The sequence below is a fragment of the Bidens hawaiensis genome, unplaced genomic scaffold (genome assembly GCF_021521415.1).
Source record: "Bidens hawaiensis isolate Kalapana, Puna unplaced genomic scaffold, B.hawaiensis_p1.1 tig00018412_1, whole genome shotgun sequence".
NCBI lineage: Eukaryota > Viridiplantae > Streptophyta > Magnoliopsida > Asterales > Asteraceae > Bidens > Bidens hawaiensis.
In genome coordinates, this window is record NW_027492777.1 from 210784 (window position 1) to 282872 (window position 72089).

The window sequence follows — 72089 nt, forward strand, 5'->3', positions numbered from 1 at the left end:
ATTCATCTTTTCTCTATGTTAAATGTCATTTGGTTTATGTTTTACCGTGTAAGAGCTAACAAACGCAACCCTGAAATAACAATTATTCGTGTCCAATTTTTTTCCAACAAAATGCATTATGTATTTTATTAAAAGTTAAGCTATAAATATTTATAAAATACTTTAGAACAAATAAAGTAATTATAAAGAGTTTGCTTAAAAGTTCCAAATGTTAAACAATTCTTAAATTTATAAAAAAAATACACCTGCTCCGTACCCCACTTCTCCCACCCCTCCTTCTCCATCGTCAAACATGTTATTGTGTTTATATTTACATATACATATACATATACATATACATATACATATACATATACATATACATATACATATACATATACATATACATATACATATATACGTGTGTATAAATAAGGAAGCAACCGCCCCTTTTTTTCTTTTCCGAGGAAAACGCCCACAATCTCAAACCCACCCCCATCTCTCTCATTTTTCTTCGTAACCAATCGGCACTCACATATTACACACACTCGAATACATCCAAAGGATCTCTCTCCAACATTTCATGTAAGTCTTTGCTCTTCACACTCATATGTTGTTCAAGATTCTTCAAACATTCACATTACATAGATTTACTATCACCTCTTTCTTCACATAAATCATACCATGTTTTCATGTTTTTTCAATCATAACATAATTTTTGAATCATACCGGTTATCAGATCATGAATCATGATCATTACATTTCTTTGTATTTATATATTACTTTATTAATATATAATAATAATAATAATAATAATAATAATTTGTAACATGGGTAGATTTAAGATTTAAGGTTTTGATGATTAAGAACAGATTCCGATTTTAATATGGGTTTTTAAATTCTAAATATTTGTTCGTCTGGAAGTGTGACAGATCTTAAAAAATCTGGAAAATATTCCAAGTGTTTGTTCTTCTTCATCTCTCTGTTTTCTACTCTGTAAAGTCTCATTCAAAAAGTTATATATATATTTTTATTCATTATCTTCAAAAGAAAGCAAACTCACTCTATTTTAATTCTATATGTACTCATTTAATTTTTATATTTTGGTAATGATATTTTACTTGTAACTTGTCGATTTATTTTAGTCATATATTATGTACGAGTTTTAAAATTTAATATGAAATCATCACTTTTTAATTGAAATTTATTTGTGTCCATGCTCTAAAGTAGTAAAGTACTGCCTTAAACGCTGCCTCCATTTCTCCTGCAACTAGTTGTTTTAAATTTTATAAGTTGCTTGTAAACAAATATATCTATATTCCTAAATAATATATATTTGGTGACAAAATATCAAAACCACAATACCGTCGCCGTAGGGTCAGGCTTGTTCAACTGATTGAAGTATATATATATTTATCATATGCAAGTAATGCAACCGGCTACATGTAGTTGGTTTTCATAATCATTGATTAAATAATTAAACACCCATAAACTAATAATTAGGTAAAAAAAATATCACCTTATTTTGTTTGTTAAATAACCAAAAGTAACCCACAATTTCTTGGTTTTGTAGGTTCAATCACATGATTTCGACGTTATTGTAACGCCCCAAAAATGAAAACCGAAAGCACCCAGCATATAAAGGTATTTTATTTTTAATATTTTTTTTACTTATCATGAATGGATAAAAAGATATTATTTACTGATGTAAATATATTGTTGTGTGTAGGGATCGTGGCCAAAAATGAATATGAGAAAATGGTTGAATTTGAAGAAATCAGTAGATGGTTTTCATTCTGTAAATGGTATGTTTAGTTGTGACAATATTAAATAGAAGGTGTAAATTATTATTATTTTATTAATATTAATATATGGTACGGTGTGGAATAGTTACACCTGATAGGAGCGAGAGAAGGAAGAGTTGCTCGGATGATGGCAGATACGCGGTCGTACCGGAGGAGTTATCAGGTACCACTCATTTCCTAGTTGTATCATATGTGGCTATATATATATATATATACTATATTTATTAATTTTAGCCGTCCGATCTAGTAGTCTATGTTTTGAACCTATTGGTCTTCAAAAATCAGAACCATCAAATCCAACGGCATGTATTTTTTGTTTGTTGGAAGCTTTAAAAGAGTGGAACATTTCTTATTTTGTTTGTCCTTTAGCTAATATTTCAAAGCAAATGTTTTTGTTTAAACAGTCAATGCAAAAGTTTTTTAGCACCAAAAATAAAAAAGTTTATATAAATTAATATGGAATAGGAGTTGTGATTCAGATTTTAGACTATATGTATCTGCAAAAACAGTTTAAGTGGTTTGAGATCCAGATGTTTTGATTTTTTTTTGATGGTTTAAACATTTGATCCGCTTTAAAAATTAGAGACGTTTGTGTAAGCTGAACGTGTCATTTAGCCTAGAACCATTTTTTATAAAGTTCTGAATTTACTAATACAAACTAAGATTTTGAAAAAATAAAAAGAAACAAATTTATTTTGGTGTCTCTATTTCTGATTCCGTAGTGGTTTGGTCAAGAATTTTTACAGTACACTTAAATTGTGAACCCAAAACAATTATTTGTTTTATATATTAAAATTATTATTCTTTTCTTCTATGACAGAAGAATGGTTGACAAATGACAATAATGGACGGCCAAACCAAGAGACAGTTGATCACAGGTAAAAAATAACAAGCCTTGCCTATATTTTATAATTTATACCCAAACAACTTCAGTGACTTTTGGCTTTTACAACAAAATAACAAAATTAGGTTTCAAATATTAAATCAAAATATATAATCAATATTTGTAAAGTTAACTAAATACCAAAGAGTAAATACTATCGAAAAAAATGAAAGATAAAACAAAAGTTTTTTTTTTTTTTTTTTTTGTTATTTGTTATTTTTATCAATTTTTATATTTTTTGTTTTTGTAGCATGTTTGTTGGGACATGGAATGTAGGAGGAAACTGCCCACACAAGGACTTAGACGTGCGAGACTGGCTTAAAACATCAACTCCTGCTGATATTTATGTCATTGGGTATTACTCTTTTACCCTTTTTTCAAACATCAAAGTACTAATTATTTACAATATCATAAAAAAGGCATGCTCTTTCTTTTCATCCTTGTAGCATTAAAGTTGTAACAGGGGCATAAATGAGAAAAAAAAAAACATAATTACAAACATGCTGTCTTAACTTTTAACTTTCACACATATACCTTTATAGTATTTTAATTTTTAACCATGTTGTTAAAACAGGTTTCAAGAAATTGTACCCTTAAACGCAGGCAACGTACTGGGAGCCGAGAACAAAAGCCCTGCTGTCAAGTGGCTATCACTTATTCACCAAGCATTAAACACTAACCCTCAAAGTCCAATTATTTACAATTCACCCTCAAGCGTTGACCACCATCAGTCAACTCTAAAGCCTAGAGCTAGCTTCTCTGAAGATGAACTTGGTCATGAACAGTTCCAAAGGGTTTTGAATAATATTAATGACCCCGAGGGTATACGCAATCCCGGGTTTAGCTTAGTTGCGAGTAAGCAAATGGTCGGGATATTTCTTTGTATATTCATTCGTGATGATTTTCGCCATCATGTTAGCGATTTGAAGGTGTCATGTGTTGGTAGAGGCATCATGGGATATCTTGGAAATAAGGTGAAACATGTTATATAATATATAACTTAATTTTTATTTTGTTTATTTATTTTGTTTTTAAAGTTATCTGTCTCACCTTTTCTAGGGGTCTATTTCCATTAGCATGACATTACATCGTACTACATTTTGCTTCGTGTGCACCCATTTGGCGTCTGGAGAGAAAGAAGGGGACGAGTTTAAGAGAAACTTAGACGTGATGGAAATTTTGAAAAAGACGAAGTTTTATCGTTCGTTTAGGACACTCGGAAAACCCGTTCCTCCTAGCAATATTTTGGGCCACGAGTAAGATTTCTTTTCTATTTTGTTTTCTTCGTAAGGTTCTTCTTACTTGATCCACTTGTATGTTTACTAATATTTCTTTTGGTTTAATGCGTAGAAAAATCATTTGGCTTGGGGATTTAAATTATCGTTTGTCATCTACGTCTGATGACGTGCATGAAATCCTACAAAGAAACGATTGGCAGACGCTCCTAGAGAAAGACCAGGTAAATAATTCATCGTGGTTAATTTTTTGTTACCATATAGACGAAGAAAATGCCTCTTTTGAAAACTAACAACGAATAACATAAATTGCCATTTACAGTTAAAAATAGAGCAAAAGGCCGGGAGAATATTCGAGGGATGGGAAGAGGGAAAGATATGTTTTGCGCCTACGTATAAATACATCACAAATACGGATTATTACGTCGCACAAACTTCTACACCTAAAGATAAAAGACGTACTCCTGCATGGTAAGATCTCAATATCATTTATAAAGTTATATTTTCAAGTTGATGTGTAAATTAATGAAATTTTAAAATCAATGGTGTGACATTAATTGCAACACATGTTGACTTTATTGATGTTTTGATTCGGTCAACTCTCCTTTCATATATATTAAAATAAATCATAATTATTTCCATGTGAAGTCTAAAACCGTGAGCTAGCTTATTCAAGTTGAAATATATCTAAAAGCTCCAATTGCTTAAAATGTAAGTATCAATTTGACTTGTAAAACATGACACACATGGTTGACTTTGTTTTATTCTATAAAATATAGACTTTCTTGGCACATTGATTCTACTATTCTACATACATTAGTTATGTGTAAATTAATAATTTCAATAGAATTTTAAGAACCACATAACTTATTGATTTGATATGTGGATATGACTATAGGTGTGATCGGATATTGTGGAAAGGCGAAGGATTGAAACAGATTTCATACGTAAGAGGTGAATCAAAATTCTCGGATCACAGACCGGTTAATTCTTTGTTCTATGCACAAGTAAACTTGCCTCTAAACGAGTATGGAACCACTAACTCTAAGGATCCAAACACTATGGGCTCTTCGCTATTAAGGGCGTATGTAGCCAAATTCCAAGACCAAGAGTTGTTGAGCAAGACCTCGAGTTGCATAGAGAGCACCCCTAGGTTTTCGTAAGTTGCTAGAAAGTTAAGTAGCCACTAACACGTTTCATGTTTGATGAACTACCGGATATGTGACGTGGACAAGATCTAGCAAAGGCATTCACACCTTGTTTTAGCCTTTCTTTCTTTTTTATTTGAAAAGTTTGGGACATTGGTGCATTAAGTTCATGGCTTGGATATGACCTTAGGGGTAAAATGGTAAAGTTACACGTTGGCATGGCTATGGAGAAGCCGAGCAGAAGACGATAAAAGGCAAACATAGAAGGAATTCGATCGGCTTTCAATATTATATTTTTACTATTTATTTTCAATTCTCCAGGTTTTGTGAATTGTAACCATTTTGTGTAAAGGAAATGTTTTTTTTTACTTATTATTTCAGAAAGTAGAAAACAGTCTGGAGAGTTTGAATAGTCAATGGGAAGAACTCTCTTGTCAATTTTGTCAACCTATTTTATATAAAATCTTGTGCTTCTTTTACTGCATTTTGTTGAATTGAACCACTGTGTTTGTATTATTTCAATATAATTGTAGCAAAAATAAGCAAACAACAAAAAGGACAATCTTTCTAGAGTCACAATCTTCAATTTATCAAAAATCAAATTTTTAAAAAAGTATGTAATTACACAACATGACTTTCCTCATATAACTTTTAAGAAGATAAAACATGAACACAACTTTTGCATATACAGTAACAAGATATTATAACAAAAAACAAGAGAAATGAAGATGTATTTAATTGATTTTTCATAATAGGAACCAACTTTTTAAAACATGACTTGGTAAATAAAAGTTAGAATTCTGAGAAAAATACATAAAACATAATGTTGTCATGACAAGATTAGTATAATGACACTATCGACGTTTGATTGTGTCGAAGCTGAAAGTTGAACTCCTGCCTTCTTGTCAATGTGACTAATCTTTTTTATGATCCAATTAAGACCCGCAACAGGTTGATTTCTGAGCAGTTTCAGAAGACCCTGCAGCCTGCCCTGGTTGATTAATCTTGATGGTCTGTGGCTGCAATTATTATTATTACAAGTAAAATACAGATTTAGGGTTTACTTCTAATGTTTAAGAAAAACAACAGAAACAATTTCCTTCATTCTTTGTAAATATAAACATACCTCAGCCTTAGTGTCAGTTTCAGCAAGTCGTTGCTTTATATCCCTAGCTATAGAGTAAAAACATCCTCCACATTCAAGTTCGTTTTCGCACTCTGTTTAAACATCATAATATATACCAAAGTCACATATAATATGTATAAAGAGTAACCATAATTTATAATTAGTTTAGTACATATTTACTTACAGTCTCAAAGAACTTAATGCCATACTCGTCAGCTAGTGCCTGACCCTTAGCAGTGGGAACAGCCTACATTACCGCTTTCACTCAGTGTGGAAAATGACGTAATTGTATATGTATATATGCATAATTTATAGTTTATTTAAATCAGGGATAAAAAAATGACCCTTTTGCTTTCGTCCATGTCAGCCTTGTTCCCGACCAGTATCTTGTTTACATTATCAGATGCATGTTGTTCTATGTTACGGATCCAGTTCTTGATGTCTGAATATAAAAAAAATGTATAGATTTCTTAGAAATGAGAGTTGTGTCAGAGAACAGAAAATATATACAACAGTAATGATACAACAGAAAGTATAATACCCACAAGATTCAGCAGGAGAAAAAGATTTAGATAAAAACTAGACACAATTACGCAGTTAATCCCAGACGTTTCTTTAAAGTAACAGGATTGGGTACTAAGGTTTAAAAATGACATGTATGGCTAATAATGTCTCACTTTTGTAACAATGTTTGGTATTAACTTTAACTTCCATTAGATGTTAAAAAAAATGATAGACATGAGCAAATAAAACTGAGGGCATTAATTCCAAATAAAAAATGAGTTTTTGTTTAGAGTTTTGTACCATGAACGGAATTAGCCTACCAAGAAATGTTAGTTCATCAATAAAGTTATACTGAATAAAATATATGTTTTTATTAATACTTATAACGTGTGTACATAAAATTCCTTTTTGTTTAACCTAAATGTCATAAATATAAAGCCACAAAATACTACAGGTTTAACCAAGTACCATGTCACTTAAATAATAACAGGAAAAAAAATATTTATGGTTTAAGTGATGTTTAACGTAAATGTCATAAATATAAAACCACAAATAATAAGTACGGTGAATTTAACCAAGTACCATGTCACATAATAATAACTAAAAAGAAAAAACAAAAAAGAATTATTTGTGGTTTAAGAAGTAACATAGTATCACTTCAATCCGGCATTATCCGACTAAAGCTGACATGTCAGTTTTATAAAATCAGATGACATATGTAACTTCATTAATGCTTAAAATGTTGCATAAGAAAAATGCATAATTTAACTTATAGACACACTTCTTAAACCTCAAATAATGTTTTTGGCTGTTAGCCTGTTATTATATAAGTGACGCAGTACTTGATTAAACCCATAGTACTTAGTCATTTGTGGTTTTGTGTATATGATATTTATGTTAAACAAATACGAATTCTAAGCACGTATGTTATAAATATTAAAAAAACATATATTTAACTTGATATAATTTTATCGATGAACTAACATCGTTTTGGTAGGTTAATTTCGTTGGTGGTACAATATATACACACACACACACACAAACTCATTTTTTATTTAGAATCTTATGTGTAAAGACAATAATGCCTTCAGTTTTTTTGTGCATGCCTATCATTTCTATTAACATTTAACAAAAGTTAAAGTCAGTACCTAACATGTTACAAAAGTAAAATCTTAGTACCCATACCTGTGACTTTTAAACCTTAGTACCCAATCTTGTTACTTAAAGAAAACGTTGGGGACTAACTGACGTACTTGTGTCTAAGAATTACTAAGTGCAGCTAATAAATTAAATTTGTATACGAAAGGTATAAGATATTACTGTTAAATGATGATTCATCAGTTACATCATAGACCAGCAGAATACCCATGGCTCCACGGTAATATGCTGCAAAATACCAAATTAGTTAAATACACACCATGTTAAAAAATATATGAAAAAAAAACATATAAAGCTTTTAAACCATAAAATTACTAGTGTAGTTTAATTTATCTGCAAAAAGACCACATCCCACAAGTATCTTATAAAGTACACATGTGTTATGGTTCAAGTCACTAAAACATATACAAAGCCATCAATCAGAGAAGTCAGATTTTTTGCTACAGATTTACCGGTTGTGATTGTCCTGAATCGTTCCTGATTGGCAGTGTCCCAGATTTGCAATTTGATTCGTTTTCCATCAAGCTCAATAGTCCTTATCTTAAAATCAATACTATAGAACCAAAAAAAAAAAATATCAGGTTACAAGTATGCCAGCATAACACTCAGATGAAATAAGAAATTTGATATACGAACCCAATGGTTGTAATGAAACTAGTGGTGAAGGAGCCATCTGAGAATCGCAGAAGGAGACAACTCTTACCAACACCTGCAGCATTTAATTAAAAATTGTCATAAGATTGACCCGAATCAGCTGATAACTTTGATTAAACTAGTAATCTACACAGAAAAGTTTTATAATAAAACTAACCTGAGCTAAAAAAAACTAAAAGCAACAACGCAGAGTTTAAAGTTGAAAGCAAACGGTTCTAACTTCTAAGTTCTAACTACTGAAACTGAGAGTGCATTTAACATATACAAACAGTTGCAATGGTATAAATTATAGCATGAGCCTACAAGACTCAGACTACTCTATAAAACCAACTCAAAGCATACGCTCAAGTAAAGCATGAATAACAAACTTATGTGAAATATCTTCAAAACTTACAGAACAAATATGAAGAAAAACTGACTTTGCAACTATACAAACTTTAACAGAATGTACTCAAGATGTTCAACAATGTGATTAAGAAAACAAAAATCATAGCAATTTAATAACCAGATGGAGCTAGCAATTGCCATTTGCCAGCATATGAAATCAATATGGGGTGTCAGGTTTACTCGTCCATGTGTAGCCTTAAAAATCTATATGTACCTATCAGTCTAACATATCGCACCGATCCCCATAAAAGCTATATGTTTTATAGGACCATAAATTTGTAATAACTATATAGTTGTCCAACTAAAATGTTGGCTAACAAAATGTAAAGCGGCTTCCATTTCCACGAACACGAGTCGAGATCTAAGCTCTCATGGACCTCTCTAAATGAAATAATCTTATGATTTGTTTTAAAAAAGCATAAATGACCATCATAACAAAAGCCCTAAATTTTAACATTATTCTAGTCAACTGTAATAAAATCATAACCCTAAAAACAAAAAAATAACGCATAATAATGTGCATTTTCCTATAAAATCAATATCAGCAAATCGGCAATCGATCCAAACACTAAACGCACAAATAAATCATGATCAAATACATCTACATCCAGATTCAAACCCTAAAAAGTTAAAAAAAAAAAAAAAAAAAAAAGAATGCATACCGCTATCGCCAATCAAGAGAAGCTTGATGAGGTAATCGTAATCCGCTCTAGCTCTAGCTGGTGGAGCCGCCATTTGAAACAAACAATCAGATCCAGCAAAACCCTAGAAAACCGTCAACTTCGTCTGATGATCTTCTTCTTCTTCTGAATCTGATTATATAACAAATAGAGATAAAAAGAATGAGTAAAACGTATAGATACAGAGATTATGTGTGTGTATTGATCAGATCGGAAGGAATGAGATCTAACAACATACAATATTATTATTATGTGCGAGACGAAGATGAGATGATGGACAACGTCAGCACTGCTCCGGCGTTCAAATGGGACTTTATTTATTTATTTGTTTCTTGTGTATTTATTCAATAGTTTTTAGTTTTTACCTCGGTCGTTGATTTATGAACCTTGCACCTGTTAAGATCTTGCCACGTGGACTACTGTTGCTTGATAACTTGCAAAGTTTGAAAAAAAGTTTTAATGCTACCTTTTTTTTACAAAGATAGCTATAATTGAGGGCGATTGTGACACGTGACGCCCAGTCAGTATGGAGTGAAAATTTGTTTTTAGGGTATAATGGTGTAGGGGCTACAATGGGCCCACATTGTGTTTTTTTATTATTTTTTTTATAACTAAACTAATTAAATAAAAACCAATTTATTTAAATAATTAAATAAAAATGTATTAAAATTAAAAAATAAATAAAAAAAATACATAAACTAAAAAAAATACACGAATAATAAAAATAAATTATAATAAAAAAACACACCGAAATAAAAATATACGTAAAAAAACTAATTTATTCGTCTTCATCTTCGTCTTCGTCCCCATCGTCGTCATTGTCCTCCTCCTCGTCTTCATCTTCGTCCTCGTACTCGTCTTCGTCCTCCTCAACGGGACGATTATCCCACACGTGTTGAACCAAATCCGCTTTTAGTTAGTTATGTGTATCACTTGATGTGAGCTGGTGAATGTTATACGTTCGTTGGTCTTGGGTTGGTTCAGGGAACTGTTCTGGAACGCTTCCTGGTATATAGTGTTGACATATTGCTTTTCCCTCGTCTTCTAAAATCATATTTTGCAATATGATACACGTATACATGGCATCGCTCATATTTGGCAACGTCCATACACGACAAGGGTTTTTCACATAATGGCAACGTTTTTTTAGAACCCCGAAACACCTCTCGATATCGTTTCTCGCGGACTCTTGCTTCTTCTTAAAATAATCTCTTTTTTCTTCGATAGGGTCTTGAAACGTCTTGACGATGATCGAGTACTCTGGATATATCCCATCTCCCAAATAGTATCCGTGACGATAGAAGGTATCGTTGGCATAAAACGGTAAGACCGGTATGCTACGGCTGATGTAATACTCTAACACGGGTGACGCGTTGAGAACGTTTATGTCGTTGTTGGACACGACTGAGCCGAAGTAGGCTGACCAAATCCAGAGGTCGTGTGAACAAATGGCTTGAAGACTAACCGTTGGCACTCCATGGTCACCACGAGTGTATTGACCTCGCCATGCGGTTGGACAGTTGGCCCACTCCCAATACATGCAATCTATACTCCCGATCATGCCTGGAAAAGAATGTTTGCTTTCGTGTACATCATATATGCGAGTCAGGTCGTTTGAAGTAAGAATCCTCAGATAACGACGAGAGTATAATTGTATTATCCCTATACAAATAAATTATTAAACAATATTTATATTAAAAACAATAGTTAATACAAACAATTTAAATATTACCGATGCAAAATTCTCCAACGCATCTCTCGTTGTTTTCTCAGCCATCTTTAAATACTCGTCATTGATATCGGTCTTGTTGCCGTATGCGAGAATGCGTATAGCCGAAGTACACTTTTGGATGGCGGAGAATCCTAAATATCCTCTTGCATCGGGTTTCTGTTGAAAATACTCATACTCCTGCTCCATATCTCCAACGATGCGCAAAAATAAACGCTTGGACATCCGAAAATGACGTCGAAACATAGCGTCGTTAAATGTAGGTGTGTCATCGAAGTAGTCCTTCATCAAACGAGCGTTCGCTTGCGTACGATCCCGAAGGATATATGACCGTTTACGTGGTGCCGTAGATGGAGCAGAGCCGGACACCATGTTATTGGCGACGGCGAACCGCGTTCGTGACCTCCAAATGCTCTTCCACCACTTGTCGGTAAATCTGATGAATTCTTCGACTCTCGTTTATTAATTGATCTAAAATCTTGGCAGAGTTCGTGGAATCCGGGGAACTCATTGAGTTTGAAGAAGTATGAAAATAATAAAAATGATTGGTATTTTTATGTTTGTGTTTGTGTATGATAGGGTGAAAATGATTAGATAAAGTTTGATATATATATATTAAGTTTTTAAATTAAATTTTTTTATATATAGCCGTTACCCAACGGCATTATTATTATTATATTATTATTTCTCCATCTTCGCAGGCGAAAATAATACCCCGCCCCCGCCAAATTTCGCCCAAATTTCGCCCAGGGAGCGGTGTGCTCCACCAAAATCGCCCAAATTCGCCCTCTTTTCTCGCCCATTACACATAGCCTAACAAAGTACTTTATCAAAAGCTCGAATTAGTATGTTTTTTAAATTTGTTACCTAAGTATTTTACCGTCCCAACATCTTTAGAGGCGTATTCATCTTAGGCAGACTTGTAAATGCCATCTATCATCGTGTCCGTTCGTTGTTCTATAATTTTGGGTGTATTTTATGACGGTTTAGAAACTAACACTAGCATAATGTTTATTGGTATTATTTTGGTATGCACGTGGTATTTGAAGCTGAGGGTCTCACTGAAAGCAATCTCTTTATTTTTTACGAAAGATGTATGGGTTGTTTACATTTCTTCATCCCTAGATAATACCAATTGCTTTGCTATGGATATTTATCATTTATGTTTTTTTGTTGTATATCTTAGTGTGATCACTACGTAGGATGTTATCTCATAAAATAGTGTAGCACCAATGCTGGTAGTATGCTGTGATCCCGGCGTCTAAGGATATCTAGACTTTCTTTCTCAATCTCTTTAATAAAAAATTATTAAAAGTATTGATAGTAGTTTGTGAGGTAATTGCAAGTTTACAATTAGTATATATATAATTTCGATATAAGTGGCACGTTATGGCTATCTAGACCGGGAGAAACATGGCATTTGGTCATTTGCCTTTTGTTACATGTGGTCACTCACTCATAAGCGGTCGCCATTTCAATTTAGCATTGAAATATATGTACCTTATTCCCTCAAGAACAAATTGATATAGCTCACCAAAACATAAACGATTAATTTATATTGAATAACTCTCAATCTATTATAACCAGAAAAAGATAACTCTAAAACCGATTACAAACTCATCTAACAATAAACACAAATTTGTATCTTAGCTTAGGTAACTGGTCTTTCATCGTACCCTTATGAATTATGATAATCCATCATAGACTTACGGTATGTAAATGGAATGTCTAAATTTTCTAGACAACTAAAAATTGTTTTGTGCCTTTTAGCATATAGTTGTTTGCCTGTTCCAGCCTCACCCAATCAGTATTTTGTTCAAGGAACATAGTCATTTGCCTATGGGCTAAATAGTCATATAATATGTACCATTGTAACCCATAGAATATAAACTATATTTTAACTTGAAAATCAATTTAACTTGGATACAATGAACGTATACACACATCATATTACATGATTAACATGGAACCTAGTCCTTATTACCCAAATGATAAAAAAAAAAACACATTATTTTCAATATTAAATCTCGGCTTAAAGATTTCAAATGTTTTAATCATATTTATCCACTCGAGCCTTCTTTAACCTCTTATTAAGGCATATGTAAATGACACATGATGAAGTTAGACATCATTATAATCAAAAGCATATAAAATCACGTTTAATGCAACTTTAAACACTCTATATATTTCCCATCTTCGTCAAAATGATGTTAATTCTATAATAATTCTTTCAAGGTCTTGCAAAATTTCTTTTCGATGTGCTTTTCTAAAGTAGAGTTAGAATCTTGCTTTAAGAAAGTGCCACAAAATTTCCAACGAGCCTTAACGTTACCATTGATTAACTCAACCAAATCCCAATTCTTCCATACATCATCGGTGCGGTCATGCATGAGAAGCCGCACAATCTTGGGGTCTTCTTCAACACGAACCGGGTCAATAAAAACGGATGTAGAAGCCTTCTTGTTAGCCTTGTTGGTGCTTGCCATAATAACAAGTGGTGGAAGTGAAAAAAACGAAGGCGTAGGTTGATCGGGGTCGTAAAACAAGTGTAAACCGAGAAGTATTTTTAGTGCCTTTGAGTTTGATGGTAAAACAATGGATAAGAAATAAATTTATATAGTTTTTGGACATCAAAAACCGGTTCCAACTGCTATAAAACGGCTATATTACTGTTGGAACCGGTTCCAGCGGCTCTATTTGAACTGCAGCCCATTTAATGTCAGTACCCGGCGGAACTGGTTATTCCGGGTTGAAACCGGAACCGGGTAGGACTTTCGGGATAAATACCCAATCCGGGTATTAGGTCCACCGGGTATGACCTGGAACCGTTCCGGGTCAGGTCTACTGGTTCGGGTACGGAACCGGTTATTTTATGCTCGTCTAATATTATATATGCTATCCAATGAATGCTCAATGCTATCGAGTTCCAAACACCCAACCAATACAGAAGCAAATACCAAACACAATATCTACAGAAATTAAAGTATCCATCGTTTTCCAAGTTTTGACACTAACCAACAAAACTGCAATCTTATTATTTTTTTACAAACAAGTAACACAAACCGGTTTTCTCATCCCAAAAAGCTAGGTGGCTTCAGCAACCGACGATAAATGTAAGCTCGTTCCATACCTCTTCATAAAGCTACTTCCACACAATTGTTCTGAATTCCCAACACGAAAATCAATGCCACCTGGCTGCTGCTCGTTTTCATGATAATCAACAAACTCTTCTTCATGTTCAAACTTGTAACTCATACCCGAAGAAGAAGAGTGTCCACCACGTTTTCTAACTTGCTTTTTGTCTTTACTTTTGCTTCCACGCGATGATTTGCTTGCATGCTTTTGCTTGTTCTTTGAACTCTTCCTGCTGTGCTTTGAAGAAGACCTGTTGTTGGTTACAACATGTGACACTGAAGTAGGAATCGGATCGTAAACGTCTGGGGCCCACTTTACTGTTAACTTCACTGGTGGAGCTGCTCCTCGTTTCTCACGGCTGCCCTTCATTGCAGACACAGGCGTCAAACGACCCTGTAAGAAATATACATATGCGTTTTAATATGATATTACAATAAAGAAAAACTACTCTTTTCAATAGAAAGCAGTTATATATGATGTGTATTAAATATGCGTCTCTAATATAATCCAACAAATTAGTAAAAAGGTAATACTTACAGGCATAGATATGGAACTGAAGCAAGATGGATCATTAGATTTAATGTTGTCACTATGTGTTGATAACTCGCTTATTATGACGTCTTGATGGGATACAGTTTTACCTGAGGCCGATGCATGCTGACTAAGACACGTTTTAGGAGATTGAGTCGGTATTAAGTCCTTTTTCTGAAACTCACATTTCTTAAGGAGTGGTGGTGATGAACTTGAATCCTCTTCTGTGGCATCTTGAATGTTAAGAAACTTGGTGACATCAACACTGAGTTCATCCACAGAAAGAGGGTTTAGGACTCCATGAGGAGATTTGATTGTATTCTTACACAACCCATGATGATCATTTATGTTATCAGTAGCTGCAAACCCACTGCGAGAGTAGATGTCCATTGGTATGAAACAAGAGCGGAAATCGGGTTGAAAAATAATTTGAAACGCCCTATAGACCAGAATGTTGCAAGAAACCTATATACAAAAAGGAACAGACTGTCAACTTAGTGAAACATGATTTCTCAAAAAGCTATTTACAACATGCAAAATATGTACAAAGATACTAACTACGTGACATATGTTCATAAGTACTGTGCAAAGATTATTTATACTTTAGATACTTAAAAAGTTTCCATTTCAATATATTTATCGACATATGTAAACTGATAACCCTTCAACACTAGCTGTTTTAAAGCATGGTTGGTTGCCAAGGTATACATAATGCTTTTATTCTCCTTAATTTGGAATTGCCCATTTAAATATATGTAACCATATCAGTGAGCAGGCAGTAAAAACAGAAAAAGCATATTTTATGCAATAAAAAATATTGACAATTCAAATTTGTTTATACCACACTACTATCTGAGAGCACAGATCAGAACTTTAGTTGCGTGGTCATAATTTTAACGTATTCCGATGTTCACGTAAAACACAACAGACACTAAAGCTTCGGCAGTATAATCAATGAAGATGTAGGAAAGCATGAAAGTATATGCTAACAATATTTCGTGCTATTCGTATCTTATCCCTATTTAAAATACAACACATTCTATCAATAGTGAGTTAAAAGCTTGCTTAGCTTTAGACATTTTAACATTTTTATTCCAAACCGAGCACTTTAACTACACAATAACAAAAAAATAAGAGCCCTGCAAAAACTAGAGACGTGACAGAGACAGCAGGGTAGCATAGTCAAATTTTTAGCTAATTTCTGAAGTTCACGTATACAAACAATAGACACCAGAACTTGAGCAATAAAATCACAGATAATGTACGGACGTACAAAAACCATATCTATATCTTATCTCAAATTATAACAGTATATTTCATGAATAACTAGATAAAAGATTGCTTTGCCGCCATTCCACCATCATTTTACCATATCTTTTTCCAAAAATGAACCATTTAACTACACAATAATAAAAGGACAACTAGCGTTTGAAAAAACTAGACACCGGACTGATTGTGTCGGTGGTCATAACGATTGCATCGTTCACGTATGCAAACAATAGACACCAGAACTTGAGCAATAAAATCACTGATGATGTACGGAAGTACAAAAACCATATTTTGTGCTATCCATATCTTATCTCAAATTATAACGGTATATTCCATGAATAGCGAGTTAAAAGATTGCTTCGCCGCCATTCTGCCAACATTTTACCATCTTTTTCCCAAAACCGAACCATTTAATTACACAATAACAAAAGGACAACTAACGTTGAAAAAACTAGACACCGAACTGGTGGTGACGGCGATGATGACGATTGATTCCATCCGCGTGCACCGGCCATTAGTCTATTACCGTTTTTATTACTATCGAACTTGCGTAAGCCATGACCTAATGAAAGCCAATTGCCTATATCTGCCTACGTAAATTCATCAATTACCGGAACCCGTAGAACTTACGTCCCTAACAGGCTATCTCGGTTACCAATAAAATGACATCATGGGCGTCAACGTATGTAATACAACATATACATGTTTCATTTAACAAATATGTATTCGCAATCAAAACCATAATATATCGTTTCACAAAAGGCATCCTACAAGATCCTCTTAATTCATATACAATCCAATATACAAATATACAAAAACAAAAGTAAGCTCATATTAGTAAAAAAGATGGTACCTTTATTTATAAGAAGATGAGATCTGCAGTAAACCAATAGAAACAAACTTGTATGTATGTATCTCTTGAGGCGGTGTTTGATTATCGATTGAGATCTGATATAAGCTAATTGAGGCGGTGATGACGAAAGGAAAGAAGTCGACAGATATAAAAACGGATAATAAAATACGACTAATTAAACCAATGATTGTTAACTACTACTACTAATAATAAGATTACCACGAAGATCACCTTTTTCAAGACGAGGTTTAAAACGCTGGCGACTGGTATTCAAAGATGGAATAAAACAATCATCGAGTGAAAGCACCGAAGGCATTGTTCGATGCTATTCAACCCCTAATTTTCAAAACAAACGAAAAGAAAGAAATTGATGAACACCAAACCCTAAAAACACGCCAATTCGATTAGATCTGAAGAAATAGAAAGCAAGGGGGAAATATGATTGTGGAGATGATGATTAGTTTAGATTAATTTGAGGGTGGAGAGTGGATGATCGAGATCGAAGAACATGGCTACAAACAAGGGTTGGCTTCTTATTATTTGGTGCAGTGAATAATAATAAATATATAAGCTGAATGAATGAATGGATAAACGTATACCAGACGCCTTGGTCAACGCCTGAGCTGAGCTTCCTTCCGACAATAGATTTGGGCTGGGTAATGTTGACAAATCTATGGGCTTAAAAGATAATTATGGGTCAAACTAGAGGTGCACAAAAAACACGAACCCGAAATACAAATCCGGAACCGGTTTTTTTAATACCCAGGTTTTTAATACCCGACCCTACCCGTAGGGTACGGATAGAGTATGCATTTCGGTACTAAAACCTGATCCTGATTTGTACCCGGTAATGCCCGAAAACCCAAACTGGTTCCACACCCGAAACCGGGTATTTCAAATACCCGATGTATACCTGAAAAAGATCCCTAAAAAGTGCAACCTTTTAAAAAAATCCAATCTATACCTGATAAATACCCTGGAAGAAGCCCGAAAAACCCACAAATAGAGTTTTTTCAATACTCGAAAATAGGGTATTCAAATACCCGGTTTTAAGAATACCCGGTTCTATACCCGACCCGAACCCGATGCATAGGGTATGATTTTTAGAGGCAATACCCGGACCCGAACCCTACCCGGTTATTACCAATACCCGATTTTCAAAACCCGGTCATACCCGAACCCGGGTATTTGAAAAACCCGGTTTGTGCACCTCTAGGTCAAACTGTCAAAATTCACAACTTCACATGCGGATGAGGTGATAAAAAAACCGGACTTGAAAAAAAGCTCAGAGCCGGGTTTTTTTATACCCGGTATGCATTTTGTTACCAAAACTCGAACTCGAAACCGGCCCGATTTATACCTGGGAAAACCGAAAATCGGAACCAGTTCCATATCTAAAACCGGGTGTTTAAAATACCATATCTATACCAGAAATTGCCTGATAAATACCTAAAAATACCCGAAAGATACCCAAAAAAGTGCAGCCCCATAAAAACCCCGATCTATACCCAAAACATACTGAAAATGGTGTTTTTTCAATACCTGGTATACCCGACCCGAACACGATGCATAGGGTATGGTTTTTAAATGCAGTACTCAGACCCGAACGCGACTTGGGTATGGCCAGTACCCGATCTACCCGAAACCGAGTATTAGGAAAACCCTGAGGTGAGCTGAGCTTCCAGCCTCCCATCAGAATTCCGACAAATGGATTTGGGCTGGGCCTGTTGACAAATATATGGGCTCATAAGATAATTACCAAAACTCATACTCGAAACTGAGTTTTTCAAATACCCGATCTATACCAGAAATTATCTGATAAATACTTGAAAAATACCATATAGATACCCCAAAAAGTGAAGCCCCATAAACAACCCAATCTATACCCGAAACAAGCAAAAAAAATGAAAATAGGGTTTTTTCAATACTCGGAAATTGGGTGTTCAAATACCCGGTTTATAATACACGGTTCATGTCCGACCTGCCCGGTGCATAGGGTATGGTTTTTAGAGACGATACCCGGACCTGAACGCGACCCGGGTATGGCCAATACCCGGTCATACCCGAAACCGGGTATTAGGAAAAACACGATTTGTACACCTCTAGAGGTGGGCATAGAACCCAATTTTGGACCTAACCCGGGTGTATCCTAACTCGCAAGTATGAACCGGGTTTCAGTTTAGAGAAACCGTACCCGGACCCACCGGTTCCACCTCTAACGGGTGAAAACCCATACCCAACCCAATCAAAACCCGACAAAACCAAACAAAAACCCAACCATATCTGGAATTGGTTCGTATCCGGTTTCCGTAAAAACCATGTATGCCATCCACTATGAGCTAGGTAGTAGGTACTAGCTTAGATTTAGAGCAGGTGCATTCTTAAATCTTTACCTACACTTGGAAAAAATGTAATACATTTACTAACTATTTTATAAATATATTAGAAAACATGTATAACTTAATATATAATTTAGTTTCGAGAATACATCCATTACTAGGGAGGTGTATTTAATAACAGATAGGTGATGGTGAGTAGAGGGGGGGGAGGGGGATGGTGAGCAGAGATATGAAGGTGACATGTGACATAAGAGATCTTTATAAATTATATATTTTAAAAGTATAGATATAGATATAAAGTTTAGAGTATTACACTTTATATACATGTACATGTTTTATGACACAATATAGAATTATAGATATAAATATAGATAAAGTAGATATACACATAGAGAGAAAGCTAGAAGTGTTACATATGTTACATATGTTACATATAGATATATAAGTTTCAAGTGTTACATATTTTATACGTTTACGTGTTTTTTGACAACCTCAAGAATACTTTCAATAACCATACGTATCCCAAACAAAGCTATAAATAGGGTCCGAGGATGGTGGAATTTCGGCAAAATGTACCTCTAGCCCAGAGGATCGAGAAACTACTTCTAGAGTTCTAGTAAGACCCCCGACTCCAAAACTGTATTTTGTCACGGATAATTTCCGATGTTTAAAAGCAAGATTGAGCATCTTATTACAACATGTATACATGCCTCTACAGCTACTTAATTAACATGTCATTTGCACTTCCGATGGGAATATCCTTATGGATGATCATTGGCCACAATGCAAACCAGAACAGTATAAGGTATTCAGTCGTCTTTCTTCAGTTAACACGTCGATATTGGTAGGGTTCTTGGTAAAGCTTATCGCGGTGGCAAGAGTAAAAGATGCAGCATATGAAGATTTTTATTATAATTTCAAGCTGGTGATTCATGTTCAATATAAATTCTACAGTAAAGAAAATATTTAAAGATCAACCTTGGAAGATCAAGGATGAAGCTATTCTAAAAGATAAAAATTTTAAAAGTCTTGATTAAGGTATAAATAGACCTTCCGATCTTAGTCAAAGAAGTGGAGCCCCTAGGTGGTATACTCCGCATTAATCTTCACGTAGTCATAACTTAAATCACATCCCCAAGCTACTCCCGTTCCCGGTCCATCCCCTATAGAAGTCATAATTTAAAAATATAAGATAAGAATGGTGTTAAGAAAACTGTTAAAAGTGCTTAACCAAGAAACATACCTATGGAAATTTGTATTTTAACAGTGCCATGAGCATCACCAGCCTCCTTGAGGTAATCACTAGCTGCTGACCTGAAAAAAGCCCAGGTTTTGTAGCATTTAACAATTAACATATATCCGTTTGTGTGTATAACTGTATATGTATGGATGTGAGTGTATTACCTGTCAAATGAGAGTGGTTGACCTCCCTCCATAAGTAAGATATCCCCAAGTGCTATTCTGAGTGCATTTGAGTCGAATGGAATTCCTGCATACCCTGCAGCGCAAGCAATCCGTCCCCAATTTGGATCCCGACCATAGATTGCAGCCTGTAATGAAACGAACGCATCATTTATTATGAATTATCCAACGTTAAACCTTAACATAAGTTGTATATTTTAAAAGATGCATAAACTATCATGCCTTGGTAAGTGAAGAAGACGCCAAAGAGCGTGCAATCTTTGCTGCTTCAGCTTCACTGCCTGCGCCAGTAACCGACACCTGCACACAATTGGCTTCTATAAACACAATATACAGCAATAACTGTTTGCACAATATTTTTAGTGCATAACTGTCAAACTTTTATTATACGGTTTGCCAAACAAATTATGATCATGTTATGCAGACCTCTACAAGGCATGTTGCGCCTTCTCCATCCCAGGCTATTGATTTAGCAAGTCCTTGCATTACCTGAAGATCAAGCAACAAACATAGATGTAAATTGAGCAAATTATGTGCAAAATACATAAACTTTCAGATAAAAGTTGACATTTTTACATACTGCATCAAGACATGTTTGTAATTGTGTTGCCTCGGAACTGTGCAGTGCAGATATCTTGTTTGATCCAGATAGACCACTAGCCAACGCAATGATGGTATCATTGGTGCTTGTATCTCCATCTACCTACAAAGTTTGACAGATAGTTAAATGTCTAAAATACCCCTCCATACTCATCAAACAGAACAAAGTTTATTTTAAAATGGTAACACTCACTGTAATCTGGTTAAAACTTCGATTTACAGCAATCTGTACCATCTTTCTCCAGACATCAGAATCTACAAGAGCATCAGTTGTTATAACCTGAAAATTAAAAGGCAGAAATGAGAAAAGACCATTTCAGACTATTAGTTTTCTATTTTAATAAACTATTTACAGCATGTTACATACACCAAGAAGTGTTCCCATATTTGGGTGGATCATTCCGGAACCTTTTGCCATTCCCCCTATTCTTATGCGGGTGCCACCAACCTGTAAAATATCATCAGAACATGTGCAAATAAGCAAAAACAATTTCCTATTCTTCCAATAAATGATTATTCATATAACTAACATATCTATACATACCTCAAACTCTACTGCCACACTCTTGCTCACAAGATCGGTTGTTGTTATTGCCACAGAAGCAGAATCTGCTCTGCAAACGGATCGTTAAAATTTTATTAATTGAAATTATCAATTTAAATTATGAAAGAAAATAATAATAATAATAATCAATAAAGGATAAAACAAAAACATAATCTGACAGCATGATTATGAATTAGAACATTATGCTTCAACGCTTGATGAAAGCAAACTAATTAATTTAGGAAGTGAATTGAGAAGAGGCTCCTGCACATAACATGATAAATTAATCACGTGCTTAAAAAGTTAACATTAAATTATTATTATTATGATTATTATATACCTTCTTTATTCGTTGCCCTATCACACCAGTCGATTCTATCAAAATTTCATCTGCATTCACTTGAAGTAACTGTAGAATTGACAAATATCAGCATCATTTGTATCATGTAATTAGAAAACATAAAAAAAATAAAAGACTACCAATTTTCAGTATTTCACATACCTTAGAAAGAGCATTTGAACAATCAATTACATCTTGGTAACCTGCATCCCCCTGTAAGTCGTCATATTATTTACCAAATTTAGACTCACCATACAAGTTTCATAAATCATAAATTTAAATCAAATATTCCAAGTAAAAGTTACCGTTGCTGCGTTTGCTTGACCAGCATTTATCAACACCGCACGAGCCTAAAACGTGGCATAATCAATATCAGTATAATATGTTCAAAGAGTTTTGGTACTCAAAAACATAGTTATAGAGAACTAGAAACTCACTGTTTTAGATTTTTCTAAAACTTTTTTGCGTAAAGAACAGGTGCAGCTGCAACCACATTTTTAGTAAATGTCCCTGGAGAAAGTCAAACAATGGCATGTCAGAGGTCAATTGCAGGTCAACCTAAGCAGATAATAGATTAGTACAAACCTGCAGCTACAGCATCTACATCACAAGTGACGAGTGCAAGATCAGGCTTCTCTCCCAAAGCTCTCAATCCACCATACATTCCTGCAGCTTTGAATCCCTCAGCAGCAGTAACTCCACCATCAATCTTTAGAATTAAAATCATTTATCCAAGATCATATCAAATTAAGAAAACAAAAGGTCAGCATTATGTTAATAAAAGAACTCATATGCTAAAAGCATGGCAGGGACATTATGTTAATAAAAGTATTGCACAAAATATAGACTATTTCAGTTGTGTTTGTAAGTAGGGGTCCAAGCGAAACAAACAACTCAAGATCGAATTGACTGTCACACCCTCAAATTCCACTAACGGAGTTTTACCGTCAAAGGGTGTGAACTAACAGGATCGGAATCATCAGTTATAATCAAACCATAAAAACGTTTAAATGAAATTAAGTGCGGAAGCGTAAAAACCAAAAGACAAAAGTTGCGTCACGCAGGACGACTTAAAAACCCAAGTAATAATAGTTAAAACATGTTTGCATATCAGAATGTTCAAAAACCATGCATGATCCTATACCGCGCGCCCGCCTCGGCTACCTGAGAATAACATACTAAAAGTGTCAACACAAGGTTGGTGAGTTCACAAGTTTAAATAAAATAAAGCGTTTAGCGTTTGCGTTCAGCGTTTTGCGTTACCAGATAGTGTTAAATCAATTATATATCGATAGGTAGCTAGCCTATACAACAAGTATTACTAAGTGTTCGACACCGAAGCTGACTGTTTATCAAGTGCCTTGTCACCAGGTCATCCAGACCATGGTACGTGTTAGCCAAAATTACACCCGCTCGACATCCGGTCGAGTTTAGCGTTGGGTGGGGTTTGTCAAACCCAGTAGTACTACTCAACAGTGACTCGCTATTCCAAATATTAACCGGTTCGATGTGTAGGACTTCAAATGTTTCGTTTGCCACTTAGCCTTTACAAGTGATATATAATTTACTAACAAAATCTTAAATGCGTTTATCGGAGTATGTTATCTCCCCCAAGTGAAAAGCGTTTAAAACAGTTTAAAGGGGTAAGTGAAACTCACTGTTTGCGAAGAATTCCCAAAATAAATCACCAAGTGATGCGCGTCACAGAAAACTCTCTCTAGCGTTCTAAAACAACAAGGAGATTTTCTAAGTATCGGAACTAATATCGAGTCTCTAGACCCGGCACATAATTCCTAATCACAAGATACGTTTCGTGTTTGTTTGTGAATCGTGTGTGACTTAACGAGTACATTTGTGATACGATACGTGTGTGAGCAATTATTTACGTGTCATGTATTAATAATGTACATCACTAGCAATTACTCCCCGTAAGGGCAATTTGGTCACACGTAACAATTAACTAGCAATTATTCCCCGCAAGGGCAATTTGGTCAAAACACGACAACTATTTAGCAAGTATTCCCCGCATGGGCAAATTGGTCAAAACATAACAATTAACTAGCAATTATCATGTTTCATGCATTTTCACAAAATTCAGCAGCTAGTTTCACCGAGACAGAAATTCTACTTGAAAGATTGTACTATTCCACCGATCATAGCATCTCAACTAATTTACCAAAAATCATCACTAAAGCATGCATGTGTTAGGTTTCCAGAACATATTTTATTTTATTTTTATTCCACATAGATTTCTCATAATGATCAAAACACTACAGCAAGCTCATAACAGTCAAATTCATGCGCAACAGAATGTTATTTGAAATTCCCGTTAAATGAAAAATCCAACAAATGCAAGACCACTTGGGTTAGGTTCCTAACTCAATAAGTCAACTTCCAGAAGTGGAACCAACCCAATTGGTCTCGTAGTTCATGAGATATAACATTTACAAAACAACCTAACAGCAGGTCTAACAACTCAGCTTTGCACAACGTTTTTGTAAAATCATAAAGGTTAACTTTTACACGTCCAAAAATTGCAAATTTATATTCTTTAGAAACTAGACTCAACCTAGTTTACTGTAGTATCAATAATCTCAACCAATTTTCACATTTACACCCCGATACAGTCAATTGAACATCAACAACACAATCTGTCCAGAAACTGTTTGCAACAAAACTCAACATATTAACCATCTATAGACTATAATCCGTTCATATAACACTCTAGACACCATAATCACTATCCATGCACATCAATTACACCATACATACATGGTTAGGGTTTTATTTGATCTCAAAATCAAGACACAACAATTAACATGTAACAATATCAATTCTAGTTATCAAATCATCATCAATACATCATCAAATCAAACAAAGATCATATGAACACAATATATGAAATTTCCAGATTTTAGGGTTTATAATTAACCCATTCAAACTCAAAATTAAGCATGTAAAATACATAGGATAGTTGTTTATACCTTCCTAGCACCTTAATCTTCGATTAAACTTGAAAGATCTTGTGTATATGTGTGTGTGTGATTGACGGCAGCCAAGAACAAGGGGGGAGGGGGGCCGATCGGTCTAGAGGGAGGGAGAGGGAGTGTTAGGGTTTAGGTTTATATTATTATTTATAATAACATGTTACATCTAGGTCCCTCAACTTCTAATTTGCACTTTTCTAGCTTATTTTAACTAGCTTTTGTTTCTTGTTTAGTATCATACATAATATAATCAAGTAACACATATGTCTAACACATAATTATCACATAATTATTGTTTTGACGTTTTTCGTTTATTCACCAATTGTTTGCGTCAACTCGTTTGCGTTTCGGTGCAATTTCCGAAAGACTACACATGTAGTAAGTGTCAAGCGTCATTTAAACCCTAGTTTAAATGTAATGAGGTGTGCGTTACAGATTCAATGATCTTAAGTTTGAATTGACGGAGTTGAGTTAACGGAGTTAACCTGAAATTGACGATTGTCACATTGACAAATAACTCAAATCAAGCCTGAGCCTCAAATAAAGATCGTTTAGTTATTGAGCCCGAGCTCATGCCTTGTATGGGGGAGATAATTTAGGCTCGTCGAGCCTTGTGTATGTTTAAGTTTTAACTATTTTATGATTGTTTATATTAATTTCACACTACACAGCCGAGCTCAATACCAGTTTTGGCTCCTTCAAGATACTGCACGAGACAGAGCTTGAAGAACAACTCATGAACCAAGCTTTAGAAAAAGAGCACGAAACGAGCCGAGCTCAAGCTCTCTTAAGTCAAAACAAGCCAAGCTTGGGCTCAGCTCGGCTCGTTTAAAGCCCTATTTGTAAGAGTTCATGAAATCCAACAACACAATCGGCTGATATAATTTATAGTGAAATCCATTACTTGCTTCCATGGTCCTTCAGGCAAAAATATTGGAGCTGCTGGGATAAACTTTGATGCCTCTTTTACAACAGATGACATGGCAAGTACCCGAAAATCTCTTTTTGGAGAAGTAAACGAACCTAATAGCTGCAGAAAAGCACAGAAATATGTTCATGCAAAAATTGTTGGTTAAGACCTAAAGCTATCTTGTGTTACGGTATCATAACCATTACATGCTTTTAGTTACACCTAAAGCTATCTCAACCTCAAATTTCAAGGTATAATCAGCTTACTTTAATCTATCTTTGATCAGACTACAAAACTGAATAATAAGACTGAATAATAATCTCAGTTGTGTTTCAAAGTAGCTAGTTTTACATTCCGCAATAGTGCAATATTTTGAATCAAGTGATTCAGATTATGGTTAAGACATAAAAATGACTTATTAACATGGCCTTTGAATTTTGTCCATTTTAATGGTGATATGATCAATACCTAAAATGCATAAATTAATTAACATTTGAATGAACACTGACCTTTGGAGAATTGAAGTGTGAGTGTGAAGGTTTAAGGGTAACGAATTGGAGAGAAACACACAATGACATGGCTTTCTTTCTTGTAGTCGGCGGACAGGGTTCTACTAGCAGAAGCAGCAAAGTGTTGCAGTTGCTTCCAAGTGCGCTAGTGGGGTTGCTGGAGGTCATGTAATGGCTTTTAACTTTTAACTTTAACCACCGACTTTTTACTCTGATTTTTTTTCTACTTTGACCTTGAAAGTCAAACTTTTGTTACCAAAGCCCATAATCAATCATGATTCATGCATGACACTTGTATGTTTCGAATTATGCATATTAGGTTTATTATTTTTTAAAACCGGATATATTATTAAAACTAGCAAGGAGCTAGAGCTCAATGCAACAAAACAGAAAAAACAAAATTAAATAATTAAAAAGAGGAATTTAAATAATTAAAGCGGCTACAGTACTCCTAGTCGAGAGTTCTCAACTTAGCCCGGTTCTTGATCCAAAGAAAGAACGAGTCCTTTATGTCACCAACGGCCTTGCTCACGGAAGGGGGGAATGTGTTGAAAACTAACACGTTTCTTGAAAGTCATAGTAATTTTATTGCTTTTAGTCAAATGCAGCTTGTTTCGGTACTCTAATAATTCTAAACCAAAGAACATTGAGCAGGAGGAGGAATCTTCACCCAAAGATAGATTTGCATCGAGATTATAAAAACAAAGTTACAAAAACACGAGTAAATGCATATTAGCGTGTATATTACTTTAACGCGATTTTTTTCTTTACATCTTCATAGTATACTTTTAATATTTGTTTCTATGTCAAATTGCCACTTCTATGTAGAAGATAAACGTCCTTAGGCCATTTCACTTATGTGTTTCGGAAGTTATAAGATAATATTTCAAACAATAGTTTTGGAAATGTCGGGATACAATACCAAGGTTGGCAGACAAACTTGAATCTGATGGATAAATCAAAAATTTTTTAGACATGTAACAACATGGATATTCGATTATAAGGTTAGATTTAAAACTTTCATAGGTATAAGACGGGTATGGTATTTGGTGATACTTACTGATTCAATTACAATAAATTCATTTATATGAATTAAATTTGTAATTTATTTAAAAAAAGAATACATAATAATAATAATAATAACTAGTAAGTAGATGCGAGGAGATCTGTTATGGATAACGGTAATCCCACTCCCACCACCAAATAAGAGTAAGAACAACAGCTGAAACTCTTATTCATTCCATGGCGCTTCTGCTGCAATCATCATCTCCAGCAGCTGGCAGTTGTACTCGTCATCATCAATCGTCATTAACAAACCACAATCCATTCATATTCCACACCACATCCTTCAATTTCAATAAAATCAAACACAACAGCATCAAACATCGCTGCTTCCGCATTCGCGCTTCAGCAACTCTAGAATCCACCAATGGCGCTGTCACCGTATCCGTCGGAGTCGATTCCACCAACTCTACTTCTTACGGCAGACAGTACTTCCCACTCGCTGCAGTTGTTGGACAGGTAGGTACTCACTACCTATCTCATTTATTATATTATGTCCATCACTTAGCCTAGATTATTATTATTATTATTATTATTATTATTATTAACTTATTATTATTATTATGTTTATATAATAATGTCTTTATATGTAGGATGCTATTAAAACTGCTCTTTTGCTTGGGGCTATTGATCGTGAGATCGGAGGCATTGCTATCTCCGGCAAACGAGGTACCGCCAAAACTGTTATGGCGCGCGGACTGCACGCCATTCTCCCTCCTATCGAGGTTGTTGTTGGATCCTTTTCAAATGCTGATCCATCCTGTCCTGAAGAGTAAGTAAGCTTACCTTACCAAAGCTTGTTAATGTTTATATATTTCACTTTACAATCACTTGATCCTATGATACACATTTACATAATGGAAAATTTATGAATTATGCATTTTGTTCAAATTATTATCCAAAGTAGGTATAGGAGTTTTACTATTCAAAACTAATCAATAAAGATAATAGGACAATTACATTAAGACACATAAGCTTGTTAGGCTCCATTAGGCACCATTTGGGCTAACACTGAAAACCATGAAATGCAATAGGATAGAGTGCTTAGGCTCCAGAGGTGCCTAAGCATTAGCGCCCTGACTTAATCCTATCCTAAACAGAGTTGGCTCCAGCCTAGCCCAATTATTTCCCTCTAGGCTCCTACGCGGCCGGTTTTGCACACATGTCAGAAAAGGGTTCAAACACGTTAGCTTTCCACTGTTTACAGTGTTGGCCCAATGGAGCCTAACCATCTTATGCGTCTTATAGTGATTGGTATATTTTCTTGACTGACTAGTTCTGAAAAGTAATTATTTCATGCCTATTTTAGATAAAAAAAAATTTATCAACATGCCTTTTTAGAAAATTTTCCTTTACATAATCTCATTTAGCAATCTTTATGTTACAAACCAGTAACAAACTTTATGTTCTTATGTTAGGTGGGAAGATGGGCTTGCTGATAAAGTGGAATATGACTCTTCTGGTAACATCAAGACTCAAGTAGTCAGATCACCATTCGTGCAGGTAGTTTCAGTTGGAAAGCTTTTTGATACTTTACTAATTACCACTATCATCTTCTTTATATGTTACTTTTTTATGCAGATTCCACTTGGTGTTACAGAAGATCGATTAATTGGATCTGTTGATGTTGAGGAGTCTGTGAGAACTGGAACCACTGTATTCCAGCCTGGGCTTTTGGCTGAAGCACACAGAGGAGTTCTTTATGTTGATGAAATCAACTTACTGGATGAGGGAATAAGTAATTTGCTTCTTAATGTATTGACTGATGGTGTTAATATTGTTGAAAGAGAAGGAATTAGCTTTCGCCACCCGTGCAAACCGTTGTTAATTGCTACTTATAATCCAGAAGAGGGTGCTGTACGTGAACATCTACTGGACCGTATCGCAATCAATTTAAGGTAGACTTCTTAGTTGCACATGGTTTATATATGAATTTAAGGTAGAATTTGTTGGCCTTTATAAGTTTCTATCAATGAAATCTTGATTCTGCAGTGCAGATCTTCCAATAAGTTTTGAGGATCGTGTTGCTGCAGTAGGGATTGCAACACAGTTTCAAGAACAAAGTAATGAGGTTTTTAAAATGATGGAGGAAGAAACTGACTCTGCAAAGACTCAGGTACTCATGCAACCGACTCTTCAATCTATTCTAGTTTATTTTTAATATTTTCATGTTAAAATAGTTTAACTTGAGTATGCACAATGCGATTTACCTACAACTTATCAAAGCGGAGTAGACAGCACAGCATACATAACTGTAATAATAGTATTTGTGGCTAAATGGTGCATTAACTGATGGTTAAATATGTTACAAAACATTTTGCGTGCTGTTTTTTTACAGATTATTTTGGCAAGGGAATATTTGATGGATGTAACAGTTAGTAGAGAGCAATTGAAATACCTTGTGATGGAAGCTCTTCGTGGTGGTTGCCAGGTTATCCTTGTGTTAATCCTAATATTAGACATCTCCCAATAACAGGGCAAATCAAATTAAATTAGGAAAAAACAGAGATGATTGAACAGGATAATGGTAACAAACTTTTGATGGCTGTACAGGGACACAGGGCTGAACTATATGCTGCACGAGTTGCCAAATGTTTGGCTGCTTTTGAAGGTCGTGAAAAAGTCAATGTGGATGACCTGAAGAAAGCTGTAAGCTCTTGCTATATTTTGTTATGCTTTTTGCATATTAACGAAAAGGAATAACTACACGATATATTATATAAAGGCACTAGATTGAGATATTATCTTTGTATATTGTAAGATACAAGTTTATAATATAGAAACTATCAGCAAGTTTTTCCATTATACAAATAAAGTGTTATGTTTTTAATCTAATGGGATACAATACCACATGGTTAATCATCTAAACTTGAACAACTGGACATAATTCAAGCAAAAGAGATAACATAGCCCATTTTATTCAACAACTGGCATTTCACCAGTACCATAAAAGGATGTCGGTTAAATTTCATCATTTCACTTTCTGGCTATGTAATGGCAGGTAGAACTTGTAATTCTTCCTCGTTCAATATTAACTGAGACACCACCAGACCAGCAACAACAGCAACCGCCACCCCCTCCACCCCCGCCACAAAATCAGGATTCTGAGGGCCAAGAAGAAGAGGAAGAGGTCTCAACTTCAAATAAACCTAAAATGATCAAATTATTGTTCTTATTAAACTGTTGCCACTTTTGGGTGTATGCTGATAATGGGAGCTTTGTTGTATTAGCAGGAAGAAGATAATGAAGATAATGAAAACGATGAGGAGAATGAACAGCAGCCAGAGATACCTGAAGAATTTATCTTTGATGCAGAAGGGGGTCTCGTGGATGATAAGCTTCTTTTTTTTGCCCAACAAGCACAAAGGAAAAAGGGGAAAGCCGGCAGGGCGAAGAATGTAATTTTCTCAGAGGACAGAGGTCGATATATTAAACCAATGCTTCCAAAGGTAACAGATTTCACAGATTCTCATAATCATTTGAGTTTTTTTAGTAAACCTTATATGTTGACTTTAAACAGGGGCCGGTTAAACGTTTAGCTGTTGATGCAACATTAAGAGCAGCTGCACCGTATCAAAAATTGCGTAGGGAAAAAGACTCGCAAAAGATTAGAAAAGTTTTTGTAGAGAAAACAGATATGAGAGCTAAAAGAATGGCCCGTAAAGCAGGAGCATTGGTAAGTTAACTACCTCTTGATGTTCATAGGGTTACAAACAAATGAAATTATGTAAATGTGTTTTTTGTTTCTAATATAAGTTCCTTTTTACACGTGACACAGGTTATATTTGTAGTTGATGCTAGTGGAAGCATGGCATTAAACCGAATGCAGAATGCAAAAGGTGCGGCACTTAAACTATTAGCAGAGAGCTATACAAGTAGAGATCAGGTAATAATGTGGTTCTTTGCAACCCTTCATTTTATGTGTTACAATAATCTGAATGTCTCTTTTTTCAAAATTGTTGAAAACCAACAGGTTGCAATAATTCCATTTCGTGGAGACGCTGCAGAAGTTCTTCTGCCACCTTCTAGATCCATCTCTATGGCTCGAAAACGACTCGAGAGACTTCCGTGTGGTGGAGGATCTCCACTTGCTCATGGACTCACCACGGTAAATTTATAAAATTATGGTCCTATTTTCTAACAGAAATTACTTATTTATTTATTTATATATTCATTTTTTATGGTTATTTGGAATGTGGTAAGGCGGTTCGGGTTGGGATGAATGCAGAGAAAAGTGGAGATGTGGGGCGTATAATGATTGTAGCAATAACGGACGGCAGAGCAAATATTTCACTCCAAAGATCCAATGATCCTGAAATGGCTTCAGATGCACCAAAGCCTTCTTCTCAAGAATTAAAGGTAATTTCATTTATAATAAGAAAAAGATACACAAAATAACAACATATTGGATATTGATTGATTCTGTTATCTGGTATTTGAAGGATGAGATACTTGAAGTGGCTGGTAAAATTTACAAAGCAGGAATGTCGCTGCTCGTAATTGATACAGAAAATAAGTTTGTTTCAACTGGTTTTGCCAAAGAGATTGCGCGAGTGGCTCAAGGTATGAGTTTGTGATACCAAACTGTTGTGTAATTTGGTTGATAGCTGAAATTTATGTTGTTAATTTACCAGGGAAATATTATTATCTGCCTAATGCTTCGGATGCTGTTATATCTGCTGCAACAAAGGATGCTTTATCAAGTTTAAAGAACTCTTGAATCATATAAATTGTAGTTTATCTGTTGTGGTATTTGTTTTCACTAAATGTGAGACAAAGCTGATAGATTGGTATCATACAATGTTTTTTGAGCATGTTCATATTGTAACTTGTGGTGTATATCCATGTGTGAAACAATTTGTTGTTTTGAGACCTGTGTTAAGGCGGATTCGGTCATTTTTTGAGGATGAAACTCTGTTGGGTCAGGTCTATTTGACACAGACAATTTTTATCCATTCTTCTAATAAAATAATAAACAGTGTTTAACTGTGATTAAAAACAATATCAAACAGTAGCAAAAGGAAAATTATATATTATAATTAAAATGGTTTTTGCAATTTATAAATTGTAGTACACTTTGAGCAACTCGAACCCGATTGGACCACGGACCACCACCTGTATAGCTACCTTTTTTTTCATTTAATCCGTTTGTGAAAGATAAAACACAACCAAGATCAGCAAATGCTTGGAATTGACACATGCAGGCAGACACATTTACATAAAAGACCAACTAGAATCACCCAAATTGCAGCCTGTGCAATGTTAACTAGAGACTCAAATTGCTAAAAGAGGTTCTTATACTTGTAAAAGTCGCATTTGATTGGTTATATGACGCTAAGGATTTGCTCGTCTGTTCTAAAACTAACTCGTCTAAACATATATGGATAGAGAAATCAGTATGAGTAGTGTCATTCAGACAAATTGAAGATATTAAAATCCAATATCAATAACTATTTGACTATTTCTGATCGATCAGAACAACATTGTTGATGTCATTTCAAAACCGCAACTTTTCTTGATAACCAATCAAAAACCGAGAGGTTTCTTTCCAACTGCGATGATCGGGGTTATGCGGTTTGCTGCTACAAATAGTAGTCTATTTGTATGACTTTTAGACATACTTTACACAGAGGTAGTAGAGAAGTGATTTCTTTTTTAAATTCTTCAAAACACTTTTCTTTACTTCCTAGTACTTGAACCCAGGACCTTCAACTCGGACAGAGAAGTTGGGAATTAATTTGCCTTATATTCACAAGTCAAAGAGATACGCAACAAGGTGTTCGCCTAAGACATGAATTTATGTATAAATGTGCCGAAACCTATTTCCATGAGTCCTGGGCAAAACATCAAAAGTCTGCAAACATTGTATTGAGTATGCATTTTGATTTATTTAAGACTAAGGACTGATCTTATTGTTCTCTAACCAATCATAACACACACTTACCTGATCAAAATCAACTGTATAATTAATTACAAGATAAGATTCACTGCATCATCAACTGAACTTTTATCGAACAAGCAAACGGTTCAAACAATCAATTTCAAACCAAAGGGCCATCCTCCACACACTTACGTCTGTAAACGAATCAAAAAAGATCTTGTTCATGTTCGTCCGCTTAACTTTTACCTAACAAGCAAACGGTTCACAAACAATCAACCAAACAAAATCCAATGTTCATGTTCGTTCATTAAAATAATGAACTTGTTCGTGAACGGTTCACAGACACAAACAATGTCATATTTGATTCGGATAACCAAAAATGGTCAATTTCAACTATTCAGTCTGGCTACCAAGTTAGTACTGGTACATTTTTTATAACATTCATGTTCATAATCAGATTCATATGTTAGCTTTAAATATAAATCAATTGAATAACAAATACAAATGAAAAAAACGTTCTAAACATGATAATCAAGTAGAGTAATAATGTAAAAACATCATAATTAGTCCACTTAATTCTAACGTTTAGCTTAATCAATTTCATCTGTACATTAACTTACCCCTTCTTGTTTTATAGTTGATTTACTTAAGGGGGTGTTTGGCCTAGCTTATATTTTTGTGCTTATGCTTATATCTTTTTGAAGCTTATAGCTTATTTTCTATTATTTGATAAGCTCTTCTTAAGTGTTTGAATTAGCTTATATTCTACAAGCTAATTATACATCTTAACAAGTTGTTAAATCCATCATTCTTTAATTTGTTTTAGTTATAAGTTGCTTCAATATTACCAATCCATCACCATTTGAAGGTGCATGAGTAATTTACCCCTTTAAAACAAATAAGCTTATTCAAATAAGCTAAAAAACTATTTTCAAATAAGCTTATTCAAATTAACTTATATAAGTTTATAAGCATAAGCTAAAAAAGCTAAACCAAACACCAAGTTAAGCTTATTTTATAAAAAAAAAAAAAAGCTATAAGCTTTGCTAAAAAAAGCTAAGGCCAAACACCCCCTAAATCTATATAAACAACCATACATTAACGAACACAAACCAACTTATCGAACGTTCACCAACACAATTATCGTATCGAAATCCATCCGATTCAGAATTATACATCAACAATAGAAACCCTAGAAACCAGTCAAAAGAACGAAAACATACAAATTCACTTAAGATCTTTCGCCGTAACTCCATACTTCTCCTGAAGCTTAACCAGTTCCTCTTCCTTCTTCTTCTGGTCAAACTTCTTACTCATCTTCGCGTGCTGATAATACAACACTATCAGGTACCTATTCGCCACATTAAAACCAGACAGATGATCCACAGCCGTCTTCGCATCGTATATGTCTTCGTACACCACGAACGCCGTACCTCGCGTGTCCTTGTTCGTTCCGATACGTATCTGCCGAATCGCACCGTATTTGCCGAATATGTCGTACATCTCTTCCGATGTGATGTTGAATGGTAAGTTGCGGACGTACAGGACGCGGTTTACTTCCGGTGGAAGACGTGTGTTACCCTTGCGTAAGTTGATTGTCGCCATTGAAGATTCAGAAAATTAGGGTTTCGAATTGGGGGTTTTTTGATTTTGATTGACCAAGTTTTGTTGAGTCTTTTATTTATAGGCTTTACTTAAACCGCCTTTACCTTTAGTTATCAAATTTGATCCTTGGAGATGATTATGGGTTGAATTTGGGTATTCCTAAACTTATACCCCCATTATTAAAGCCGGTCCTAGAGCTGTTGGGTTTTAATCGGGTAATTGTCCGTTGAGTTTTAGGTTTTGACACAATACCTGTCGGATATACTTGGCTCAAAACTCGATGGGTTTCTATCGAGTTTTGACAAAATATAACTAATCGATTACAAGCAATGATTACCATAAAAATAAAATGTATCGGATAATAGTCATAAAGAAGTTTCAACATATAACTATATGTGTTGTGTACAATATAAAAAAAATGTAGGGTATATAATAGGGTAAATGAGTCAATGTTATTGGGTAATCGGGTCGGGTCATCAAATATAATACAAATCTCAAACCCGTCTCAAACTCACGAAAAATTGCAAACCTAGTCCCAAACCTTAATGGGTCGGGTATTACCTGCCCCAATTATGTCGGATTTTGGGTTCATTGTCGTCTATATTAGTTTATATCCTGTGGTTTTTCACTAGAGACGGCGAATCACGTGGTGATTTCGTTTTGTTGGTTAAATCGGTTTGGTTGTAGGTATGTGTGATTAAAATAACAATTTTATCTTTTTTCGGTTTGATTAAGGAAATGTTTGAATGGTTGATGTGCGGCGAGAATTAAGGCCGTCATAAAATATGAAGAAAGTTTTTTTTTTATGATTGTATATACGTGGAAACAATAAGGAGTTTAATAGCAAAGGAGCGTTGAGTTTGAGGGTAATAGAATATATTAAGGATAAGTCATTTCTATGGGCGAAGAGTGGATCGAAGTTTTACAATGTAAACCGGAATATATGATGTGTTTTCAATATGACAGAAGATCATGTATAATCTATTTTTCTTGGCTTTCCTCTAGCTTCTTGTAGGGTCATGTTTTGGTTTTATTAATTATATGGCCGCTTAAAAAATATATTTTTAAAAATATATTATTTATAATCTTCTCCATAAAAAAGTTTATATATATAAACACATGAGAGGGTTATCCTAAAACAAGTAGTTTCCTAGAAAGAATAAGAATAAATCATAGCCATTGGATCATGTTAATCAATGGTTGAGATTTAAGATTAACAAAAACTGACATAGTTTCCTAGAATTACTCTTTCTCCATTATAACCGACATAGTTTTCTAAAATTGTTCTTTCACCATAATTTATAATGTCACATTTCAAAATTTTATTGGTTCTTACCATTCTTAGAAAACTTCTTATTTTTATTTGAACTTTTTTCTATAAACACATGCATACTTTTGGTCTTGTTTAGTTAATTATCATACACAAAGGGTTATATAAAAGTTAATAAAAATCTAGTATTTCATGAATCTATTATAAAAAATAGTTATAAACTTATAATTTAATATTTGTATTATAGCGTTTTAACTTTACATAAGAGACCGTTTTATTCAAGTTTCACTTATATATACACGAAATCAAATTTCTATTGATCATTTAGAAATACTTATTTTGTCTTCATCTTTATAAACATTCTTGCATTTCCAATCATCATTTTTTACATTTATCTTCGTAATCAAATTATTTCTTTGTACCAAATGAAATTATTTATAAAAAAATTAACTAACTTATTTTAAAAATAAATATATTGATAAACAAGATAATTTATATTTTGTAAAAGAAAAGAAAACATTACTAATGTTTCTGTAATAAAGATATTATATATCTTTTGTTATTTTATCCAATTATTGTATTAAAATGTTTATTTTCTACGCTATTATAAAATTATAATTTAAGAATAAAGATAGTGTCATTAAAGCATATAATGTATAAGTTGTATGAGCACTCTAATTTCTTTTCACATTTTATCCCTTTTGTTTATTTTATTTCATCACATATTCACATGCCTCAAGTGAGACTAAAACTCACAATTTTGGTTGAAAATCATACATTTTCAACACTAGACCAAGCTAGTACTTGTACAAGTAAAGCGCCTATGATATCAAATTTGCTTTTGTGATACAAATTAAAAACGAAGCACATTTCGAAATGTCTCAAACTCAAGAATTTTTCCCATTTAAATAGTCACATACTCGCATTAAAGCACAGCTATCACATCCATATACAAGCAAGCATGCCTAATCAAAAGTAAAGGTTTAAATATCCATTTCCCTCTGATAAAAAAAGGACAAGGCTCAATTTATAAAATAAAAGCTATACTGCTATAAAACTAAATATAAACTTTTATAAAATTTCTGCTTTATGCGTCGATATCGTCATATTGACTGGTTAATAGCTTTTGATCAGCAGTCATGGCAGAAGAAAAAACAAAGAGATTATAATGTAGCGCGATGCAATTCCTTCTCTAGCATTGATGTTCCCTTAAATATGGTCAGCTGGATGTCCCTTGCAAACTCTGTATACTGTATGCATAAACATGAAGTCATTTGTCAACATACAAACCAATTGTGAATTTGAAAAGGGCCTCAATTCTTTTAGGTGTAAAAAGATCACAGATAGAATGATAATTATTTAACATAGAAACTAACCGAGACTGAACAGAAAAGAAACGAGTTTCACACCTTTTTCCCACTTTTAGCAACCAACTTTAAATCAGATGCATAGAAACTAACTAAAATTTGTCACCAATTTCAGCCAGTGGCTTCTTTGAAATTGATTGTACACGTAAATTGTTGACATGACATACGCCACATACACAATATATATATAAACACATTTACATGAACTTAATAAATAATGTATTTTGGACCTAATATGAAGTTGGTTGCTGAAGTCAAGTGAAAAGTGTAAATTTCATTTCTATTTCATGTCGTTTGCTCTAGATTTGAGAACTTTGGTAATATGTGATACATGATTACATATAATTTATCTTTGGTACTTACCCGATCATCACTCATCTTTCTAAAACCCAATTTCTTGGTCCATATGGACTCGGCTTCTTCAGCAGCAGGAAGCACAAGGAGTTCAACACCCAACGACAACAGTAACTCCTCTATACAAAAGAAGAGAGCTTGGAAATATCCCTGCAACCAAATAAAGATTACAAGTACAAATTAGGAATCGTTAAACATTCTAATAGATCAAATTTTAACAAACAGAAATACAGCATTAAAAAATGAGACAATCTAGTCAACAGTGCAATCACCTTCCCTTGGTGTTGTCTAGCGGTAGCCACAAGCGGAAGCTCAGCAACCTCCCGCCCAAATACTCTCAAGAGGCCTGCAGATACAACTACTGACCTGCACATGTATGTCAAAATGACAATTAAGAATAACATGAAGTGGAGATATAATTTGACGCAAAATGGAAGCATCCAAAGATAGGAATGATAACAAATAAAAGTTGTGGTTTAATAAACATACCCCACCATCAGAACAACACAGTATATTCCTCCAAACTCTTGCCCGGATATATTTCTCCTGAATATTGAAAAGCCATGATGTAATGAGACGACCCAAAAAGAAATTGATCAGATCACCTAGTAGTATACGATAATGAGGGCAGGAAATTTGTACAACAGGAACCCGAAATCTTGTAGATTTTATGAAAAGGTTGGGTCACCACCCTTGATGAAAAAGAAAAAAAATAATTTGCAACATTTTGAGTTTTACTTATCAGTTACATAGATATGCAAACTATATTATATGGTTAAATGTGACTAATATGCTAACCATGGCCTTTGAATAAAATATTTAAAAAAAAAGCACAACAAAAGACAGCTTACCCATATACCATTACAGGTATGAGATCACGCCCAGATTTTGCAACAATGGGATCAAAACACTCCTGCAAATGAATAGCATATAGCTTTAGCAAACCAAATTTTAAAAAGTAAAATAAAACAACAATAAAACTTAGTATTTAACAAAAGCATGGTGTTAAAAAGGGACTACTCCATAAAATAGTAACCAACTTTGAAAGTTGTTCCAATCAGGTCACTGATAAAAACTTTTGTTCCAATCAGGTCACTGAACTTTCATTTTTATTCCAATCCTAAATATTTTACCTGGATAGCAGGTAATCTAGGTTTTTTTTAATATAATTTTTAAAATTCCGAAAATTTGCAAAAAAAAGTTTGGAAAATTGAGGTTCGGGTTAGAACGGGTCAAAGTCGGAACGGGTTTCGGGTCAGTTTTTTTTTAACCAACGAATCAGCGCGTTTTCAACACGTTACAGCTCGTTTAAAGCGATTTTTTCAGTTCATTTTAGCACCTAACAGCTCGTTTAAGCGGTTTTTCAGTTCGTTTCAGCACCTAACAGCTCGTTTAAGCGGTTTTTCAGTTCGTTTCAACACTTAACAGCTCGTTTAAGGGATTAGGTGCTGAAACAAGCTGTTAGATGTTGAAACGAACTGAAAAATCGCTTAAACAAGCTGTTAAGTGCTGAAACGAAATGAAAAATTGCTTAAACGAGCACTTGAAAAACCGCTTAAACGAGCTGTTAGGTGCTGAAACGAACTAAAAAATCGCTTAAACGAGCTGTTAAGTGCGGAAACGAACGGAAAAACCGCTCAAACGAGCTGTTAGTTGCTGAAACGAACTGAAAAATTGCTTAAACGAGCTGTTAAGTGCTGAAACGAACTAAAAAGTCGCTTAAACGAGCTGTTAGGTGCTTAAACGAACTGAAAAAACACATAAACGAGCTGTTAGGTGCTGAAACGAACTGAAAAAATCGCTTAAACGAGCTGTAACGTGTTGAAAACGAGCTGATTCGTTGGTTCAAAAAAAAAGCTGACCCGAAACCCGTTTTGACCCGTTTCGACCTTGACCCGTTCTAACCTGAACCTCAATTTTCCAAACTTTTTTTTTGCAAATTTTCGGAATTTTAAAATTATATTTCGCATTTTTACTAATTTTCGCATCCTTTGAAAGTTATTATGCAAAGTAAAAACATTGAAAAATAAAAAAAAAACCTAGATTACCTGCTATCCAAGTAAAATATCTAGGATTGGAACAAAAATGAAAGTTCAGTGACCTGATTGGAACAAAAGTTTTTATCAATGACCTGATTGGAACAACTTTCAAACTTGGTTAATATTCTATGGAGTAATCCCTGTTAAAAAACATTAAAACATTTTTGAGCAACATCAACTTTAAAACTGCAACATTTTCATTAAAAATTCTGAAAAACTGAACGTAAACTATCACCACCACTTGGAAAACCAAGATAGCTACGGAATGACCCATAAGTTATATGGCAAAGTTGTATAAAAACAGAAACCTTAACCAGTGAATAAATGTACTACTTAAAAATGTTAAACTGCAAATATAGTTGTGTGTGCCTGCATGGTCTTATCTTGTCTATGTAATAAACTAAGAACATTCGAATTGCGTTCATAAGTCTTAAGCGATATTTATATGGATGTCAGTAACTATTAAGAGATAAGTACCCAACTGGTCTTCAGCCCAATGGTAAGAAACAAGCCACCTTACATGATTGTAAATATAAAAGAAACACATACCCGGAAAATGGCAGCAGCCCTTGACAGCAGTGGCAAGTGCTCAGGATAGCGGCTTTTCCCGCTTAACATCCGCCACTTAATTTCATCTGGAGCTCTACTAACAACACTTTTCTCAATGTGTTTCTTGTTAATGGTACTCATTATTGAACCAGAAATTGAAGCTGCTCCATTGACAACCACATCTTGAATAGTACCATGGATCATATCACAGTGATCAGAACAAAACCATTTGTCTGGTGGAAGTGCCTGGTTACAGTTTAATAATTTATGCTGAATCTTTAGCTGCCGAAACAACAAAATGACATCAAGTGTTCAATGACAGCGATGATTTTGTGGCTTACCTTTAAATCACATCTCCCACTCTCTCTTAAACAACCAACATGGTACTCCTTCTCACACTAGGCAATATGAAACACAAATGTTGCAATAAATGAACAAAACACGAAAAAATTGGTATAAAAAATAATCACGCATACTTGGTCGCATAACATCACTGTCCGATCGTCAAATTTAGCAACACTAAAATCATGGGCCCTGGTAGAGAAACACAAATAAGCTTTAACCCAATTTATGAAAGCGTGGACATGCAAAACTAACTGGCTAGAGACTACCAATAGCTATAGAATAAATCTATGACACCTCTATAAAAGAAATAAAAAGGTTACTGAAACTAGATTAGAAACTACTCAACATAAATGACTAGCCAGATATTATATGTAAAAAAAGTAAAGATGTATACTGCCTCCCAAATTGGTTAGTTGAATATTCTAAGATAACAGCAAGACTGTTTTGGCTTAGTACTAGAAGGTTCATCGTGTTCACCCTTGACAATACAATTAGTCATTTACTTCATAACTCCCAATTTGAATTGTTGAAATGATTGATAATTACAACTGCAGAAGTACTAACATGACCAATAATGCTAGACTCCATTGCATCTCTATATCCATTAGAAAAATCTACCATTGTGGATATTTATACTACAAAATTCTGCAAGCACCTTTTTGGTCAAGAGAAATATTATACATGATATCTAACTAAATTAACCATGTTATGAATTACTAATAAGTGGTTATAAGCATCAAAGATTCTACAAAGGCTGTAGCAGTAACAAACCAGAACACCTAAGCCTCTCTAGTGTTAATTACATGGCAATATGCAATTTGTTGTTTAAATCCTATTGGAGCAACATCAATATTCACATGGATAACAAAATAAAGTACAATATATACCATGTTACCAGCACTGCTAGATAAGAGAGATGAACATCATACTAACAGATTAAGATGGACAAGATTATGTCCAGATAAAAAAAGATAAGAGTTCAGCTGGCATCCACAAACCTGCAAATAACACAGCCACCAGCTTCGTACTCTCTAGCTTTAACAACCCGAGTCTGTCGGATGACAATTGGTCTAGACTCTGCAGCAGCTTTTCTACCAGAACCAACATTGTCTCTACAATACGGACAATGCCAATCTTCGCAAGAAACACCCTCCAGTCCCAAACAGCCTGCAAGGTAGAATCTATACATATTATTCCAACATTACTATTAATTGAGTATGAATCATATGTTTAATAAAAATAGAACATAAAGATACCAATATGACATCTGTTAACATGAAAAATATAATATACGAAAATAAACGAGCTAAATAAGAATGTAACATTGTTGCAATGAGCAGATAAAGCTCCACCTGCATGGATAGCACGAGGACATCCATCACAAAATACCAGCTCTCCTCCATCCTCTCCTCTATCTCCACATACTGCACACATATCATCACTCTTGCTGGTAATACTTTGGCCACTTGCAAGTAACAGAGCTATATCATGAAGTGTCAGCCCGTTAGGAATATATATATGGCGATAGCTGCACATAAATGGGGATATTAGATTAACATGGTGCACAAAATAATCATATTAGAATTAATTTCCAGAAGACCACTCACGGTTGACGTTTGGCAGCCCATCCAGCATGAGTTTCGAACTGTGAAGGACTGATCTGTGGGAAGGAAATAAATTAATATAGAGTAATTAAAAGAAACTCTGTTTAACCAGATTATGGAATGAGAAAGAAAATAGTTTTACCTCAGTATCACAATGGCTACAAAAGATACCATTCCCTTGCTTGTAACCATCAAGTACTTTCTGTAAAATAGTAAAAGTCTTGTATAAATGAAACATGCACAATAAAAAGAGAATATTCAATATTTAATTTGATTGTATAAATGAAACATGCACAATAAAAATAGAATATTCAATATTTAATTTGAACAGGATTCACCTTCCCTCTAGCATAATAAGCCAATTCAGTCCCGTCTGCAAGTCCATTTGGCATAAAAAGTAAACGGTGTAAATCATTATCCCTGTAACCATAGAGAAGAGATTTCTGAGTGTATATGTTGAGGCAAGAGCAAGATAGCAATAGCAACAAGAAACAAACTACAGCTGCCTCACAATATGAAGCTTGTAGTTTTAACTTAGAGCTCTTCAAGGGTTAAGTGTATAATAGATAGTTCAAGTTTTTCACCAAGTAACATATTTTTTTCAAAAAATAACTGATGAAAAAACCAGTGTCAAGCAATCATTTCCACATTTCTGTCCGCATGAAACTAACCAAATTACGGTATAGAAAAAATCAAGCTACCTTTTCTTTTGGCCACCTTCAGCACTTCGTTTAGTTTCAACAGCAGAGTTAGATGTGTATGACCTTGGCCTGCAAAAGAAATGTAAAATCATTTAAGAGATATATGCATGCAAATACACAAGTGATATAAAAAAATGATTAACTGTTTTAACTCTAATACTACTAAGCAAACAGCGAAAGGTATGCACGAAAAATGAGTATAACACGCTCAAAAACCGCATGGCATGGATCCTCTCTTGGATCCTATGCAAGATTGAAATTCTAACTATTTTATGAACACAGTGTACATACACAGATTAATGTTCATTCGTACATATGGGCAAAAGGTTGAAAGAGGGACCTAATAAGTAGTAAATATGGCTGTATGAGAAAGAAGATTGACAAGGAGATCATACAGAGCTTCATTCAACAATGTCTAATAATCCCATACAAATTGCATACTTCTCAGTGTCAATCTCTCCCCTCTGCGTTTATAGGGATATTACCTCCAACATATATGTGTTAGCATTGATGCATACTCTCACACACATCTAAAAGTGGTGCAATTTGCATGTGTGTATGTGTGTGTGTGTGTGTGTGTGTGAGAGAGAGAGAGAGAGAGAGAGAGAGAGAAGAATACAGAAATAACATACTTTTTAAACATGCCTTTCTGCTCTTTCATGGCTTCACTAACATACGTCTGAGGCTCAAAAGCGAAGCTCTTATGATAAGAAGAATATGGACTCGAACCATCTTCTCGCATGTGGCTGGTGCAGCTAAAAGAAAAATAATCAAAACTTATCAAGTTTATAATTTTTAAAACTATCATTTTCCATCTAATAGCATTTACCATAGTCCACCAATAATCAAGATCAAAAGCCACACAATTGCAAATGTGTCCAGTAAGAAGTTGCTAAATTATGAAGAGCAAATAATGGAACCCAGTATCCAAAAGTAGTCAGAAAAGTACATATAGACAGACACCCATGTTCCCAACTTTCAGTTTGATCATTAGTGGACATTGTCAGAAAACCATGTAAATAAACATGTTGGGTGTGGGTGTGTAAAGAGGTAAAACACAAATGCTAAGAATGAAGAGTCATGCAAACTTCGAATATTTAGGGTCAAATGATTTTAATTATGTCATGGTGCATGAACGGCATAACATCTATTCGTTCTCTCCAATTTGCATCGTAGTAAAAAACAGAAAAACCAATCTAAGATGTATCACAAAAAGCTTTTTCCATAAAAATTTTAATGTCGTATATTGACTATAATCTTTAAGGTACGCACATTAAAACATACACAAAAGAATTAGATTCTCAATTATCCCTTTAGCCTAGAAGCATGACTAAATGCCTAATATTATCAATGTTATAAAACAAAGGGATATAAAGAAAGGATAATTCAACATGTGATTGCCCGATCCCCTCAACTTAAAAAAAATAAAAAAAATCTAAAGGATAAAAGATATTAGAGGGATGGTCTGCACCTTGTTGTTGAATGATACAAATTCATAATCTTCATATGATGGATGTCGTCTATCTTAGCCCTGTCTGTGTTTGTTTGGAGACTCCCTGCAGATTAAAAGAAAACGCAAACAAAATAGAGATATCAAAGAGACGTAAAACTTGATATTTAAGTAATTCAGTGTGCAAAATAACATGGCTTTCACTAATCATCCATCACGTGTAATATACTACTAACTATTCCATGCATCCATTATACCTCCTACAGTGTCTCCAAAGTAAGTCTATATATGCATATTTAACTTATAAATAAAATGATGTCATCAGTATCACCTTTCCAAACCTGGAGGAGTTCCTCGTTGACAGATGAACCAGCTACATTTCTTATAGCTTCATCTACTGTGCTGAGAGGAGCAGCCCTCATTGCCTGAATTATGCTGTAAATAGGTTTTCCATTCTCCAAATATATGTAATTATTAGGATGCCTAGTTTTTCCACCAGCATGCTCCTCAAACTCATGAGCACGGAGAACCTGGGTGCATCATTTAACCGTTAAACAAGTGTAGCAGTCCAATAACAGAAAATACACCATTTTATATACACATGAGAAACTTACATTAGAAAAATTGCAACTTGCACAGCCACATAAATAGCCACGGTCCTTAACAATTCCAATAAGTTCCCCCTGGTTTTTGGCAAAATGGATAGACAATTGCCAATTTCTGTTACAAGAATGTTGTTTCGCTAAAACAGTGTTGGTATATAACTAAACACAGATGTAACTTACAGATGCAGAAATATATTTCACTTTGGCTCCCTCCAGTATTCTAGTTGATAAAAGCCTTTTTACAGTAGTAGGAAAAACGTCAGGTAAAGCCTTCCCATGCATCAGTTCCATATTGTTAGGATATGAAAAAGAATCACCAGGTTCATGTAGCCCTTCCTCACCAATATGAGTTAACCTAGATACCTTACGGGCACCATTATCGAAAGCAGCAGATGTAGGCAATTGATTATCATAGTCTTCCTTCCGTTTGCTGAACTTGAAGGTGATTTTCCTGATACCAGAAGAAGTACTAGCATGCTTTGGAACCTCAATTACCACATGTGATGTTGGCACTGTAACCGGTGTATCATTTGTACCATGTTCTTCTTGGCTTGAGCCCCCCTCACTACTTGAGTTCCCAGAACAAGCTGACGTAATTTCACCACTAACAACTTGGCCTTTCATGACTAGCTTCCTATCTTGTTGGCTACTAACAGTCTGAAAACTTACACGAGGAGATACATTAGGATTTGAAACCTCAGAACTCATATTGTCATTTGAAGCCACCTTCGCCTCCTTCGTGGGGCGAGGATCTATCACTACCTCATTCTGACACTCCTTAATGGATTGACCAGCGGAAAGCTCCAGTTTAATATTATCCAACTCCTGTGATGTCTGTGTGATAACAGAAGAACGCTCAATTTCAGTATCATTTAAAGATTCTGTTGTCTGCTTCCTTCCGCAAACGTCTGATTCCATATCATGCAGACATTCTTTGACAGAAGACACTGATTCACTCTCATTTAAAGGCTCTGTTCGTTGAATCTTGACACAAGCATCGTTTCCCATCTCATACGAACATTCATTGACAGATTGCTTACTAGAAGACTCTGGTTCAGTGTCACTTTTAGCACCTGTTGACTGCATCCTACCACCAAGATCATGTTCAATGTCACTTTCAACCCCTATAGTCTGCACACTACCATGCATTTCTAGTTCTATCTCATTCACACACTCCTTGACTGGCTGTTCAATTACAGGCTCCATTTCAGTGTCATGTGAAACTCCTGCTAATTGCTTCTCGCCAGCAACATCTAGCTCCATATCATTTGAATCTTCTTTAGCAGACTGCTCAATCAAAGGACTTACACCGATATAACTTAACGACTCGGCTGCTTGCTTAATTTCACATTTCTGTTGTTCTGTCGCTTTAAAACCCGGTTGAACATGTTCCTTATCAGAAGCACTTACCATATTGTCACTTACAGCTTCTGCTGTTTGCTTTCTACCACATAATTCTAACTCCATCCCATCTGAAGATTCTTTCTTATTCTGCTCAGCACAAGGCTTAAGTTCAATAACATCTAAACCCTCTATAGGCAGCCCATTAACACAAACTTTTTCTTCAATAGAATCCAGAACCACCTCTGATCGATTCATACCACAAGGATCAACATCAACTTCAACTTCAACTTCATCCACATCTAAATCCTCTATTCCCTGTTTCTTAGCCACATGTTCCCTACCCGAATCACCCGTCAGCCAACGACGGTCACGCTTCTGCTGATTTTTCTCACTTTCCATTTCCCCGACATTACTCACCACCGCCACACAAACATCCCCTTCCCCCATCCTAAACCTACCCCTCCACAATTTCACAAACTATTAGATATCAACAAATTCACAATGCATAAAGCAATAAATCACTAACCAAACCAAACACCCCAACTTAAACCCTAATTCCCCAATTCGTACTCAAAAACCCTCACTATCACTCTTTCAAACAACCAAATCACATCATTCCACCACCTCTAACACACAACAATCAATCAATCAATCACACTACTCTCCAATTCTGATCAACTCGAATTCGTCCAATTCAATAGTAAACTAATCTCTCTAAATCCGATTCTAATCAAACCTCATCCACGTAACACAAACTCAAGCAACGAAACAACTCGCGAATCAGAATATATAGGGCAAAGCAGTGAATCGTATAGTCGTATATCAATCGGTCGATAAACCTTTCATGCATCCATCTATGTATGTGTATAAATTATAATTATTATATACGTACGTCCGTAAGGGTATAACTAATAATAATAACTATGGATCTAAAATCAAAATTGCATAAATAATAGAATAAGAAGCAAACTAACCAGAGTATATTTAGAAGAATTAGGGTTTTGAATCGTCGTGCATGTTTGGTAAAGCGCCAACGAAGGAAACTGATTTTATTTTATTATTATTATTATTATTATTATTTGTTCGCGGGAGGATATGGAAATGGAAGGAAGGCACGAGAAAGAACTTGGGTGGATATGAGTGGGTCCCAGTGAACTTATTAAAAGCTGACAAGTGGCGGTTTAGTTACCGTTGATCTGTAATGGGGGAAATGGATGGTTTGGATTGAAAGATACAATATCTGGTGAACCATCATGATTGTGAATTTGTGATGGTGTGTACGCAATTGAGATTTGAATGACGAATGGGTAAAATCGTGAAATACCCAAAAACAAAAAAGTATTTTTTTTTGGGTTTTACACATGATTCGCAAACAATTCTTCAAATACAATCCTTAAACTATTTGGGACGACCACAAGACATAACCAGACGAGTAACTTAAATAACCACTTAGGAAAAGACGTGTGGCAGTAAACTATGAGAGACAAGTAGTTTAGGAAAATAAAAATATTGGGACAACTGGTTTAAAGAACAAAATGTAAGAGACGAGTATTTAGGAAAAGAAAATTGTCATGACGAGTAGATTAGGGGATAACTTTTTGTTTTGCTTTTAATATTATATTATTATCATTAATTTTACTTATAATTTGTTTTTCTTTTATAATCTTTAAAATATAAGGTTTTATAAAAATCCATATATATCACTGAGACGTGTTTTTTTTATCTAAGTACAGACAAATATTTTATTCAAAACCAAGTTTGATCAAATTATAAATGAAACTTAGTTTTAAAAATGTTTTGTTTATGATATTCTGATTTATACGTTTTTAAAGTAAGACATTTAAGAATAACTTACTTATTAAGTTTTGAAAAAAAATATATTGAATACTAAGTTATAAAAGTATAAATACAAAGTTATTTTTTGATTTGTTAGTATAAATTTGATTTGTTAAAAAATACAAAGTCATTTTTATGTCATTTAAATAAATATATATTAACCAAATAGTAGGGATGAGAACTTTTTTTTAAGCGTGTGTTGTAATAACTTGGGTTTTCAAACTAATATTTTAAATCTGTCTCCTGACCTGCTTTTATATTCGAGAAATTTTACCAAAAAATATTACGATAATATTATTTTATTAATAATTGCTTATTATATTTTATCAATATATATAAATAACTTTGATTTATATTCAAAACATACCCTAAACTAAACTTTATTCTATTATTGCTTCCACGCATAATCTAGAGGGGCCAATTTGCAAAATATGGATATCTTAACCATTTACCCATTATCCAACCCAAACCCGTTTTTACCCAATCTGAAGACCCGTTTACGTCTCGGTTCGGGTAATTGCGGAAATAGAACCCGAATATCAAGAGCAAAGTTGAATCATAAGATTCGACCCGCTCTGATACCAATTGTAGGTCCCAAAACGACCACCGAACGAATTTTGCACTTGATACGTATTTCGAGACGGGTGCTGTAAATCAAACGATCGAACAAAAATATAAAGATAATAAGTATAGTGAACGACTCCGTAATCGGTTAAAAAATTTATATAATAAACGAAGAACCGACCCACCCAAGGTGAGCTCCCCTTGGGTGATGATTTACAACATACAACACACATACAAATGACGAATAAAGGCATATATATAGCCAAACACAAATAAACTAGAAGATCTCTCGTTGAAGCTAAACGCGCGTTCCGAAGCTCTCGTTTCATGTCTGGTTTCCTCGTCGCCTTTAATTATTCACTTGACCATTAATATATAACGGGTTTCGTAATTTGATATCGTAAGTCACTAAAATTGGCCTTATATCTTGTAGCAAAATCTTTGGGTTATACTCAGAATGAATATCGCAAAATCATTAATTATGTATTATATATCTTTCACCGACACTTAATTTAGGAAAACAGGATCAAAACCGATCTGGTTGTTAACTCGCAATAACCCATCTATATCAAGATTTGGATATACTTGTGACATTCGTCAATTTCGGGTCCGAATAGTATTCGTTTTGTAAACTTTTATTATGTAAACCGACCCGTTTTGTAAAACGATACTTTGGAAATAATCAAAATGATGAATTTTATATTACGATATTGTTTTACACTTGTTGGGTCTTGAAAACATTCAATTTGGTCTTTAAAACGCTCAAAAATCACTTAAAACGAACTACGGGGACCAACACTGCCATTTTTGAAAAATCAGGAAAAAACCCCTTGGCGGGGCGCGACGAAGTGGTCGCGGGGCGCGAAGGCAGGTCTGCAGCTGCACGTTTTTTTTGTTATTTTTATGCATACATGTGACCAAAACATCCCATTTTTATGCAAGACCCTTTATGCTTGACCATTTCAACTTACCCTATATATACACCACCCTTTCCATCCATTAATCTCTGCAATAACTCCAAATTCTCTCTCAAATTCAAAGATTTTAAGGTTGTTTTCATTGTGTTCTTGAAGGTTTGACTTTTAAAAGTCAAACTGAGTTTTATCTTTAATTCTAACTTGTTCATCTAACATTACTAACTCTTGAATATGGTGGTACAACATATATATAATACACACCCCTTGTTTCCTTTATTAGTTACTTCACTGACTCCGGTTGGTTAAGTTTCGAATTGTAAGGCCCCGAACCCGGTAGCCCTACTTTAGCGTCGGATTTACTCATAAACACAGTTCTTCAAATCAGAGTTTATTAAAACTTTTCGCGGAATATAAAACATCAATCATTTGTTACAAAACGTTAAACCTTTTCTTTGATACCATAACACAAAACTTTATATTTAAAACATCTTTACTTCTTTCTTCAGATGCCAGCCGTTCAATCCATGCCGTGTGTCATCCTCATGCTAACTCTGTAATCAGCTCACCTGCGTGCATACTAAAAGTCAGCTACGCTGAGTGAGTTCTAGTTAATCAAACGCCATACAATACATACACATACATACATATCCGTAGATACATATCCATACTTTACTAGTTACCCTTCTGTTCTACTTACATACTTGCTACCATACATACATACATATCTACAATCACTAACCTCAGTCTACCGAGAGTACGTTCATAGTTCACCGTCTATACCTGTACTCAAGGTCGTGAACACGTACAAAGGTCCGCAGTCCTTACCTATGTTCACCCTTTATGGTACGTGCAAGGTCCGCAGTCCTTCCCTATACCATCCTACATCCACAACACGTACAAGGTCCACAGTCCTCCCCTATGTTGCAACCTAAACCATAGCACGTACGAGGTCCGCAGTCCTCCCCTATGCTACCACAATACAACTACAGCACGTATAAGGTCCACAGTCCTTTCCTATGCTGATGCCTATCTATAATACGTATAAGGTCCGCAGTCCTTAACTACGTTGTCGTCTATTATCTGTAACACGTATAAGGCCCACCGTCCCTATCTACGTTTACATATATCATCTACTTTACGTATAAGGCCCGCAGTCCTTAACTACGTTTACATCTATCATCTACTTTACGTATAAGGCCCGCAGTCCTTAACTACGCCATCACCAGCCGAGTCTATGTCCGACAGAAGCTAGAGGGATTTGCCATCCTAACTTACTATGTCGAACGTAGAACTCACATACCATTCGTGTACCTGTATACACATACTTCACATATACAATAATTACATTATAGCATAAGAACACTCTAGGCGTTCTTTACATCATTCATTTAACAACCATACCTCTTGTCGATACGTGCAATATCCGAAGATCGTTCACGCCCCGACAAGTATTCATTTGTAATGTTCATACATCTTCGACATATAATATTCGTATCTTTATTTTTAACCTGACAGTACGCACAATATCCGAAGATCGTTCGCGTACCGACAAGCAATCCTTCATATCCATCACATATATCACATATGGCATACACTTATCACTTAGAATAAATGTATTAACAACACATCGAGTATGCACACAGCCCCGAAAACATAACAAGGAATGGGGCTAGAAACTCACCTGAATACTGTTACGCTCTCCGTTAATAGTTATTCCCCTCTTGAGCTGTGCACGGCTAACTGTATAATATTTACACGTATCAATTAGCTACTACTACTTATGTTGCGTTTCTATCTTTATATGACCCACAACGAACGGGGGTCCGGGGGCAGCGCCCCTGGTAGCGGGGTTCTAGGGGCGGCAGCCCCTAGCGGGGTCCAAGGGGCAGAGCCCCTGGCTGGGGTTAAGCTGCCAGGTCAGCTTGGAAAAATTTTATTTTCGATAACTGCCTTAACACATTTTCCATTAGGTTTTTAATTTATTTTCTAAACGAACCTCACTTCAGGCGAAGTTAAACCTCGGGCGAACTTGGCTTCAGGCGAAGTTAAACCTTAGGCGAACTTGGCTTCAGGCGAAGTTAAACCTCGGGCGAACTTGGCTTCAGGCGAAGTTAAACCTTAGGCGAACTTGGCTTCAGGCGAAGTTAAACCTTAGGCGAACTTGGCTTCAGGCGAAGTTATCCTTAGGCGAACTTGGCTTCAGGCGAAGTTATCCTTAGGCGAACTTGGCCGTAGGCGAAGTTACGCTTGAAGGCGAAGTTACGCTTGAAGGCGAAGTTCATCAGGCGAACTTAATCTTGCAGGCGAAGTTGTCGCGCTGCAGATCTGTTTGCCCATAACTCCTTCGTTTCTTAGCCAAATAACTCGATTTTGGTACCCACGGAACCGTATGATCGGCGCCTACAAACCCCAACCATCAAATCGGCCTAAAATCGACGTTTTAGGGGTCCGATTTGGGCAGTTGGGTTTCGGGTCCGGTTAACCCATCCAATCCTAACCATTTTCAGTAATAATAGCTTTGTTAGATTAGTTCTTACCTTACCAACTCAGATCTATCAACAAATCTCGGGTCTCGGCTTCGAATCTAGATCGGTTAGAATGTGTGTGTTTTGAGGGTGTAAGGAGTGTGTGTTAGGGAGTTTGGTGAGAAATGAGATATTTTGGGATTTTGGGGGTATTTATATCCCTGAAATCCCATTCTCATTTAACTTATCTCAATTAACCCAAGTCCATAACCCACTTCCATTACCCGACACTAGCCCGACCCATACCAACTCCTATTCTTTTATTTATTTCCTGATAACCCGAGTAAACTTCCCATCTATTAATAAGTAATATAATTAATATTACCTTTGAAATTTTGGGATGTTACACGAATGTCATAAGGCAAGGCTTCATGGAGGACTTCGTGTTCTTGATTATCTATATACACACACATAACTTATTATACATATCATTTATGCCTAACTTCTGCTCATTTTAGTTTGTTAGTCACATTTACAAGTCTTGGGTATGTGGAATCCATCTATGAACTCATTGTGAGATGGAAACGAAACCAAACCGAACTTTTGTTAAAAAGACTTGTTGTTGACCTTTTTAGTTGTAGAACTTAAATATCTTCATTTGTACATTATTATACAAGATCTATGATATATGGGTATGTGGAATCCATCTATGAACTTTTTGTGAGATGGAAACCGAACCGATCCGACTTTTACTCGCTTAAGACACACAAGTGTGTTTTTAGCTACCAAGACTTGTATATTTTATTTAAAAATAGTTTACAAACTGATTTTAATTATTTTCTTAAGTACTTGGAATTGTTGGATCCAACTTGATCTCATCACATAGTTTGGACCGACAAAACCGAACACTCGCTTAACGTGCGTTGTTAGTTCTAAACAATAGATCTACATACTTGGTTAAGTGTTAGTATATTTTAATGAGTTATCTCATAACAATTAATATGCTGGAAAGTTGACTTTGGGTTTGACCATTTGTCAAGACCCGAACCGACAACCCAGACTCTCGTTAAAGACCTGTTTTAGTATCTTTGTCCCAAAGGAACTTGCATTTTAGCATTTTTCCCACCTTATTACTTAACATTGGTTAAGTAAATATTAAGGTTAGATACTTTAACCCGGTTTTGAGCAAACTTACATTTTTAAAGGATTGTTATTATAAATTCTTAAATAGTTACATTTTAAACCTTGAACTTTAATTGTTTACTTATTGCAACAATTATTTTATTTAAAGATCTTCAAGACAACCATTCTAAATCCAAGATTTTATTGTCATTTAGGCCTTGCTCGTTAAACTTCATCCATCCGGTTATTCATCTTTTACCGATCAAGTTTTATACTTGAAGGTGAGTAACTTCATTGTCACACCCCGAAAACCTTAACTTAACACAGCGGAAGTCTTAACTTTAATTCACTCGGGTTATGACAGATGCCGATAGTCAACAATAATAACCATTTAATAATAAAAGCATAATCTTTTATTATAAGAAATATTTTCCAAAATCAGAGTTTACTACACGTGCTAATGCACGGTTTACAACACTTCACTTTCGTTCAAACACCCCACGCTCTCGTTTCCATGCCACCCCGAAACCTTCACTTTCCTGCAAAGCATAATTAAATAATATTTGGGTCAACACGAATGTTGGTGAGTTATTCCTGAGAAGAAAAACTTATTATATAAATATAAACAATTTATATATAAACAACACATGAATATAATTGTGTACGGCCATTATACTCCCAATAAAACCGATCACAACACGGTATAACACAATAACGAAACCCGCATTTTACCTTTAAGCACAAAAAACGTTAGTTGTAAACTAGCTAAGAATACAACGCGTGTATGACTACCAATTTGATAACTCGAAACGTACCATACTCGAAATATTCCCACTTTTAACCCAACGCGAATGGAAGTGGGGGGCGTCACCCCGATAGATCTACCAACATTTCTGTGCCCTCAATTCGGTTAACAGTTATTTAACCAAATTGATTCATCCCACAATAACGACAATTTGTAGTATAATGCGTTTTCAAAACATATATATATAAATACGAATATAGATATACAATATGCTTTTCGGAGGAAGAACTCACATTTGATTTCGGTGTTCGAATAAACGCTCGTTCCTATATTAGTACACGTTCGTTAATTTTAGGTTTGACTAAATATATATATTCTTATTCTAAAAATCCACACAAGCATATAACACATAAAGTTTACTACTTATAATCTTATAATTCTATACTTAAAAATATAAACAAGCAATAATCAACTAATAATTGTTTTATTTAATAATTTAATTTAATTATTAAAATTTATAAAAATTATTACCTTTAGTTGCTGGAGTGTTTTGGAAAAATTCAAGTTATTATTTTATTTAAAATTTTGACTCTATTATAACCGGTTTTGTCGGTTTTGCCGGTTTCGTTGATTTTGAGCTTAAAAACGAACCGGTTGTTATTTTTATGAAATTTTTAGTTTTAAATTATCTAGAACACTTTTTATATAGTTTTTAGTCAAGTTTTATTGGTTTTTCAATAAAAATGTTTTGGTTCTTATTTTGTTGCCAATTTCTTAAAAATGCCAATTTTTAACGTTTTCGTGTCGGTTTTCGCGACACGAACCGTGTTGGTTTAAGTTTTGCTATTATTGACTTTTCTTATACTTTAACTTATGTTAAATATAAGAATATTATGACATTGGGAGCTGTTTTAATTCAGTTCAAAAAACTCATGTCGATTCACCTTAAAAGTCGAACTTTCCGACCATTAAAGTCACCGACAAGCTATTTAAGTCATAATGTCAAAACCCAACCATTTGGTACAACAAATGTACATAATAACAAATAATATATCATCATATACATGTTTGATCATCTAGCACCAAGTATGCACACAAAACAAATTTCTAATTACACATACTCAAAACCTTAACTTAAGTCTTCAACTACACAATGAACATGTTATTTCTATGTCTCTACAAGGTGTTTATGTACCAAAATTTCCAGATCTTAATAACCCATATTAACCTCTTATTTCATCCCATTATCATCTTTAAAACAAACACATTCTTGATTCTTTAACAACAAAGTTTCTATTACTAGTAAGTAGCAATTTTTAATAACCTTATTATCATACCAACAATCTTTACAATAGAGTTTACTAAAGTAATCCTAACCACAAGTCTTTAATTATCCATAAAAGATTATGTTCACTTATCATCTTGCAAAACATCTTGTACAATTTACAAAGTTTCTTTTATTAGTAAGTTTAACACAAACTCTTGTTTATCTAAATTATCATGTTTCATGCATCCTAGTACTTCTAGTAGATTTTATTCTTTTCCATATGTCCCATTCAATCACTTAGTTTGTCATTTTCAATCCATATAAGACAAGTATGAGCTTTATGATCAAAAATCAAATTTTTGTATTACTTGCATGTGTAAGTAACTTTCCAACAAAATCAAATCTCTACACTTTTGTCAACCCTTTTCCAAGATCCTTTTCAAAACCATTATTATTATTACTTACAACTTTTTCAAGAAATCAAGTATGTAGGTTTTCAAAATTATCATTCTTTCTTTAACCATTTTACCATTTTACAAGCTTACAACTTCAATCCAACACCCCAAATCAAAACCCACGCCCTAACATGGGTATTTTTACTCATTATCCATCTTTGATCTTTTGGCCATTTACACATTTACTTCCATTATTAAAACAATACCTAAACCCATTTGTTAAACAAACTCAAGTAACATCAATATGGACAATCTATACAAACTAAAATGCAACCATAACAAGTCCTATAATCAACAAAACCCATCTTATACATTCCTATGTAAACTCACGGTTCACACATATGCATGTATATATCCATATTATACCTACATGTACACTACCAAGCATACTAAAATCAAGCTTTAAACATCAAATAGCAACTAATATACACAAATCTTGAAGTGGGTTACCTTGGGTTTCGGATTTGGTGTCTAAGGAGGTGATAATGTGACCTTGTGTTGGCTATAATCCTTCATTTGGCTTCCTACTTCTTGTTATTAGCTTAAACTTCCACCAAAGACCTCCTAATCAAGTGTTGTGTGTATGATAATTTGAAAATATGAGATTGTAAAGTGGTGGTGGGGTGGCCGGTTATAAGAAGAGAGAAAGAGAGGTATAGGGTGATGCGTTGTATGGTGTAGAGTGTGTAGGTGGATAAATGGGAAGCTTCCAAGTATTCTTCAATCATTGCATACCTACATGTAAGCTTATCATTGGTGGGTTTGGGAGGTGGGTTGGGTTATGTGTAAGTGGCGGCCGAGAGAGATAGGTGAGGGAGAGGGAGAGTTGGTTTTAAATAATAACATGTGGTATTATCTAGGTGTTAAGGTTTAACGTATCTCGTAATTTATCTAGCCAAACGACTTCCGTTTCTAATAATTTTTATCAGACTTTGAGCAAAATTAGATTACAGTCAATGTCTGCCTAAAAACATAATTTTCTGATAAACTTAATGTCGGGTTCTTACGGTGTCCTCTACTGGCTTTCGGTTACTTATTTTCTAATTTTTGCGATTCGAACATTCTAAAATTAAGTTTATACACTATCTCTAATATTCTAATATAAAATTAAATTTTCCGAGGTCATCCTGACACGTTTATGAATTTATTCGTTTTGAGACATTACCCGGTGTCAATCTGTACAGTGTCAGCTACACGACAAAAATTGAATTTTTTTCGGGTTCCATATTTTAAAATTCAACTAAAATCAAAGACTTTAGGTAAAAATATTATTCCTATATATTTACCTTACTAATTAATACGCGATTATAGTTAAGATAAATACCAGATTAGTCTAATTTTTGGCGGTTGTCACATTCATACCCCGTTTTCTATCTTTATTTTGGGGGTGATATTTCATACTTATTCAAATCAAATGCTTTATACTTGAGTCTTAAACCACAAACATAGTTGTATACTTTACTTGAATAATTGCTCGATTTGGTGTTCTATGCTATATGTCTATGTGTTTATCGCTTTCGATTGGTGGAATCTATAAATCCTAGACTACTTGGCATCCTCTTGTAGCAAGGTGTCGTTAACGTAATGCAATTAATGATATTCTATTAAATCCTAGACTACTTGGCAACCCCTTGTAGCTAGGTGGCGCTAACGTAATTCTATTAGCGATTGTCAATTTATCCAAGTTGTTGCTTTTATTTATGGTTTTGTATACTAATTTTGTGGCTCTTCATACTATATATCTATTGTTCAAACTTATGAATTGCTCACCAACTTTTGTGTTGACAAACTTTATTTTATGAAATGTTACAGGTTTGCATCTAGGTTGATTAGGGAGTTCGGTGAAGAAAACGTCACAAATACCGTTAGGATATTAGCAAAAATGAACAATATTTGATTTGCTATATTTTGTTATATTTTGTTGTATTTGACTTGTGAATATTTGGTTATGTGACATTTTCGATGTTGTGAAATGAAATGAGTTTGTTAAATATTGTCGCTTTAAATAGTGTCATGCGCTTATGAGCAATCGTTGCACCCCGGCATGTTCCGCCACCTTTGGTCGGGGTGTGACAATACTCATTGAAGAACATGATAACCCAATTAATCAACATCGACTTTCTTATTATTCAGTTTGTTTCGGTTATTTAACATTTACGCTCACCCCTATTATAAATAACATGCAAATATATGAATATATTTTTATACAATTTATCACATTTATTATTACATTGCGTTGTGGCTAATCTTGTGACGCAAATAACTCAACTTGTATATCTGTAATGCACGAAGTCACACGATTTACATTCACATTAATGCTATTAGTAGATTACGTACGACAATGTATATTGTTCAAGTTCCCATAATTTAATATAATAATGTTTCATTAGAAATATTAAATCATGATTGTGTACAATACAAATACCATACCATATGAAACATTTTGAACGTAACTAGAATAATAATTATTAGTCTCATATGATGAATTTCAACGATTGCTCAAAATATACAAGTACAATGATTGAATTCACCATAAATAGACAATAAACATAGCTTGAGCCTTGAGACATGTTTATACTCGATTCAACTACTTTATCAATAATAATTTGAGACGTCAAAGTATATGAAATTGACATGTTTGATAGGTTTGTAAAATAGGAAATTCAGATGTTCGAAAAGTTAACCCCCTTATTCTGTCTACATTGGCTGCAATAAGTAGGGACATTCGACACTTGACAGGTTAATATTCATAGCTCCTAGCCTCCCTAACATAACCCGTGTATTTATTCAAGTGTCAATAATCAATATATCCTGATTTTACGTATTAAAAACACGTAGCATTTTTATCTGAACGCTTGATAAGACAATGTGTTAGGAGGTTGTAAATAGATACTAACGTGTTGTAATCGGGCTGCAATAAAAGTGTTGTATGGGTCAAACGAGTTGATCTGAAATTGAAAGTTATATGTATCATAAAATTTAACTCTACTTCTAATAATGTTGGCGGGTCAACCTATTTATAATTAGTACAATATAAATATGGTTCATTCAATCAATCATTAACCATTTAATACGTCAGGCTTGTCAACCTGATATACAACATGTTTTTTTATAAATGAGCTAACCAGTTGGTCTACAAACATGCCAAGTGAAATGGGTTGTAGACTTGTAGTTTAAATCAAATGATAGAGTTGAAGTTGATTATTGATGTACACAATAATGATTTTGGAGATGCACACAACACCCCTTAGTTAAATCAATATAGGACTTCATGTCACGTGCATCCCTCATTAAAATATACATACTTATAGATTCCTTATGGACATTTACAGTAGAGGTGTTCAAAAAAACCGGTTACGGAACCGGTTTGGCCGGTTCAACCGGAAACCGGTTTTTTAAAAACCGGTTTTTTTAAAAACCGGTTTTTTTAAAAACCGGTTTTTTTAAAAACCGGTTTGACCGGTTTACGTAACCGGTTTACGTATCGGTTATACGTTTTGGAGCCAAAACCGGTTTTATAACCGGTTATAAAAAAAACCGGTTTTTTTAAATAACCGGTTATTAAAAAACCGGTTAACCGGTTTTTAAAATAACCGGTTTATTACCGTTATAAAAAAAACCGGTTAACCGGTTTTTTAATAACCGGTTAACCGGTTAAACCGGTTTTCGAACGTTACCAAACGGCTTTATAGCCGTTTTTTTTTTTTTTTTGACCGTTTTTTAGCCGTTTTTTTTTTGTTTTTTTACCATTTTACCCCCACAAACATCTATATATAGTTTAGGTTGGGTATTGGTTAGATCACACTTGATTATACAACTCCAAACGCTCTAAACGTTTATTTCATACGCGATTATACAACTCCAAACGCTCTTCTTTCGTAGTCGTTTATTTCATACTCGAGTATACCACTCTTAATTCGTAGTCGATTATCATGGCCTCCCAAAGTGCTGCTTCATCGGTCAACATGGGTGCCTCGAACACGGGAGAAACCGTCGTTCGGGTCATCCCCACGAAACGAAACCAAGATATTTGGCAACATTTCGACCTATGCGAAATGTCTAACGGAACCCAAAAAGCTAGATGCAAACATTGTTTGAAGTTTTATAACAAAGAAGCAAACTCCAGTTTAAGAGCTCATGTAGAAAAGCCCTCTTGCAAGGTCTTGAAGGACGAATCCGGAAGTAGTTCGCAGCCGGAGATGACGAATCAAGGAACGGTGTTTACGTACGACCTTGAAGCGGTACGTCAACAGTTTGGCAACTTTGTGATTCAACAATCACTTCCTTTCAACCACTTCGACAACCCTCAATTCACGGAGATGATGCAAAAGTATGTTCAACCACGCTACCAACACGTAAGTCGTTCGACCCTTAGAAGAGATTGTCTTAAAGCATGGAAAAACGCTAAATCCGAACTAATTTCATACTTTTCAAACTTACAAACTGGTGTGAACTTAACAACGGATGTGTGGTCGGTACCTAATGGTTCGCCCGACTCATACATTTGTGTGACGGCTCATTGGGTTGACCCCCGGTCGTGGCAAATGATGAAACGAACCGTTGCGTTTCAATTGTTTGATTACCCGCACACGGGTAGAAATATTTTTAAACTCTTGGATAAAGTCATTCGACAATACAAGATTGAAGATAAAATCTTTTCAATATCGTTTGATAACGCGTCCAACAATACGGCCGCGGTTGGCCATTTAAAATTAAAGTATAAACCTATCTGTGATGGAGCGTTTTTTCATAGCCGATGCATTGCACATATTATCAACTTGGCCGTGCAAGATGGGTTAAACGTGATCGAAACGCAAAGAAACAATTTTAAAAGAATGTTACGAGATGTTTTTAGCAACAATTCAACATTTTCAAGATACAAAAAATTTTGTGAAGAAGCTAACTGTCAATGGTTGGGGCCTAATTGGGATTGTCCAACAAGATGGAACTCGACTTGTGAAATGTTTGAGAAAGCCATCCAACAAAAACAATCGTTAATTGCGTTTCATCAAATTTTGTCAAATAGGGGTAAATGTGCACCGTACGATCCTAGAAACTGGTTATTGATTGAGATCGTTACGGAGGTTCTTCAAATTTTTAAATCTTGCACAACTAGTTTATCCGGGGTTTACTATCCAACAAGCCCCATTGCTTTACCAAAAATTGCTGTCATGTGCACAAAGTTGACTGAAATTCATTGTAGGGGTGCACCTTATTTTGATATGGGTGCAAAAATGAAAGAAAAATTTAGAAAATATTTTCAACAACTACCCGCTGTTTTGACCTGTGCGGCTGCGTTAAACCCTTGCATCAATGTTGGTGGTGTTGAAGCTTTAATAGAAAAAATTTGTGATGAGCTAGAGTTAAACGACGATCAAAACCCCCATTATAACCAAACTTTAAAGAATGCTTTCAACACCACCTTGGCAAACATGTATGATGTTTACCTTACAAAACACGGGTCGTCTTCCCAAATTCATGACTCGTTAAGAGCTGTTGCCCAATCCCAATCCCAAACCGACCTTGAAATGGGGATGTACTACATGATTTGGGAAGACGCCGGTAAACGTCAAAGGGTAAACACCCCAAGCAGTGAACTTGGAAGGTATGGTGGTACCAACTTTGTGAAACACATGACTCCGGATGAATTTAGAAGTCTTGATTTGCTGGCTTGGTGGAGAGGTAAGGAGGATGAGTTTCCGATCCTCGCCGCCATGGCCAAAGATTTACTAACGGTCCAAGCTTCCACGGTAGCTTCGGAGTCTGCTTTTTCTGTTTCTGGCAGGGTTATATCGATTAGGAGGACTCGACTCACTCCACCAGCTGTAGAGATGTCGATTTGCTACAAGGATTACTTGGACTCTTTAGATAGGGCACAACATCAACGCTCACTCGAGGGGGAAATGGAGTATGAGGCGGCCTTGTATGAAGACGAGGTCAATCAAGGACACACTCAACCAATGACCGATGAAGAAGCCGCGTACGACGATTACCTAAGGAATAGCTCGGGATCGGGTAGCGAAGAAAATGAGTAACAAACATCAACTTGTTAATGTAATCGTGTCTAAGCATTCTTTAATGTTTGTATTTTTGAGTTACGAATATGCGATAACGATTTAATGTTTGTATTTTTAATGTAAAAGCTATAAATGAAAGTTATGTGTTTTTAATCTTCCAAGCAAAGAATGCTAACAACGAAACCCTAAACCCTAAACCCTAAAGCAAAAAAAAAAAAAAAAAAAAAAAAAAAAAAAACCGGTTAACCGGTTAGACCGGTTATTAAAAACCGGTTATAAAAAAACCGGTTTAATAACCGGTTCTAACCGGTTTCTAAACCGGTCCAAACCGGTTTGGCCGGTTTGAGTTTTCATTGATAAAAACCGGTTAATAACCGGTCCGGTTATTAACCGAACCGGTTTTTTTCTGGATAAAAAAAACCGGTCCGGTTAATAACCGAACCGGTTTTTTCAAAAAAACCGATTTGTGCACCTCTAATTTACAGTATAACAAATGCGTATAATAAAATCCTAATATACTATTAAAATAAGTTACTTTGCCTTCACATGTTCCCTTTCTATTGGACGATTTCATTATTTTCCAAATATAACTTTCACTTCTCTATTTTTCTTACCAATAAAATAATTCAAAAATACTAATTTTTAAAATACTTAATTAACATATTTATTGTTACCATCAATCCCTAAAACCCGGTTTCCAGTTTTATTTTCTTTCTTCTTCGCGACAATTCTATCTTCTTCTCCAATTTTCTCTATTTCATACTAAAACGCTTAACCTAATCCACCAAAGCCTCCATTCAGTCGGCCATTATTGGATATCAATCGGATAATGATTTCATTCGGATCTTCATATAAAATCGACACCGGATTTCTGATTATAAATCAGGCCATCCACGGTAAAACGAACCGTCCGTTAATTGATAATAACGATTGATTTGATTATTTCCGGGAAACAATTTCAGGAGATACATGACGATTGATAATCAAATCTTAACATCGATGGTTAGTATTTTACATTCTTAGGTTAGTATCTTCACATCTATGGTTAGTATTATATTTACATATTAACATAGGTTATTATTTTACATTCTTAGCTTACTAGGTTTAATGTTTAATTGACTGCAATTGTTAATGTTTAATGTAAATTTTATTTTTTAACATATATTTTAGATTATTAACCTAGGTTATTATTTAACATTCTTAGGTTATTATGTTGAATTGTTAATTGTTTATGTTAACTGATATGTTTTCTATGTTTAATGTGTAATGTTTAATGTCTAATTTCTTACCAAGAAAAATTATGGTATGTCTTATCTTTTGAATGTGTTATGTGTAATTGTTAATTGATATGTTTTCTAATAAATTATTTTATTTGTTAGTATTTTAAATTGTTTAATGTTTAATTGTTACCAGATTTCCTTAACAGAAATTGATTTTTATTAATTCATATAATTACTATAAGTTAAACTTTTTTTTACGGATTTCAAATTAAATTCAAATTCAGCTTAGTTTGTATAATTTTGTAAACATGAATCGGCCATTTTATTAGGTTGATTCATATTGATCATATTCAAATGTTTCCTATGTTTATTTCGGCAATTATGGTTTTTGTTAAATATTCAACTTTGAATAGACAAAATGTCAAAAGACGTCCTTTATGTTTGATCGTTTTTCACTAGACGTCCTTTAGCAAAAGTAACAGCAGAAAACATCCTTTATGTTTAAAAACTCTATCACATTATGTCCTTTCGCCCTAACCCAGTTAACTTTTCTCGTTAAATCTGGTCATGTACAAGACACATGAGGGTATTTTTGTAAATTTATACATTTATTTAATAATTAAAAATAAAAACATAAAGATATTTAAAAATAAAAAATTCTGTCTTCTTTGATCCACCACCGACCAATCACCACCACCACCAAAAGCAACAAAGCACCACCATCCCCATCTTCTTCTGAAACTCTATCTGTAGAAACATGATTACCGTTTACCGTTTGGACACACAGATTTGGGCCTTTTATTTGAAAACACAGCCAAGATCTACACAAATGAATACCCACATCATTTATCCCTAAATAGTTATGAATCGTTGTATCTACCAATGACAAGGATTATCGGGATCTCCCCAATGATGGCGAAGAAGAATTATATGTTTGGGGTGGCTCCTTACAATTGCGAGGCCAGATTTCAGCCGCCGCCGCCATCGGATTCAGCACGTTGCTACCGGATTTTAGCAGATCCACTCATCGAAATAATGGAGTCGTCGTGGTTCGTTTCTCAGCAACCACAAACAATAGATCTTGACGGCTTTCTTCTGTTCGCCGCCATCCTCGTTGTCTCTCCCTCCCTCTCTCTATCTCTCTCTCTAAAAGCCCCTCAAATCACTGGTCTTTTTTAGGGGATAAAATCTATTTGTGTCCGATTTGGTGTGAAAGAGGGGACGAGATGGTGGTAGTTTTCAGGCGGTGGTAATTGCAGAGATGGTGGTGGCGATACCCGGACGTTGGATGATAGCAACCGGTGATAATGGTGGTGTTTCTTTGTAGAAGAAAGAGAGAGGGGTAGATAAAGTAGAGTTTTTAATATACTTAACCCTTTAGTTTTATTATATAGTAAAAATGTGTAAATTTACTAAAATAGCCTCATGTGCATTGCACATGACCATATTTAACAAGAAAAGTTAACTGGGTTAGGACGAAAGGATATAATATGATAGAGTTTTTAAACATAAAGGATGTTTTCTGCTGTTACATTTGCTAAAGGACGTCCAGTGAAAAAACGATCAAACATAAATGACGTCTTTTGCCATTTTCTTTTAAATATGTAACCGATTCTAAAATAAACTTAATGTGTCTAATTTTGTAAAGATGAATTCTAATATAATTTATGATTTATGACTTATTATTGTTATTGTGTTTTTAATTAAGCAATCCCTAATTACATTCGGTTATTATTACCAAATTAAGTAAATATCAATTATCATTTACATATTTTAAATCCCTAATTTTTTTCCCTAAATTTACTATATTTACACTTTCCTTTTAATCTAACAATTCAAATTTTGTAACACAATTTTTTCATCTATAAATACTACAAACCCGTATACTTGACTATCTCACATTTCTCATATCCTTATTGAACATTTATATTTGTGTCATTCTCAAGGTTTTTTTATTTTTCTTCAAATTATAAATATTACTTATTGAATATTTAATCTTTGCTTTAATCTTATTATTTACGACACATCAATATGGAGGCATCAAAGATTACCATGTTCAAGTATTTGGATGTTTCCAACACCGACTGTGTACTGAAGGTTCGTATTCTCAGACTATGGCGTTTGAAGGACAACAATAAAACCGGAGAGGATTGGTTCGTAGAAATGATTTTACAAGATGAGATAGTATTATTCTATAGAAATACAATTGTTTTTACTACATTTTTTTGTTCGTTATTTTATAAATTTAATACTAAACATTTTTTGTCGTATTAATAATGTAACAGGGTGACAGGATGCAAGCATATGCAGTGGCGGACCCAATAATTTTTTCAAGGTGGTGCACTGTATTTAGATGCTCCAGTTTTATAGAGTCGAATATAAAAAAAATCCGGATCGATTCGGCGGTCAGTTTGTGCGAGTCATTATTTTTGTCAAGTTCTATATGATATACACTCTTCGTTGCTATTATTAAAATTGACCGCATTTTATTTCATTTATTTATTGATTCATGATCTACTACAAAAATCTTAATACTTTATACTTACAGTAGCAGCAGAATTGCAATTAATATTGGCAAATCCATGATATAATTGTTCTTGACACTCAAATAACATCAATTCATGAATCATGAATATTCATGCACAACCGAAACACATGAACTTGAGCTTTGTTTCCACAATTGTCTATGCAGATTAAGCATGCCTAATGCATCGCTTGCTGAAATCTAATGGAAAACTTTTATTGAAAGATTATTAATTATGAGGCATCAAATTATTTGACAAGAAACAAAACTAAATTGTTAGATAACCGAGAAACAAAACATACTGAGCTGCAACATATGAACACTTCAATGTTCCTGCTAACTGTTAACAAATTATCATACTACTTTATTTCTTTTTAAACACCTTTAGTTCCAATTCATACTAATCAATATTTGAAACCTCAATAATCAATAAATTTAAAAGATCAGTTTATAGATAATAATTAAAAATAGTTGGAAAAATATAAGCAGCCCTATAAACCATAGTTGGCTCAATTAATCACAACTGCACCTATTGTTAGAATAAAAAAAAACGGCCCACTGCAAGAGTTGAACACAAGACTTCACTGTTAACAATCAACACTTTTGCCACTCCACCAGTAATATAGTATTGTTATTAGCTGCACTCCAATTTTATAGGAGAGTGCACTCCAGATTTTATATATATCATTACACTATAATTTCAAAACTCGGGGGGTTCCCGTGCACCCCTTACCTTCAATGTAGATCCGCCCCTGAGCATATGTAAGGAAAGCTTGCATACCGAAACATAATGTTTGGCTAGTTGAGAATCAGTCATTGATTGTTCGAAAACCTTCACTTGGCGCAAATCTGTCAACATACCATTATGTTGACAGCCCATACAAGCTCTGTTTCACATCAGAAACTCGACTTTGTATTACCGATGAGTTTAAAGGACAGCTTTATGGATTGTCGTTTGCTACCTTTGATGATATCAAAGCCAAGAACATAACTCAAAACGGAACAATAGGTTACCTCCATTCATTGTTAACAATTTAATTTTACATTCTTTACATTCAATCCTTACATATAACAGGACAGTTTAATATATGTTTCATTATTTTTGAATTTTGTTACAGATGTAATCGTGTATGTCAGCGGGTTTTTAACCAACAAGAACTCATTCTTCCGAGAGGCACAACATCATAATCGAAGAACCATGGAGTTTGCAGACTTGAGGTATTATTAATAACATAAATAATCATTTCTAATCAACTTAATCAGTTGTCTTAACTTATGAATTTGTTGGCCAGTGGCAATAAGATTTTTCTCACTTTATGGGATGACTATCTCACTTTATTCAATTGGGGAGGCGTTTTATCGAAGTAAAGGTTATGTCGGGTACTAACATTGGTCATCGTACTTATATAACTCGTAGTACTCTAACTCCTACAGATAAAAAATTGTCAATCAAGTTGAAACGAAGACAGTTTCCTGTATCGGTTTGATTTGCAATGACAATTAACAAAAGTCAAGGCCAGTCACTAGCAAGAGTTGGAATATATCTTCGACAGCCCGTCTTTACACATGGTCAGTTATATGTTGCTTTATCCCGAGTGAAGAGTAGAGCCGGAGTTAAAATGCTTATCTTAGATAAGGAGGGTAAATGTGACAACTGCCCAATCCGACCCGACCCAGGTACCCGTTTTCGAATCCGATTCTTTTTATAATTTAAAATTTGATTATTAATCTTTGTAAATTTAGCATTAAATAAATCATATATATATATTTTTATATTACTTACTAATAATAATAATTCCTTCCCGCCCCTTTTCCTCTCTTGTCGCCGTCCCGTCCCTTTCTTCCTTCTCTCCGCCGTCCCGCCTCCCTTTCTCTCTTGTCGCCGTCCCGCCCCTCTGCTTAACCCTTAAGCCTTGAACCCTTTTTCCCTTAACTCTTTGCTTGTCCTTTGGTTCTTCCCGCCTAAGGATGTCTGCGCAGCTCCACGCGCCAGACTCCTTACAAGGAAGCCTGCGCGAAGACCAACTGTTCCTGCGATACGCGAGGCGAACTGTTCCTGCAGCGCGCTAAGAATGGTAGTTCTTCCCGCGGCGCGCTAAGAATTATAGTTCTTCCCGCGGCGCGCTAAGAATTGTAGTTCTTCCCGCGACGCGCTAAGGATTTTAGTTCTTCCCGCGGCGCGCTAAGGATTGTAGTTCTTCCCGCGGCGCGCTAAGGATTGTTCTCTGTCTGCCTTCGCCCTCGCGCGCGCTCGAGTCTTCTCGCGCTAGACCTTAAGTCTTTTCTTCTGTTTATGTCAGCCTGTATGCTTTTGAAATATCTTATCTTTTGTATGAGCACTGTAGGTCAGTTCCGACATCTGTCCGAAAAGCCACTTTCGGCGCAGCATGCGCACCAATCCTATTGGTTGACAGATAAAGTGACTGACATAATCTTTTGAAATCTTCTTTTGCATGTCTTGAACAGTGTTTTATCTGACACCTCCCATGCTTTGATCTGTAACCTGTCAGCTTTTCCCCATCCCCTGCAGTTGCCGGCATATCTTTTAATATCTTTTGCTTGATTTGATAAGATCTTTTCCCCTTTTCAAGGGATTGTGTTCCCTTGGGTTTTCCCTATAAATTAAGCTAATTTCTTGTTTATTAACACTACACACACTACACTTTAACACTCCCCAAATCCCTCTCCCTTTTGCTCTCTGCCGTAGTTCTTCAGCAGCGTCACTCCTCTCTTTGCCTCCGTCTTCTCTTCTGTTCTGCCCAGAATCTCGGTAATTATAAATATATATATTTTGTTTTAATTTGTTTAACTAACAAAAATCAATACTTACTGCATATATTCAAGACATAAAAACCAATCGTTAAACCAATAAACTTTTATTTATAGGTTAACTTGTGCTTGTTTAAAAGTTAGTTCTTGCATTATCTTTCTTCGCGCCGTTTACAAGTGAGTAATCTCGTACTTAATCCCCTTTTATTTTTAACGTTTTGGGATGTTCATGTGTTCGTACAACTTGAGTCTTAAACTTGTTTATGAAATTTATGTGCGCAAAACCCCATGTGTTATGGACGTTTACTTGGCTGTTTATTTGTATGTGTGAATCATTAACCGCTTTGTTCGGCCTATTCCGAAGTTTTCATGGATCCATTAGATGAACACGGGAGACCTATCGTTTACGATTTTCTTGTTTTATTTACACATGCACGTATGATTATTGTTTTTGTGCTCGATTGGGAGCACGGATTGAACTATGAGCTATGATCTATTTAGGCTTGATCACAATCTGATTACACCCTATGTTAAACCCCAGTTATGCACATGTTGCGCGCAGTGTTTGTCATTATCTATTTATATCTATTAAACTTGATTTCTCACCGACACGCAAGTGTTGACGTTTTATTTTAACACATGTTCAGGTTCGCTGTAGCTGCTTTTAGGAATCTCAAGGACACGTAGGATGTTTTCTTTTTCTTTGGACCTAGATTAAAATGTAACAAGACAAATTCTATTATTTGAATATTTTGAGTTATGATATGATTTATGTTACTTTACGATTCGTGTTCTGCGCGTGCGCATTGAAAATGTATTTATTAAATATTGACACCCAAATAGTGTCACGAGTAATGAAACAATACGTGGCGCCCCGATGTATAATCCGCCATCGGTCGGGGTGTTACAGATTGGTATCAGAGCTCCGTGACTTTAGGATAGGTGGTTAGACGTAACGACCTAGAATACCTAAGAGTCCCTTTTCGCGCATGAGAAATATCTCATGTTGTGCGCTAATTGTTAATTACTCGATATTTATAAAATACGCTTGCGCATACGCAGCACATGATTTCATGTTTTATTCGCGATCTTTCGATTTTTATTGTTAAATTTCAATTTATTTCTTTACTTACATATTCGTTTGTTGTTGGGATTTAGCATTGAAAATCCGAAAAGTCATGGTGATACATGAATAGTTGATTTTCAATCCCCATTAACTTTATGTTTTAAATTGAAGATTTGAAAAGTCATGGTGATACATGAATTGTCAATCTCCAATACCCATTAACTTTATGTTTTAATTGAAGATTTGAAAAGTCATGGTGATACATGAATTGTCAATCTCCAATATTCATTTACTCGATATTTTAAATTGAGAATTCGGAAAGTCATGGTGATGCATGAATTGTCGATTTTCAATTCGAATTCATTACCTGTATTAAGTTTGCATTTAAATTCATATTTTACTTCAAAATTTGATAGCATTTAACTCCGCGAAACAAGCTTTGCGACGATATACTTAGCGCTAAAACGATTTCCCATACCAAGATATTAACAAAAACTAAAACTTTTATAGAATGCCTCCGCTATCAGCTCGTTATCAGAGGAGAGAGGCCGCGCGCAGACGTAGGCAGCTACGTTCCCAGGAAATGGCCGCCGCAATAGCCCAAGCCTTGAACCAAAATAATACCAACCCCTCCGGATACAATATTAAATCCTTTAATGCGGGTAACCCTCCGAAATTCACAGGGCTTGAAGGAGCCACCGTAATGCTCCAATGGCTTGAGAAAATTGAGAACACCTTCCTCCATACCCAATGCCCTCCAGACCGACGAACCTTATACGCCTCAAGTGTCCTAGAATCAAGGGCGCTTACTTGGTGGAACGGAGTAGCTCACGCGCGTGGCGCAGAGGCTGCTTCTAGCATGCTCTGGGAGGAATTCAAGGAACATTTGACTAGAGAATTCTGCCCTCCCAACGAAATAAAGCGCCTTGAGGAGGAATTTTGGAACTTGAAGCAGTACAGTGGCGAAGCGCGCGAGTACGCTACGCGCTTCCACGAACTAAGTTTGCTTGTCCCACACCTAGTTACCCCTTCCCGCCGAGCCATCGAGAAGTTTCTTGGGGGTCTCCCCATGGAAATTCAAGATTCTGTATGGGCCAGGAACCCAGCAACCCTCTCTGACGCCATCGAGTTGGCCGCTGTGCTCAGCGACAACCATGTCAGGGCAGGAACCCTGTTCCTGCGGGGAGCCGAGAAGACCAAACTCACCAAGACTGTCCCAGAACCAACAGAAACCAAGCCAGAACCCTCAAACCGTAACAACCTCAAGCGTAGGCGCAGACCCAATCATCAAGCTTTTGATCTTACCAACCCGCTCGTTGTCCAGCAACCCGCCTACCAACCTCCAGTATACGCTCCTAACCCACTGTCAACCTACCCAACACCCCCTGTAGTCCATAACTATGCCTTAACCAATCCCGCACTCCCTGCCCCTTCAACTAAGAAACCTTACACTGGAAACCAACCCTTTTGCCCAACCTGTAGACTTCACCATCCAACTCAAGTCCCGTGTCGACAATGTAACCGATGTGGCCGTACTGGTCACACTGCTGAGAACTGTAGAGTCCTTCCCGCCAACCCAATCGCGCAAACACCACCAACTTACCCGCTAAACCCACAACCAACATACCCTAATCCATGACCCAGGTCGTGCTATAACTGAGGTGACCCCAGTCATTTCCGGAACGCGTGCCCGAGACTGCAAGTACAAATTACGCAAGCTAATCCGGTTAACCAAATTTCAAACCAAGTGACGCGCGGACGAGCTTTTAATATAACCGCGCACCAAGCGCAAGCGAATAATGACGTGGTTAATGGTACATTTTTACTTAACGGACAATATGCATCTATACTTTTTGATACTGGCGCCGATAGAAGTTTTATTTCTCGCGCATTTGAATAAAAACTTGCGCGACCGCGAGTAAACTTAAACGAAAACTTTTCAGTTGAATTGGCTAATGATTGTGTATCTTGGATTATGTGATTTGTTATCTCCTTAGGTAAGTTAAAATTTGAAGATGATATATATGCATCAGTGCCGGCTCTAAGTTATAACAAAGTGAAGCACAAGCTTTAGGCCACCTAACTTCCAAGGCCTCCATTTTATAAGAAATTTACATATACAGTTGTTGTTATTATTATTATTATTATTATTTGTAATATAATTTTACAAACAAATTGTAGTGGACTACTGGTGTAAACAGTGGCGAAGCTTAGACTAA

General features: G+C 35.0%; 4 protein-coding genes and 4 pseudogenes across 8 annotated transcripts; 2 read left to right on the forward strand and 6 right to left on the reverse strand.

The window, feature by feature from the left end:
• The first annotated feature begins 1546 nt into the window (after positions 1-1546).
• On the forward strand, positions 1547-5579 carry LOC143555902 (type I inositol polyphosphate 5-phosphatase 8-like). Its single transcript, XM_077045371.1, has 10 exons — positions 1547-1623; positions 1709-1784; positions 1870-1947; positions 2605-2662; positions 2918-3022; positions 3242-3641; positions 3727-3923; positions 4018-4126; positions 4225-4373; positions 4801-5579. The coding sequence occupies exons 1-10, from the start codon at positions 1594-1596 to the stop codon at positions 5063-5065; spliced, it is 1467 nt and encodes a 488-aa protein (XP_076901486.1). The 5' UTR covers positions 1547-1593; the 3' UTR covers positions 5066-5579.
• A 158-nt stretch (positions 5580-5737) lies between these two features.
• On the reverse strand, positions 5738-9863 carry LOC143555903 (ras-related protein RABE1c-like; annotated as a pseudogene). Its single transcript, XR_013139280.1, has 9 exons — positions 9791-9863; positions 9542-9685; positions 8475-8547; positions 8291-8391; positions 8001-8066; positions 6521-6618; positions 6361-6423; positions 6177-6268; positions 5738-6069 (listed from the first exon to the last, which is right to left on the reverse strand). The product of XR_013139280.1 is annotated as a ras-related protein RABE1c-like (transcript).
• Positions 9864-10337: 474 nt separating this feature from the next.
• On the reverse strand, positions 10338-11660 carry LOC143555916 (uncharacterized; annotated as a pseudogene).
• A 2572-nt stretch (positions 11661-14232) lies between these two features.
• LOC143555911 (uncharacterized) lies at positions 14233-17531 on the reverse strand. Of its 2 annotated transcripts, none has more exons than XM_077045377.1 (3): positions 17308-17531; positions 14961-15419; positions 14233-14816 (listed from the first exon to the last, which is right to left on the reverse strand). In XM_077045377.1, exons 2-3 carry the CDS (start codon positions 15342-15344, stop codon positions 14373-14375), a joined length of 828 nt encoding a protein of 275 aa, XP_076901492.1. In that variant the 5' UTR covers positions 15345-15419; positions 17308-17531; the 3' UTR covers positions 14233-14372. The 2 variants fall into 2 exon arrangements, with proteins under 2 accessions (XP_076901492.1, XP_076901491.1); XM_077045376.1 differs by lacking the exon at positions 17308-17531 and adding an exon at positions 17077-17092.
• Positions 17532-20490: 2959 nt separating this feature from the next.
• Positions 20491-26817, reverse strand: LOC143555904 (arginine biosynthesis bifunctional protein ArgJ, chloroplastic-like; annotated as a pseudogene). Its single transcript, XR_013139281.1, has 17 exons — positions 26728-26817; positions 26213-26338; positions 22907-23030; positions 22759-22831; positions 22627-22671; positions 22484-22534; positions 22322-22390; positions 22186-22245; positions 21982-22050; positions 21805-21885; positions 21631-21717; positions 21418-21540; positions 21264-21326; positions 21060-21137; positions 20820-20965; positions 20659-20729; positions 20491-20578 (listed from the first exon to the last, which is right to left on the reverse strand). The product of XR_013139281.1 is annotated as an arginine biosynthesis bifunctional protein ArgJ, chloroplastic-like (transcript).
• A 1242-nt stretch (positions 26818-28059) lies between these two features.
• On the forward strand, positions 28060-32628 carry LOC143555912 (magnesium-chelatase subunit ChlD, chloroplastic-like). The gene is made up of 15 exons (XM_077045379.1): positions 28060-28248; positions 28383-28561; positions 29208-29292; positions 29371-29687; positions 29782-29905; positions 30128-30220; positions 30343-30438; positions 30791-30919; positions 31023-31238; positions 31310-31465; positions 31568-31675; positions 31763-31897; positions 31993-32148; positions 32232-32352; positions 32424-32628. Exons 2-15 carry the CDS (start codon positions 28476-28478, stop codon positions 32507-32509), a joined length of 1908 nt encoding a protein of 635 aa, XP_076901494.1. The 5' UTR covers positions 28060-28248; positions 28383-28475; the 3' UTR covers positions 32510-32628.
• Positions 32629-34856: 2228 nt separating this feature from the next.
• On the reverse strand, positions 34857-35321 carry LOC143555905 (splicing factor 3B subunit 6-like protein pseudogene; annotated as a pseudogene).
• Positions 35322-37434: 2113 nt separating this feature from the next.
• Positions 37435-48039, reverse strand: LOC143555913 (uncharacterized). 2 transcript variants are annotated; one of them, XM_077045381.1, is made up of 21 exons: positions 47874-48039; positions 46970-47757; positions 45740-46897; positions 45569-45637; positions 45286-45484; positions 44976-45060; positions 44137-44259; positions 43505-43573; positions 43142-43223; positions 42946-43005; positions 42807-42859; positions 42552-42727; positions 42198-42366; positions 41331-41388; positions 41196-41252; positions 40855-41100; positions 39118-39179; positions 38756-38812; positions 38539-38632; positions 38276-38416; positions 37435-37795 (listed from the first exon to the last, which is right to left on the reverse strand). In XM_077045381.1, the coding sequence occupies exons 2-21, from the start codon at positions 47348-47350 to the stop codon at positions 37709-37711; spliced, it is 3426 nt and encodes a 1141-aa protein (XP_076901496.1). In that variant the 5' UTR covers positions 47351-47757; positions 47874-48039; the 3' UTR covers positions 37435-37708. The 2 variants fall into 2 exon arrangements, with proteins under 2 accessions (XP_076901496.1, XP_076901495.1); XM_077045380.1 differs by having other exon boundaries at positions 45740-47757.
• Positions 48040-72089: the final 24050 nt, after the last annotated feature.

Bases quoted from the DNA above. Each gene is read 5' to 3' on its own strand.
- LOC143555912 (XM_077045379.1), top strand. From the start codon at position 28,476: ATGGCGCGCGGACTGCACGCCATTCTCCCTCCTATCGAGGTTGTTGTT. The intron at 29,906-30,127 runs GTACTCATGCAA...GTTTTTTTACAG, and splicing joins CTGACTCTGCAAAGACTCAG to ATTATTTTGGCAAGGGAATA. The intron at 31,898-31,992 runs GTAAATTTATAA...GAATGTGGTAAG, and splicing joins TTGCTCATGGACTCACCACG to GCGGTTCGGGTTGGGATGAA.
- LOC143555911 (XM_077045377.1), bottom strand. From the start codon at position 15,344: ATGGACATCTACTCTCGCAGTGGGTTTGCAGCTACTGATAACATAAAT. The intron at 14,817-14,960 runs GTAAGTATTACC...TATTTCTTACAG, and splicing joins TCAGTTCCATATCTATGCCT to GGTCGTTTGACGCCTGTGTC.
- LOC143555902 (XM_077045371.1), top strand. From the start codon at position 1,594: ATGAAAACCGAAAGCACCCAGCATATAAAG. The intron at 3,023-3,241 runs GTATTACTCTTT...TTGTTAAAACAG, and splicing joins GCTGATATTTATGTCATTGG to GTTTCAAGAAATTGTACCCT. The intron at 3,642-3,726 runs GTGAAACATGTT...CACCTTTTCTAG, and splicing joins TGGGATATCTTGGAAATAAG to GGGTCTATTTCCATTAGCAT.
- LOC143555913 (XM_077045380.1), bottom strand. From the start codon at position 47,350: ATGGGGGAAGGGGATGTTTGTGTGGCGGTGGTGAGTAATGTCGGGGAA. The intron at 42,860-42,945 runs GTAAAACTATTT...TCCTTCCCACAG, and splicing joins GTAGCCATTGTGATACTGAG to ATCAGTCCTTCACAGTTCGA. The intron at 38,417-38,538 runs GTGATTGCACTG...ATTTGGTTGCAG, and splicing joins CTAGACAACACCAAGGGAAG to GGATATTTCCAAGCTCTCTT.